Genomic DNA, 72089 nt, shown 5'->3' with positions numbered 1-72089 from the left:
ATTCTATTTCAGTTCATGCTTTTGATCTTTTACACATTGACATTTGGGGGCCCTATGGGGTCAAATCTATTACAAATGCTTTCTATATGCTCACAATTGTTGATGATATGTCAAGATATACCTGGACTTTTATGTTACATTCAAAAGCACAAGTTCACTAAGCCTTAACCACATTTTTTAACTTTGTTCAAACCCAATTCAATAAAAGAGTCACAGCAATCCGAACTGATTATGGGAGTGAATTTATTAATTCCAATTGCATTTCTTTGTTTGAAAATTTAGGCATTATTCACCAAAAATCCTGTGTGTATTCCCCTCAACAAAATGGAAGAGTTGAGAGGAAACACAAAACCTTAGTTCAAGTAGCCAGGTCCTTAATGTTTCAGTCTCATCTTCCTACACATTTCTGGTCTGAGTTGCTCCTTACTGCCACATATATCACAAATAGATTACCTTCAGAACCCCTTCATTGGACCTCTCCATATCAAAACTTATACAATAAAATCCCTGACCTTTCCTATTTCAGAACCATAGGTTGTCTTTGCTATGCCACAGATGTTACCCCACACAAAACCAAATTTCAAAAGAGAGCTTCTCCTTCAGTATTGATTGGCTACTCAAACCAACATAAAGGGTATAGATTATATAATCTCGAGTCCAAAACCCTTTTTCACTCAAGGGATACTGTCTTTCATGAACATATATTTCCCTTCTCCAACAATCATCCATAATCAGTTGCCCACTCTTCCTTGCCAAAATACATTACTGACCATAATCTTTCTTCTTATTCCCAACCTTTACAAACTGATACACCTTCTCCACCAGCACCTTAAGCCCCTACCCAGCACCTTACACCAGAATATACCTTACCAGAACTAGACCCACCATCACCAATTGAACCACTTGAACCAAACCAAATTCCTCAACCTGATTTGCAAATAAGAAGGAGCACAAGACAACATACAAAGCCAAGATGGTTGGATGATTTTGTTGCCACAACTAATACCAGCAGTATAGCCTCAGCTGCTACATCCTCAGGTACACAAACATCTTTACTCTCCTTTTCTCCCACAATACCTCACCATAATTTTGTTGCTCAAGTGTCAAATATTCAGGAACCTAAGTCTTATAGTCAAGCCAGAGGTGATAGTAAGTGGGTAGCTGCCATGGAACTTGAACTTTATGCCCTGGAACAAAACCAGACATGGGTCATCACTAATTTGCCAAAAGGAAAAAAACCAATTGGGAACAAATGGATCTACAGAATCAAACATAATTCTGATGGGAGCATAGACAGGTATAAAGCAAGGCTTGTAGCTAAGGGGTATAGTCAAATCCCTGGAATTGACTACGCTGACACATTTTCTCCTGTTGCTAAATTGGTAACAGTCAGAACCTTCTTATCTATTGCTACTGCAAAGTCATGGCACATTCACCAACTAGATATTAACAATGCATATCTTCATGGTGAAATTACTGAAGATATCTATATGTCACCCCCACCAGGCTATCACAAAGTCCCTCAAGGTAAGGTTTGCAAATTATTGAAGTCCCTCTATGGTCTCAAACAAGGTGGGAGGCAATGGAATAAGGAATTTACTTCCTTTCTTTTATCTTTGGGCTTTATTCAATCACCAAATGACCATTGCTTATTCACACAAGGGTCTGAAAATAATTTCCTAGCTTTATTAGTATATGTTGATGACTGTTTAATTGCAGGAAATAATTTCAGTCTCATTTGTGATCTCAAACAATCCTTGCATTCCAGATTCACTATCAAAGATCTTGGGAAAGCCAAATATTTTTTAGGCATTGAAATTGCTAGATCACAGCATGGAATGATTCTTTCTCAACAGAAATTCATCACTGATATCATCTCAGACACTGGTTTATCTGCAGCCAAACCAGCACAAACTCCATACATTCAGGGCACCAAGTTAACAGCTAATATGGATAATTTACTTCTTGATCCTGAACCTTTCAGAAAATTGCTTGGTAGATTACTTTACTCGTCACTCACAAGGCCTGACATTTCCTTTGTTGTACAACAGTTGAGTCAATATATGCAAAGTCCTTGTTCTTTCCACTACAAAGATGCTCTGCATATTGTAAAGTATCTTCTTGGCACCTTATCTGTTGGATTATTTTTCCCAAGCAATAACAACTTTCAAGTTACTGCATATTCAGATGCAGACTGGGCTGCTTGTGCAGAAACCAGAAAATCTATCACTGGTTTTTGCATCTTTCTTGGAGATTCTTTCATTTCATGGAAATCCAAGAAACAACAAATTGTTAGTAGATCATCTGCAGAATCAGAATACAAAAGTATGACCTCTACAGTTTGTGAAATTCAATGGCTCTTCAACCTTCTTCAGGATTTTCATATACCTATCACCCTCCCCATACCTCTTTATTGTGACAATAAAGCTGCCATCCATATTGCTTCTAATCCTGTCTTTCATGAAAGGACAAAACATATTGATATAGATTGTCACATTGTTAGATCCAAATTATCCTCCGAGTTTATAACTACTCCCCACATCTCTTCAAAATGACAACCAGCTGACCTTTTCACCAAACCACTTCCATTTCCTACCTTTCATCATTTCATTCTCAAACTTGGATTGACATCACTCTCCCCATCTCCACCTTAAAGGGGGGCTGTACAGAATAATCCATACCTAAATAACTAACTCAACCACTTTACAGCCTGTTAACAATCACCACAGCACAGCCCAACAGCAATAACTAATTAATCATTAGCCAATCATTGTCCATCATTGCTGATTCAATCATTTCCATTCATTTATTTCAGCAATATAATCCAATGTATAGAATTTATCTACCAATTAGATTTAGACATTTAGCTAAAATCTAGATCATTCTCATTTTGTATATAAATTCACCCTGTAGCGGAATGTTAATACTTGAGAAATAAAAATATAGAGCAATATTTTTTCTCCAATATTTGAATTCAAAAGCTGTTCACCTTCTGCCTGCAAAGTAGGAGATATAAAATTACTCTTTAAACAATGCCTATTATATACTCTTTCAATTAACTCTAAAATTATATAGTTAAACTTCTGCAGGTTACTGATACTTTACCTGTAAGGCTTGTACATTCCTTTCCAGCTCAGCTATGTACTGAAGTTTCCGGACACGAGAACGTTGAGCAAATTGCCTACATTAGATAATATTCGAGTTTTACTATCCTATATATATTATGTAACTTATCAACTCATTCCAGAGGAAGCAAAACTTTTCAACTTTACATATTTGTGTACTATGCTTTCTTACACAATAAATTTTCTAAAGTAAAAAACCAAACATGCATAAAGTTATAAAACCACAAAATCAAATATAGCCTTGATTCTCAAAAGAGATTGAACAGAACATAAACAAGGCCATAGCACAAGCCAAAAAACCTGAGTTCGACATATATAACGACATTAGAGGAAGAACAATGGAAATTTGAATTTATTTTGATAAGATAATTATTTGCTAGATTTTGAATATAGAACCAAAATGAAAATTTTAACATGAGTCATGAAAATTTTAAAATTTAAGTGATTTTATTAATACATACTGAACTTTTTTAAATACCTTGAAGTTAACCCAATAACAGTAAGTGGGTAAAGCAAATAATTACACAATTTACTGATATTAATTTTCAAATTTTATTTCTTTATTTACTAAATTTTGTAGATTAGAGATAAGAAGAGACTTAAATTTTGTACCTTTAACTCAAGAAGATAAAACAAATGGAAATATACATTTAAAATTTTGGAAAAAAAAACAAATTAGACACTCAAATTCCAAGGAGATTAACAAGTTTGCTTTAAATGCTATTGTTATCAATCACATCTTAAAAATCAAAATCTCCTAATATAGACCCATTCTAAGGACCTTGATTTGGTAAAATTCCATATTTTTGGCTGCCATTGTTTCATGCTTTCTTTCTTTAATTTATGAAGAAGAAATAAGAGAAACTCTATACACATTTCTTATCGTCTCATTTTATGCCTCTTTTTGGAGTCTGGTTTCACTCACCACATAAGGAGTGAAGTGTTTTCTTGAATACATTTTCTTTCTTTGTTGCTTGGAGTTTAGAATTTTTGAAACATACCCTTTATTTCTTATTCATCATAGATTAATGGGTATGTTTTGGATTTTGATCTTCTTCTCCCTAATCATCTCCATCTCGCCTTCTCGTAAGTGCCTTTTCCTTTTCTCTACTTTGTTATCTAAGAAAATTATAGGAGTTTTTATCTTTTTGTTGAATCGTATTTGATTAATTGAATTGCAGACAGTTTTGATCCATTGGATCCACATGGTAACATTACAATCAAATGAGATCTTTTGCAATCATCGGATACATATGATGTAAGTGGTTGGATTCTTTCCTTTGAATCTTTTTTTTTTCTAAGATTGTAAAATTATAAATTTGAATTATTGGATTGTTAAAATTCAATCTTGAGTTTGTGATTGAAAAGATCAAACTGTTGCATTAAGCTGCCACCTAATTAGGTTTAACATTCTACATGGGAGAGAAAGTGGGAACCTGAGTTAAAGGAGTGGTCTTTTTTTCTAAAAGCCTGCTGGTTTTTCTTTATTTTTGTACCAATATTACCCTTGTAGTCTCTTTGAGGGTGGATTTTATGTAACAGTAAAGTGGAAGTTCTTCCACTTACATGGTCATAAGTCTTAGATTCTAGCAACGGAAATTTTTCTGAAAAAAATAGTGAAAATGCCGCCATATTAATGCTCCCTTAACCCGCAAATGCGTGATAATCCTTAGTTCTTTGTTCTTCAATTTTATAATAGAAACCTTAAAATTGAATTCAGAATCTTGAAATAAATCAATATAATTGTTTTTCTTATCAGAATATAAGATTCTGTTGACTCACCTGTGCATGATGCTACTTTTCTGTAAATAGAATGTCTATTTGTCTGCATCTAGTTTGTCTTCAACATTAAGGTCCCAGTATTTTCTCTCTGTCTAGGGGCAAATTAGTAAGTTGGAATGAACAAATTAAGTGTGCTTAATTAAATCTTTAAATTCTTAATCCATGAATAATGTTTCCAACAGCTAAAAATATCAATATTCAATTACCAACTATACCGCCACGTGGAGTCACCTGTTTGGAAATTGGGTTGGGATTGGAAAGGCCACGAAGTGATATGGGGAACGTGGGGAGCTGAGGCAACTGAGCAAGGAAACTGTACTAGGTTTAAAGGAACAACACTCCCACATTGTTGCGAAAAAAAGTCCGGTGATTGTTGATCTTTTGCCTGGAGTTTCTTACAATATGCAATCTCAAAATTGCTGCAAATCGGGTTTTTTAACTTCCATGAAACAAGATCCCTCAAAGTATGGTGCCACTTTCCAGATGAATGTAGGTCGTTCTTCTCCTTTTTATTATTATTCTAGTCAATCAGATTTCCAAATGCCGGAAAATTTCACTCTTGGACTTCCTGGTTATACCTGTGGAGCTGCACATGAAGTGAAGCCTAGTAGATATTCTTCAGACAGCGGCCGGAGATGGACCCAAGTTCTTAGTATGCATCTTTTCGGGTTTAACTGTTCACTATTACTATTACTGTTCTACTTGCAAATGGTTAATTTATGACAAGGTTTATGTTTTGATTTTCATATCAGGGACATGGAATGTGACTTGCATCTATTCTCAGTTTATATCAGCAGCAACCCCAAAATGCTGTGTTTCCTTGTCGGTTTTTTACAATGATACTATTGTTCCTTGCCCTAAATGTAGCTGCAGATGCCAAGAGCAACCTGGAGCAAAATGTGTAAAGTAAAGCCTCTTAATTTTTTCATCGATTCTCTAACACATCTACTTTCTTTGTTCATTTTCAGTTTTCTTTAAAAGGGTATTTCTAGTAACCTGAAATTTATAAAATCTGAGAAAACTGTAGGTGTGGAGAGACACCATCTTTGCTGCGAGAAAAGCAAGATTCAAATGATGCAACCCCAGAAGTAGTAAGGTGTACACAGCACATGTGCATTATAAGGGTACACTGGCATGTGAAAGAGAGTTATAAAGAGTATTGGAGAGTTAAGATGACAATAAATAATCTAAATATAATGAAAAATTATTCTCAGTGGAATTTGGTTGTCTTACATCCCAACTTTAAAAGCTTGTATCAAGTATTCAGCTTCAACTATGAACCGCTCGATCAGTATGGAAACATCAGTAAGTAGTTTGAATCAATTTATATTTCGAAAACTGAAGATTAGTACAGTTTCGAATGGAGTTATAAAATGTTGTTTAAATGCTGTGTTTTTGACAGATGATACAGGAATGTTTTGGGGGATTGAGTACTATAATGCCATGTTACTACAAGAAGGTGATAGTGGAAATGTGCAAACAGAAATTTTATTGCACAAAGATGAAGATTTCACTTTTAGAGAAGGATGGGCTTTACCCAGAAGAGTTTTGTTTAATGGTGATGAATGTGTGATGCCACATCCGAATGATTATCCAAGGCTAGCCAATTATGCTCACACTAAGTTCATAATTAGTTCTAATATAATCATTTTTCCATTACTGTTGCTTAGTATTATTATCTTCTAAAATTCTTGGTAAGGCTCATTATTATCAGTGTTTGTTTATTGAGAGAGAGTTTTGGTTTTGTAGAGTATAATAGACTTATTAGTATTAATATTTGGTGATTCTTGAAAATTGTTTGTGGCTTTGTAAAATCAGAATTGAAATTCTTAAAATACTAAATAGATTAGTTTAATGATTGATCTGATCTTAAAAACATTTTGATAATGCTTTTAGACTTTTGGTTTAATAGTTAGAATTGAATTACAAATATGTTTTATCCCAAATAAATGGAAAGAAAAACATAATTTTCTTTTCTTTCACCTTGTGAAACACAATTTAAATCAATTCAAATCGATTTAAACTATTTTTTCATTTTTTCATACTTATTGTTTTAAAAAAAGAAAAAGAATAATTAACTGAAAATAATGTGGCTATTATGGTTTAGTTTGAAAATCCAACCCAAATCTATAACAGTGGTTTGTGAAAAATTTAAATATATAGTCGGCAATTGCTCTAACGTTCTTTGTTTGTCAATTGGTTTTTCTCTAGGATCTTTAAATGCTAAGGAGTTATTTAATTGTGTTCTTTACTCAAACTTTACTTTTAAAGCACTTAAAATTTCATGTTTCTTAATTTTGTTTTCCACAGCAGCAGCTATTATTTTGTTTTGCTTTTGGGACGAATTACTACTTTTGCATCTATTTTCTACAGTTTAGGTAACATAACAGTTTTTATATTTTAATTTCTATGGTTCAATCTTTTGTTTTTCAAAGTGCTGCTGTGCTTGGCATATAAAAGGCTGAAACATAAATTAAGACAAACAAACTCTTCTTATTTCTATATTTTCTTGTAGACAATAGAGCTCCAATTTCAATTTTATTCTTTTGCAAGTCCACTTTCAACAAACTCTTATTGGAACTGCATTTTTAATATCATGTATAAAATCATGATTTGGGAAGCAAATCTACTGATATTAATTATAATGCAACTATATTGATTCTTGAATTGTCTACATCAATGGCCAACCGCTATTTAACGTAGAAACACAAAGGCAAAAATCATTTCTCATCTGGCCTTTATTTTTATATGTGTATATATACACTAGATGTAATTAAGTATATGCAAAAAGAGAAAAAAAACACTTTAACAAGGTAAACGGCAAAATATGCGGATCTGTGTCTCGTTTAATTAAAATCCAAATGTTGATATTGTTAATTCATGTACTTTCTAGTTTTATTATGAAAAATTATCAAAAGATTATAGCTTAATCCATTTATAATCTGTATATACGTGTACTAAAATATTTTACATAAATAACTTTTAACATTTAGAATTTTTAGATAATTATATAATTCATTGAAGAATAATCTCCATAAAAAAGATGTGTCCTTTTCTTATATATATATATATATATATATATATATATATATAAAAATTAAAAAGCAATCTAGAAATTTGATAGTCAACATGTAACAAATAAGATAAGTTAGTATTTGGCATTAAGTGATGAATCTATTAGACTTCCAAGTCTCAATCAATCATTCTCCCAAACTGTATAATCCTACTCAGACTTATGATTAAGATTGATTTGCATATGGAGGTATGGACATTTCATTAATTCTTAATTAATTATTAACTTGTGTTAACAAGACAATATAATTTTTCAGAATATGGATATAAAAATACTACTTTATATTATTATTCCACTCATGAATTTGAAATTTTAATACAAACTTATACACCAAAGCATAGGGTAATAATAAGTGTATATATAACCTGAAATTAGATCCAGGTTTCCATACTGAAAAAAAAAAAAAAAACTTTAATAATCACACATATATATTGTCCGTATATAGAAACATCATACTCTACAAGGTTCACACAGGGGTGATTTTTCAAGCGTGATAATTTTCATACCGTAGATCTTAGATTAAGTGCGAAGGAGTCTCAATCACTTCGTTCCGATCAACAGCGGTAATACCACTTTATTTAAAAACATAACAATAAAAACAAACAAACACAGACGTTAAGGCCCTCATACCCTGTAATGGGAAGTTGATGCCTGGTTTCATACTTTCCCTAGCTCCGCCAAAACCAATGTACCAAGAATGGTAATTTTTCTCCACGCTTGAATCCGTATGTTTCGAGCGCCCTCATTTCTTATTATATAGAATTTCACAACATCACCCTCTTGAAGACCGAAATGTTTCACAAATGGATGCCAAGAAGCTGGAGTGAGAGTTGGTTTAGGATGTCCATTCTTGCGTATGGCTAATCGAAATCTCCATTCTTGGCCATCTCGATCAAATGAAGTGATATTTTCTTTCAACTCACCATTTTCATCCCGAACAGCAGGTTGATTCAGAAAATCAATTGGAACGATGAATTGGTGCTCCAAATCAGTTTTTGTCAACGACTTTTCACAAAGAATGTCCATTGAATCAGACTTTATCTCGGGATCGAGTTTAGTTATTTTCTTCAAGAAATGTAGTGTACATGGATGCAGCTTAGTGAGGCGGAAGCTCTTCTTATATAGAGAGAAAGACTAGACACAAATTCTTTAACTAAGAAGCTGGGCCATGCAAATCATATCGCAGCCACTTGCATCCCTGCAGGAGAGTCCAGCACGTGCCAAAAAGCCATCTTCGACAAGAAATCAGCACATGGTTAGCCTCGCGGTAAATATGACAAACCGACCCCAATGCTATCCTCGCTGACCAATGACGAATCTCATACTAGTGTGATTGGATTTATAGGATAGGAACTTCTACATATTATTTCAACCTCAAAAGAAGAAGAAAAAGAAAAAAAATTATACTGATGAAGATAAAATTTAACGTGGGATTTTTTTTTTTTTTCAAATGAAAAGATTCATTAAAGAACCATAAAAAGACAAACATGAAGTGTACCCTCAAACATAGCATACATGTGCTAAGTGTCTTGCGAAGAAGTTTATATGGAACCCACCAAATCCTGACGTTTTAGTGGGATTTGTAACGTCACTTTCGCATGAAGAAGTTTATTCTATTTTTGAAATTTGTTGCACTTTTATTCTAATCTGAACTTTCCACAACCATATTTCAAAATGAAAAGTTAAGAGTGTTTATACCTTAAAATTAAATTAAAAGTTAATTTGCAATAAAATATATATATTCATGGACCTAATGGAAATTCATTTTATATTTGTGAACAATAAAAAATATTATCGTTAACATCATTACCTTTTGATGTTGCTCGTTGGTTCAAATTATAAAGCAAAACTAATTAAATAGATTTTTCAGTTTAAATAATATTAATATATGTATATTCCGAAGATAATGGAGTAAATGGACTGATGTTAGTTATAACATTAATTGTAAACATGCATAAATTATTCTAAATTCATCAAATCCTAGATTATCAAATCGTTAAGTTTTTTGTTTTTTCAAAATTTATTTTCAACTATCCTTCTCTCATAAATAAATATATAAATTAATAAACAATATCACATGTGTCTATCACCATACATAAATATAAATGAATAAAAATGAAAGAAATCAGTATACCAATTTTGAAGCCACTGTCCGAATTCAAAATGTTTTTTATGAATTAAATGCTTTCTGTGAAAGCAAAATTTTGCAATAATCAATGATGTACTTAAGTGATACATGAGAGCTATTTTAAATTAAATTTTGAGTTTGGGTTTAAGTTCTAGTTAAATTAACTTAAGCTCAGTTATAGGTCCTATGAAAATATATATTTTTTTATTGCAAAACCTTTAATTTAATTGTGGGGTGTAAATACTCTCAATCTTTCATTTTAGGGTGTAGTTGTCAAAAAGTTCAAATTAGAATGTAAGTGCAACAAACTCTAAAGCTCAGGGTATAAGTGTATATTAAGCCGAAGTTTCCTGATCCTGAAACTTGTATACGACCATTTTTTTCAGCCGCCTAATTTCAGTTTTTACATAACAGTTATATGAAATTAAGAGAGGACAATTTGGGCTACTCTATAAAATTAGTTGTTTTAGTAGCGTTTAACTGTTTTAATAGCTTTGCATAAAACACTAAAAGTTAAATGTTATATGAGTTAACTTTTTATAAAACGTTACATAAACATCTAAAAGTTAGTTCAAACGTTATATTGTCGAATATTATAAAAAGTTATCGCATGAGCAAAATTCTATGTGTGGTCTATATGAGTATTTATAATTCTTCTTAATATTATTAATGAGTTACATTTTCAGAAAAAAAAAATCTTCTTATAACACTATTGTGACTTAATTACCCTTATTAATCAAACAGATCATAAGGTTGAAGCTGTTATTGTCTTTCTTTTCTTTCTCTTTTACGAGTGCATCATACTTGCACATTTGGGTGAAATTGGAAACGTCCAACAGCTGAAGTTGAGGTTGAATTTTAACATTAACCCGACAGCAATCAAAGTCAAAATAATGGTATAAAAAATTATGTTCTCTGAATTTAACAAAGCTCACTCTGAAAACGACACTGCCTTTTTATTATTTATTTTATTTTTCTAGTTCACGAACAAGTATTAATCCAATTGAATATAATTTATCCGTAATATTCGTTATTATTTTATTTATTTATATCACAGAATATGCTTATTAGATTCAATTTATTATATAAGAAATTTAATCATATAGAGGTAGCCGAATTAGGATATCACTACTGCCACCGACTGGGAAGCATAGAGCTACAAAAAAAAACTGGACACAAATTCTTTAACTAAGAAGCTGGCCCATGCAAATCAAATCATATCGCACCCAAAAAAGAAGGTACCAATGAACGCGTATTTGTCTTATTATGAGACAAGTTGAATAGCGGTACGATGTAACCGCAATTTAGTCTGTACGGAAACTTTGTACAGAAGGACAAAAAAAAAAAAAATGAAACTGTTATAGCGATCAGTTATTTAAGAAAACTGATATGCACGTGTCTAAGGCAGGGCGGTGGGAGGGGGGAGCTCGGGCCCTCCAAACTCAATGAAAGAATATTTATAATATAACAGCTCAATGTGTTTAGTTTCATAAATAAAGATCAAAGTTTTTAGGGAGGCCAATCACGTTGCTGATTGCTTAGCTAAAGAAGCTGTGGATGGCTTGGTTGATTTTCGGGTATTGGATGCTCCTTCTTCACATCCTGGTCAGCTTCTTGATGCTGACATGGTTGGAGCGGCATGGGACGAGTACATGAATCAAATCAACTATCTACTATGGGTAGGTATAATCTATCCATCAAAATCGATTATATAATTTAAAAAATTTAACATAATAAAATTCAAGTGAAAATTTAAGTGCATATTAGACTCAATATTTTATTAAAACTAAAATAAATTAGACCCAAGGTAATTAATAAGGTACTGATTAAGGTGGTTAGTAACATCAATTCCCGTAAAGATGAGAATATTAATTCTCAGGAAACACGATACTGTACTTGTACAATTTTCATCCCTAATTGTAACTCTATTATATTGACTGCTTCTATATTATTTTTACATTCATTAGATATAAAGGAGAAAACTACAAAAAAAGAATATCTTGTTGGGACCTGGTGATAAATTACGAGAATAATTACACAGCGAAAAAATAGAAATATGACACACAGATATTTAGGGCTACGTCCACGGGACAAATTTCGAATGATTCTTCTACTATAAAAATAGTAGACTTACAAAAAGAGTAATACAAAAATAGTGGCACTCAAAAGTGTTTGCATACCTTTTTCTAGTTTAGTTTTTATTGTTAATGTTGTCTTTTATATGTTGTCATCTAACTGTCATTTGGCGGATGGATCAATATAGCATGAAAAAGTTTGTGGAGAGAAATATGCATACCAAATATAAATTAGATATAGATTACGATGCAGCGGGGTTTTATGGACTAAATGTCAAAATTTGCATACATTTGGATCTATTTATATAAAGAGATTGTGTTTAATAGGTATAGAAACAAAATTCAAAAATTCAATGGATCAAATAAAAATTAGATGAATCAATAGATTTTTTAATAATATATTCTGTATGGATTACCACCTCGGCTGAAATAAATATTTAGAGAAGGATGAAATTTCACTTTTTGGTATAGAAAATTTCAATTGTTATCGTATTTGAAAAATGATCAGTATATTCTAAAGAGAATAGCATTTTTTTCAAGATTCTCTTTACGTGAGACTTCGAACTTTGCGTGTGTTTCTTCATATACTCACATTGTATTGTTTAATATTTATTAGTGAACTGCCACCTAAAAACAGAAGTCCGTGACAAGGAGTGTCTGGGACCCCAGCGTCTCAAGTGCGTACCGCAAAATCTTTTAAGACTTGTTATTTTCTTATGGTTGAAAATTAGTCCCTTTGTCTCCAAAGGGTTGGGAAGCATATTGGGGTCTAAAAGTGGCGGCGAGTACGACCTTTTCACTGTAGAGAGTTTCTAATTAATATTCATGATGTGGCGTGATTAATGTATAGTGTGTTATGATTATTAAATAAATGATATTGTATTCTGTAATTTGTTTTCTTCAAATTGTGTCCTAATTTTCGATTTACACTTCATTATTGTCTCTATATTTTGATACTTCATGAATGATATATTATATAAAATAATATTTTATTGTTTTTTTTTTTAAAAATTGTGTTATTATATCATAATTAATTAATCAAAAATTAATTATCGTCATTGTTAGGAAGACTTTATTTGAATACCAATCCATTATTGAGAATATTGTTTCTCAATATGACTCCAACTTAAGCAGAGATTCACGTGTATAAATCTTTTTTTTTATATATAAATATGAAAGGAGAGGATAAAAAAAAAAAAAAAAAAAAAAAAAAAAAAAAAAAAAAAAACATTGAGAGGGACTCGTGTTTAAAATCTATACAGTGGGTCTAATACACTTCTAATCAGTTTGACTTAATTTTGTCTTTGCTTTAACATCATCTGAATCCAATTGATTGTAACTCTACAACAACTCCTTAATGGACCCACATAATATCGGACATTTCTTAAAAATTAATCATAGTTGTTCTGCAATTCTATATATAATTAATTTGTGTCACGTGCTAATATGAGCAGCTTAAATTCTAGAACTGTATATATATATATATAGTGCTTCTTGTTAGACGTAAGTGACAAGGCCAAATTAAATATGCTAAACTGAGTTTATGCCCTATGATCAAAAGCATGTCGGCACTCTTATTCTTTGATTATGTTTACCATATTGTACCTATTCAAACTATAAATCCTGTATAGTATGCAAGAAATACTAACTAATTATAATCCGTTAATTAATGATTAAAAAAATATATACACAAATTCACAAAACATGGTTATTCCGAGTGCAAATGACTCAAGTCATACGAGTGTTTGATTTTTTTAAAAAAAGAAAATTCCCGCTGTAGTAAGCATTTTTTCTTACGAGTCTAGCATGGAGTGAGCAAAAATAGTTTAAGCCTTCCGTAGAATTAGCGTTTTTTCCTTATCAATTTCGGACATTATTTCCCACGAAACCTTCCGTAGTTGCCTCACAATCAATCCATATTCTTGAGTTATGTTTTCTTTCAGGACATGATATTTAAAATCTAATTCTAAACATTAATTCTTAAAATCAATTATACAATTATTATAAATCTCTCATAATTATTTTTACTAATTTTTTCTTTTTTAATTTTTTTTCTTTCATTGCAACATCATATATGACATAACTTAAGGCCCATCTTTTTAATGCCATCAGTTTCAAGTTTCAACATATTATTAGAACAATCTATTAGACATAACCGTGATCTGATTTACTATAGAATTATCACATCTTAGAATCCACTCATAAACTAAATCAATGGAAATATGAATTTTTTAAAAATTTCTTTTTTTTTTTTTTTCCTATTGCATGATCAGGAATACCCACAGATTCAATAAAAAATCATTTTTCATTAGTTGGTCCACAATTGAATCCATAAACATGGTCTAAACAACTCAATACCGAAGTCCCCAATTTTAAGGTATATAGGCCATGAAAAATACACCTAAATTACAGGAGGAGGGAACAACAGTTATAAATTACCAGCCAGAAGCAGCATCAGCATTTCATTTCCTAGCAGCCAAACAAGGACTCAGGCCTTCTCATAACAGTGAAAATAAGCAAGAAGACGTGAATTTCAATTAACAGATTTTACAAGAAAGCATTTCTTTGGAGTAACACCATTACAAATGACGCAGATCCAACATGCTCTAAACATCCTTCGCTACAACTCGACTCCACGAATTAGATACTCTAAATGGATTACAAGTGGAGCACATAAATTTCCTGAATTATAACATACAGAAGAGACCAAATATGGAACCTCTTTTAAGTTACCACCTCCGGTAAGTCATCTAGCCTGGAAACATAATTTTCCCGCAATGACAACCAGGTGCACGTGAAGATATTAATTTTATCAAACGAAAACGGGGCAAGAAACAAAGTAAAAATAAATTGTGCAAATCAGACAGAGAGGCGGAATGGAGACTGGAGGAACTCGGCTTTACCCCACTCGAGGAGAAAATAATGATGGTTAATGTGGTAGCCCAACTAAGCAAAATGGTGGCACAACAAATCTCTGGTTAATTTATTTATCTAAGTGCGGAGTGGACCTGTCACAGGATCACGACCAGGATTGGCATCCTTTTGTTTCAAGGAGAGGTTTGCAAACTGGGATTCAAGGTCCCTGCTGTTAGTTCGGCGATGGCTGGAAGATGGTTGCTGCTGCTGCTGTTGTGGCTGTCGCTGTTGTTGTTGCTGCTGATACAAGGCTCGTAGTCTCCCAATCTCCCTCTCCAAGACTTCATGCTCCACTGAAAGCACCCTCAAAAGGTTGAGCATCCGTTATATCATTCAAAGATCAAAAAGATAAACACATACATACACAATGTGGAAACATGTTCTTGTTTTTGGGTCGGGCACAAGCCTGACCTGACCCAGCACTACAAACAACATACGTAACGTATTAATTTTTTATTCTTCCAGTAGGCCAGGTAGGGTCAGGCCCTAACATATTCAAATCACAAGCCCATCTGAGCTAATAGTTGCAGGCCTTGGTTGGGTCAGGCCAGGATTCAAATACCCTTGCCTCAGCCTGACCTTTTCCCAGGCCAGACCAGAGATACACTTTCTCACTTTTGCGAACAGATCCAACAAGAAGGTAGCTAAGTGATTTTCTCCTGACTGTATGAGCAATTTTCATTTTTATGTCTTCCTACGTCATCTCTGTACCTAAAATTTTCAGGTAAAAAGCAGTTCATCCGAAGAGAAAGCTTTCAGAAAGCAGAAAATAAATCTAGCACTCAACAAGGAGACCAGCACAAGTGGACACAAGATTAGTTTTCTGGATAATTCAATGATTTATTCAGTACTTCAGTAGTTTACTAGATTAGTTCCAGGCTGCAATAAAGAAAAATCATAATATTAGTTTCTTTCAGTAATGTCAGCCAACATAAGGATAACAAGTGTTGCAATATGTCTCTCTGTCCGCATCCCATCCCATCACAACATTTCTTCTCCTCAGTCGCCTAATAGACTGCAGAACTTAATGCGAACTTATGCATGTACATGCATAAATTCATGTACAGCATACATGTGAAAATTTAAAAAGCATTCAGAGACAAAACGAAAAAGACTTTTGCTTTTCAATCTGAAGAGGCAATGAAACTTCCTCTTAATAAGCCAAACAAGGAAAATTAAACCGCACTCTACCAGACCTGGTTCACTCTTCCATAAAAAGTCTTTCAAGCTAAATATTGCAAGGCTCAACTCAGCTGCATAGAAGCTGGAAACTGTTTTTTCAGAAGCAATTTCCTTTGACAATTAGTATATGAAATTTAAGCCAAGACCTATCTTCAACAACCATTCTATCCCTTACTACTTAAGATAAAGCCAAAAACTGGCAATATCATCTGGCTAATACTAAGGCAGAATCATTAGCAAAAAGAAGAAAAAGGCAAAAGCCTTCCACAATTTGCAACATTCTCAAAAAAGAAATTCTACAAAGAACATCAAAAAAAAAAAAAAAAAAAAATGGAAGTTTCAATATTTCTCTCGCACAGGGCAAATCTTCTATTACACGCCAGTGATCAGTTGGTAAAATTTTAAGCGAGATCACACTGCCTTGAAGTCTACCAAATCAGTTACCTAGGAATTCCTAAACTGCTTCTATGCATAAAGTTCTTATATGCTCGAAAATGCATTCCTCAGCGATCTCTCTTCAAAGGAATACTCCGCATAAAAGCACATTAAGCTCTCCAAATTTTATTTTGATCTATTCAACCCTTGAATGTTCATTTTTGTATTCATTGAACTCAATTTGCCAAAGAGCTTGGATACTTTGATTATATGTGGATAAAAATGATGAGAGAGAAAAAGAAGGGTTGAATTGTATGTTGAGAGATGAAAGTGGCGAAAATGGAGAGAAATATGTATACCGAATATAATTTATTATTTTATTTTGAAAAAGTTAGACATAGATTATGATGCAGTGGGATTTTATGGAGTGATATGTCAAAATTTGCATACATTTGCATCTATTTATATAGACAGATTGTATTTAATAGGGATAGAAACAAAATTCAAGAATTCAATGGGTCAAATAAAAATTGAAGGAGTCAATAGGTTTTTTGATAGCGTATTCTGTATGGATTACCCCCTTTTGCAAATAAATAACTTCGCATGTAGCTGTGCGCACAGAGGGGCAAATCTGAAGATTTCACTTTCAGAGAAGGATGGGCTTTACCCAGAAGAGTTTTGTTTAATGGTGAAGAATGTGTGATGCCACAACCAGATGATTATCCAAGGCTACCCAATTATGCTCACACTAAGTTCATAATTAGTTCTAATATAATCATTTTTCCATTACTGTTGCTTAGTATTATTATCTTCTAAAATTCTTTGAAAGGCTTATTATTATCGGTATTTGTATATTGAGAGAGAGTTTTGGTTTTGTAGAGTTATTAGTATTAATATTTGGTGATTCTTGAAAATTGTTTGTGGCTTTGTAAAATCAAAATTGAAATTCTTAAAACACTAAATAGATTAGTTTAATGATTGATCTGATCTTAAAAACATTTTGATAATGCTTTAAGACTTTTGGTTTAATATATATCCTTTTAGAATTGAATTACAAATGTATTTTATCTCAAATAAATGGAAAAAAACATAATTTTATTTTCTTTCGCCTTTTCAAAAACTGTTTAAATCAATTCAAATCGATTTAAAACTATTTTTTCATTTTTTAATACTTATTATTTTAAAAAAGAAAAAGAATAATTAACTGAAAATAATAGTGGCTATTATGGTTTAGTTTGAAAGTCCAACCCACATCTGTAGCAGTGGTTTGTGAAAATTTTAAATCTAACTAAATTATAAAAGATATTTAAGTCAACTAAATATATGAAACAATTTGCATCGCTTTTTACCTTAATATTAAAATTAAAAAAATATATTTATTAAATTCTTCAACTTTACATTAGTTTCACAATTTGAATTATTAAATTAACCAACTTTTGTCTATATATATATATATATATATATATATATATATATATATATATATATATATATATATATATATATATATATATATATATATATATATATATATAATCCTGAAACCAACAAAAAAAAAAAAAAAAAATTCTAGAAAGTTAACTTGGCACACCCCTATCTCAGCATTACTTTTTATTTTCTTTTTTTTACAAATTTTATAATTTTTTATTACATTTTCTTCACATTTCTTTTTCCTTTTTTATAGATTTGATTGGATTAATTATAAAATTTTATCCATTATCAACAACAAAACAATATATTAAAATTTAAAAGATTTAATTAAAACTTGAAATTTTGAAATCCATCTATCCCCTTTCTTTTCTCTATTTGTAGAGCAACTCTTTCCTTTCTTGCAGGATTCTCTATTTATTTGACTTTCATCCTTTTGTTTTTTTAGATTAACAATTCGCGTAGAGGAATAAACAGTGTGATTTTTTACTTGGCAAGGTGATTCCTGTGACTTATATATAATTGACTGACTATTATGGTTTAGTTTGAAAATCCAACCCAAATCTATAATAGTGGTTTGTGAAAATTTTAAATCGAACTAAATTATAAAAGATATTTAAATCAACTAAATGTATGAAAAGATTTGCGCCCTTTTTAACATTGGTAATAAAATTAAAAAATAAATTTATTAAATTCTTCAACTTTACATTGGTTTCACAATTTAAATTATTACATTAACCAACTTATATATATATAATCCTGAAACAAAAAAAATTATAACAAGCTAACTTGGCACACTCCTATTTCAGCATTCCTTTTTTTTTCGTTTTTTTATAAATTTTCTAATTTTTTAATACATTTTCTTCACATTTCTTTTTCCTTTTTTATAGATTTGATTGGATTAATTGTAAAATTTTATCTATTACCTACAACAAAACAATATTTAAAATTTTAATTTAAAAGATTTTATCTATTGCTCTAACGCTCTTTGTTTATCAATTGGTTTTTCTCCAGGATCTTTAAATGCTAAGGAGTTATTTATGTTAGGCATCAGCTCTGATACCACTTGTTAGGCATTAACTCTGATACCATTCGTTGGGTCCTTTCAACCAATTAAGAGAAAATTAACGCAGCAGAATAATCACCATTGTGACACACAGAAATTTACGTGGTTCACCCTCAACTGTTTAGGACTACGTCCACGGGACAAACTCTGAATAATTCTTCCACTATTAAAAATAGTAGGTACACAAAGAGAGTAATACAAAAATAGTGGCACTCAAAGTGTTTCCCAAAAGCACCCCATAATAATTTCCTCACTATTTTTCTCTCCCCCTAATTTTAGGAAACTCTTCCTAAAACTAGATAACCTCTCTCTCTACATTTTTTTTCTCGTTTCTAGTGTTGTGCTGTGTTTAACTGAGCTTCGTCTGCCTCCTTTTATAGGCATTTTAGTGAATGAGTCGTGTATAACTCATTCACGTCTTTATACTTTGTCAAAGAAAAATTGTCGAACTTTTCTTCTTTTTCAAATAACACGTTTTCCTTTTTTTTTTTCCTTTTCAAAGCGGGTAGGTCCCACATGTCGGAGGGACCCACAACAATTCTCCCCCTCCCGACGACATGGTGGGACTCTCCATTCTTGGCACTTTGACACACAGCTCAGACTTCTCCTTTTGCCTCAGTTATTGACAGAGCAACACACTTTTGTAATCTTTGTAATCTTGACTGTCACGACACGGCTCCCCCTGCAAAAGTGATTAGATATCATGAAAATCCATTTCACTGCAGTCCAATGTTCCTTTCTAGGATTTGAAAGAAACCGACTCACTACTCCGACTGAGTGATCAATATCTGGCCGTGTACAAACCATGGCATACATTAAGCTTCCAACTGCTGAAGCATATGGAATCTTTTCCATATCTTCCTTCTCTTCATCGGTAGAAGGGCACTCTTTAGAACTCAATTTAAAGTGATTAGTAAGAGGATAACTAATCGCTTTACCATTTTCCATTCTAAACCTTTGAAGTACTTTCTCAATGTACTTCTCCTGTGACAACCATAATTTCTTGGCTCTTCGATTCCTTATAATCTTCATGCCAAGAATTTGCTTTGCTGGTCCCAAGTCTTTCATGGCAAAAGACTTATTTAGTTGTTTCTTCAAGATAGTAATTTTGACCAACAGTCAACATATCAACCACATAGAGCAAAAACAATGTAGTTATCATCAGAGAATTTCCTCATAAGAAACACAGTGATCTGAAGTAGTCTTTCTGTAGCCATTCTCCCCTATAACATACTCAAACTTCTTGTACCACTGTCTCAGTGCCTGCTTCAAGCCGTAGAGGCTCTTCTTCAGTTTCCAAACACAATCCTCTTTTTCTACGAAACCCTCTCGCTGCTCCATGTATATTTCTTCTTCCAAATCTCCATGTAGGAAGGTAGTCTTTCCATCCATTTGCTCGATTTCCAGTTCAAAACTGGCGGCCATTCCGAGCATTGTCCGAATGGATGTCATTTTCACAACTGGTGAAAAGATCAAAATCAATACCCTTTCTTTGATTGAATCCTTTCACAACCAGTCTAGCTTTCAATCATGGTTGGGAGCTGTGTTCTTCCTGCTTGATCCCGAACACCCACTTGTTCTTCAAAGCTTTCTTGCCTTTGGGCAACTTCACCAGCTCAAATGTTTCGTCCTCATGCAAGGACTTCATTTCATCTTGTATGGCTTCAATCCAGTTCCTCTTGTGTTCATTTCCATAGCTTCTTCAAAGCTTTCAGGTTCTCCCCCGTCAGTCGTTAGTACATACTCATTGACTGGATATCTAGTAGATGGTTGTCAGACTCTACTAGATCTTCTTAATGTTTGAGAACCTTCCGGTGCTGGTGGTTGAACCTGAACACCATAATCTTCATCTGGTTCATTCTAATTAGGAACGTCTGGATTTTCTAACTCTGGCACATGTTCTTGTAGAACATTTTCCTCATCTCCAATTTGTTTGCGGCCTATTGGAGGGACTCTCTGTATGTCTGTTGAGTCTTCATCAGATCTATTAGCACTCTGCTTCAATATCTTCAATAGTCTGATCTTCAACAAATACAACATCACGATTTCTTATAATCGTCTTCTGGATTGGGTCATAAAACCTATAGCCACATTGGTCTTGGCCATAGCCAATGAATAGACACTGTCTAGTCTTGACATCAAACTTAGACCGTTCATCCTTCGGGATATGCACGAAGGCTTTGCAACCAAACACCCGCAAATGATCATAGGAAACATCCTTTCCTAACCATACTCTCTCTGGAGTATCATACTGTAGAGGGAAATAGAGTGAACGACGAACTGTTGTGAGTAACGCTTCACCCCAAATCTTTTAGACAACTTTGCATGTGAGAGTAAACATCTAACTCTCTCCATCAAAGTTCTGTTCATCCTCTCAGCGAAACTGTTCAGTTGCGGAGTCTTGGGAGGTGTCGTTTGATGTCAAATGCCATGCTCTTTGCAAAAAGCATCAAATGGCCTAGTGTATTCTCCACCATTATCTGTCCTGATACACTTCAGCTTCTTGCCTGTCTGTCTCTGAACCAGGTTTAGAAGAGTTCAATGTGTATATCCAGGTATTCCTAGAATGATCATCGATAAATATCACAAAATATCGATTTCCACCATATGATATCGTTAATGGTCTATACAAATCTGAATGAATCAGATTTAATACATTTTTCATTCTAGAAGGAGGGGTAATCTTGAAAGCTACTCTGTTTAGCTTTCCCGCCATACAATCAGGACACTTGTCTAGGTGAACTTCATCCAATCCAGGTAGTACGTTCTTTTTTGCCAGAGTTTTCTAACTCATGTGGCGTAGTCGTTTATGCCACAATTCAACTGTACTATCATTCTCCGCTACACTCAAAGTGTCTTGGGAGAGTTTTGCATGCATCACGTATAGCTTTCGGTCTTTAGCTACCACAAATGAACCTTTTGTGAGCTTCCACTGACCATTTCTAATGGTGCTACAGAAACCTTCATCATCAAATCTGCCAACCGAGATTTGGACACATGCTTGAAAGCCCATTCCTCATCAGTCTTGTCTTCTGGTTTAGTTGAACTAAACACAGGTAAATGCATTTTGATTACCATAAGGAGATCTCACATTTTATTTCTCCATATATGGTAATACGCACCATTTAGATTGATTATTTTGCTTGTCCATTTTGACTTGTGCAGAATATCATCACCAACATAAACCGTATACGTGAACAGTAGTATACGTGAATAGTGACCATGAATAGTAATAGTATACTCGAATAGTGACTGTATGCATGAACATTAACTGTACACATGAATAGTACATGTGACGGCTCAGCCAATAGTAACTATTCACCATCAACTGCGAGTTACTATTTTACTATTCATCACTAAGTCGATTCTGCAACGTCTTTCCGAGGGGACAATACCAATGGACTCGTCGTAATTTTCTCTTCATCATGGTATATTTATTTTTAAAATATATCCATGGATCTGGTACCACTATCTGACAGGCTGGACCTACCAAAACCTTCGGCTCTGATATCACTTATTAGGTATCAGCTCTGATACCACTCGTTGGGCCCTTTCAACCAATTAAGAGAAAATTAACGCAGCGGAATAATCACCATTGTGACACAGAAATTTACGTGGTTCACCCTCAACTGTTTAGGACTACGTCCACGGAACAAACTCTGAATAATTCTTCCACTATTAAAAATAGTAGGTACACAAAGAAAGTAATACAAAAATAGTGGCACTCAAAGTGTTTCCCAAAAGCACCCCATAATAATTTCCTCACTATTTTTCTCTCCCCCTAATTTTAGGAAACTCTTCCTAAAACTAGATAACCTCTCTCTATATATTTTTTTTTCTCGTTTCTGGTGTGTTGTGCTGTGTTTAACTGAGCTTCGTCTGCCTCCTTTTATAGGCATTTCAGTGAATGAGTCGTGTATAACTCATTCACGTCTTTATACTTTGTCAAAGAAAAATTGCCTAACTATTTAATTGTGTTCTTTACTCAAACTTTACTTTTAAAGCACTTAAAATTTCATGTTTCTTAATTTTGTTTCCTACAGCAGCAGCCATTATTTTGTTTTGCTTTTGGGGCGAATTACTGCTTTGCATTTATTTTCTACAATTCAGGTAACATAACAGGTTTCATATTTTAATTTCTATGGTTCAATCTTTTGTTTTTCAAAGTGCTGCTGTGCTGGTCGTATAAAAGGCTAAAACATAGATTAAGACAAACAAACTCTTCTTATTACTATATTTGCTTGTAAACAATAGAGCTCCAATTTCATTTTATTCTTTTGCAGGTCCACTTTCAACAAACTCTTATTGGAGCTGCATTTTTCACAAATTTGGTAATTATTCATTTCTGGGAAAGCCGTTGTAATTTATGACTATTATTACAAGTATCATATATTAATTAACGGTGGTACAGGATATATGATGATGGTGATGTATAATAGATGATTCTTAGACCTATCAAAATTAAAAAATATACATTATATGTATTCTGAAACTGTCATTTTTCCCACTGAAATAATCAATTAACTAACAAAACTCTAAAGATTCTATTCTTCAAACTTATCATGATTTTAGTTACTTTTACGGAAAAACTGATTAGCTTAATTAATTAATTTATATCATGTATATATATAAGAAAATTAAAAAGCAATCTAGAAATTTGATAGTCAACATATAACAAATAAGTTAGTGTTTGGCATTAAGTGGTGAATCTACAAGTCTCAACCAATCATTCACCCAAAGTTTATAATCCTACTCAGACCTATGATTAAGATTGATTTGCATATGGAGATATGTACATTCAATTAGTTCTTAATTAATCATTAACTATTGTGTTAATAAGACAATATAATTTTTCAGGATATGGATATAAAAATACTACTGTATATTATTATTCCAACATGAATTTCAAACTTTAATACAAACTTACACACCAAAAGCATAAGGTAATAATAAGTACATATATAACCTGAAATTAGATCCAGGTTTCCATACTAAAAAAAAAAACTTTAATACAAACTTACATATATTGTCCGTATATAGAAACATCATACTCTACAAGATTCATATAGGGGTGATCCTTCAGGCGTGATAATTTTCATACTGTAGATTTTAGATTAAGTGAGAAGGAGTCTAAATCACTTCGTTTCGATCAACAGCCGTAATACTACTTTATTTAAAAATATAACAATAAAAACAAACATACACAGATGTGTTAAGGCCCTCATACCCTGTAATGCGAAGTTGATGCATGGTTTTCTACTTTCTTCACCTCGTCCCAAGTCGTTTTACCAAGAAAGATAATTTTTCTCAGCCCTCTAATCTGTATCTTACGAGCGCCATCATTTCTTATTATATAGAATATCACAGCATCACCACCTCGAAGACCGAAATGATTCACAAATGGATGCCAAGAACCTGGAGTGAGAGTTGGTTTAGGATATATCCCAGTCTTGCGTATGGATAATTCAAATGTCCATTCCTTGCCATCTCGATCAAATGAAGTGATTTTTTCTTTCAACTCACCACTTTCATCCAAATCAGCAAGTTTCTTCAGGAAATCACTTGGAGCGATGAATTGGTGCTCCAAATCAGTTTTTTTCAAAGACTTTTCACAAAGAATGTCCATTGAATCAGACTTTATCTCGGGATCGAGTTTAGTCTTCGCCATTTTCTTCAAGAAAATTAGTGTACATGCAGCTTAGTGAAGTAGTAGCTCTTCTATATTTATAGAAAAAGAGAGCAAACAAAAAGCGTGCGACGAAGAATTTATGATTGCATGAGCTTTTGAAATTTATGATAAAAGACAAACAAAGAACTGTTGCTTTAATTAGATATTGACAAAGAAAAAAAAAAGGTGTACATGAACTTATGAGCAAGTAGATGCATGTTATGAGCAAGTAGACTAGCTATTGGATATAACCTTATCAAGATATTGGATGTCATGTCATGTTATATTCACTGTCTGATCTTTTTTATTTATTTTAATTTGAAAAATATTTATTCTATTGGATATAACCTCATCAAGTTCTACGAGAAATTTAGTATTTAACTTAAACGAAACGTACAGTCGTTTAAAAGATTAGAGCTTATAATATAACAGCTCAATGTGTTTAGTTTCATAAATAAAGATCAAAGTTTTTAGGGAGGACAATCACGTTGCTGATTGCTTAGCTAAAGAAGCTGTAGATGGCTTGGTTGATTTTCGAGTATTGCATGCTCCTTCTTCACATCCTGGTCAGCTTCTTGATGCTGACATGGTTGGAGCGGCCTCGCCGTCCTATTTATTAAGGGCTTACAACCCTCCTTTTCACTAAAAAAAAAAAAAATGTATTATTAACACAAAGTCAATGTATATATAGCGAGAGATTTCTTTTGGAATCCACCAAATACGGACATTAACGTGGGATTTTTTTCTTTTTTAAAATGAAAAGATTCATTAAGAAACATAAAAAGACAGACGTGGAAGTATACCCTCCACACATAGAAACTAGCATGATTGTAAGTGCCTTTTGCTTTTCTCTATTTTGTTATCTATAAAAATTATTGGAGTTTTGATCTTTTTGTTGAATCATATTTGATTAATTGAATTGCAGACGGTTTCGATCCATTGGATCCACATGGTAACATTACAATCAAATGGGATCTTTTGCAATCATCGGATACATATGATGTAAGTGGTTGGATTCTTTCCTTTGAATTTTTTTTCTTAGATTGTAAAATTATAAATTTGAATTATTCGATTGTTAACATTTCAATCTTGAGTTTTTGATTGAAAAGATCAAACTGTTGCATTGAGCTGCCACCTAATTAGGTTTAACATTCTACATGGGAGAGAAAGTGGGAACCTGAGTTAAAGGAGTGGTCTTTTTTTTCTAAAAGCATGCTGGTTTTTCTTTATTTTTGTACCAATATTACCCTTGTATTCTTTTTGAGGGTGGATTTTATATAACAGTAAAATTCTTCCACTTACAAGGTCATAGATTCGAGCAACGGAAATTTTTCTGAAAAAATAGTGAAAATACTGCCATATTAATCCTCCCTTAACCCACAAATGCCAGATAATTGTTCATTTTTATAATAGAAACCTTAAAATTGAAATTCGGAATCTTAAAATAAATCAATATAATTGTTTTTTTTATCAGAATATAAAATTCTGTTCACTCACCTGTGCACGATGCTACTTTTCTGTACATAGAACATCTATTTGTCTGCCATCTAGTTTGTCTTCAAACATAAGGGCCCAGTGTTGTCTCTCTGTCTAGGGGCAAATTAGTAAGTTGGAATGAACAAATTAAGTGTGCTTAATTAAATCTTTAAATTCTTAATCCATGTATAATGTTTCCAACAGCTAAAAGTATCAATAATATCCAATTACCAACTATACCGCCACGTGACTCTATTATTAATATTATTCTTAATATTAATAATATGAGTATTTATAATTCTTCTTAATATTATTATGAGTTACATTTTCAGAAAAAAAAAAAAAAATCCTCTTATAACACTGTTGTGACTCAATTACCCTTATCAATCAAACAGATTATAAGGTTGAAGCTGTCATTATCTTTCTTTTCTTTCTCTTTTACGAGTGCATGATTCTTGCACATTTGGGTGAAATTGGAAACGTCCAACTGCTGAAGTTGAGGTTGAATTTTAACATTAACCCGACAGCAAAAATTATGTTCTCTGAATTTAACAAAGCTCACTCTAAAAATAACACTGCCTTTCTATTATTTATTTTATTTTTCTAGTTCACAAAAAAGTATTAATCGAATTGAATATAATTTATCCGTAATATTCGTTAATTTATTTTATTTACTTATAAGAAATTTAATCTCTTATATATATATATATATATATATTAGCATAAAGCTAAAAACAAAAGACTAGACACAACTTAACTAAGAAGCTGGCCATGCAAATCATATCGCAGCCACATGCATCCCTTCAGGAGAGTCCTGCACGTGTAGCCCCAAACCGAAAGTGGCAGCCATTTTTGACAAGAAGTCAGCACAGGAGGAGAGTCCAGCGCGTGTAGCCCCAAACCAAAAGGGGTAGCCATTTTCGAAAAGAAGTCAGCTCACTGGTTAGCCTCACGGTAAATAACGAACCGACACCAATGGTATTCTGGCTAACCAACGACGAATCTTATATTAGTGGGATTGGATTTATAAGATAGGAACTTCTACATATCATTTCAGCCTCAAAAGAAGGAGAAAAAGAAAAAAATTCTAGTGACGAAGATAAAATTTAACTTCACTAGCATACTAGTGAGTTTTGGCATACCAACGACTTGTGAGATTACAAATCAATTAGATTTTAATTTATCAAGGAAAAAAAAAATAATCACTAAAATTCCAACTTGCTATGAATCAAGGCATTTTCTTTTTTACTAGATAGACTTGGCTAGAATCATTATATATATTAATTTTGCAATTTGAAATTGAATATCATTTAATGTTATGAAGTATAATTTGCAGTAGAGATTTAATTAGCATGAAAGAAAAAGTTAGTGGAGAGAAATATGTATACTGAATATAATTTATTATGTTATTTTGAAAAAATTAGATAGAGATTATGACGCAGCGGGATTTTATGGACTAGTATGTCCAAATTTACATACATTTGCATCTATTTATATAGACAGATTGTGTTTAATAGGTATAGAAATAAAAATTCAAGAATTCAATAGGTCAAATAAAAATTAATCGACTCTATAAGTTTTTTGATAATATATTCTTCATGGATTATCCCCTCGGCTAAAATAAATAACTAGAGAAGGACGAAGATTTCACTTTTTGGTATAGAAAATTTCAATTGTTATCCTATTTGAAAAATGGTCAGTTGATATTCCAAAGAGATTAACATTTTTTTCAAGATTCTAAGATTTCAACTTTCCGTGTGTTTCTTTATAAACTCGCATTATATTATTTAATATTTATTAGTGAACTGTCACTTTTTCTTTAAAAAAGAAGTCCCTGTCTGGGACCCCAGCGTCTCAACTGCGTGAACTAAGGGGCAAACGCAAAAGGACTGTCTGATGCAATGCGCCAACTAGGAGTGCAACGCAGTGAGGCTGACGTAATGTTTAAGTGCGTAACATAATTGATCCTTCAAAATCTTTTGAGACTAGTTATTTTCTTATGGTTAAAAATTACACTCTTTCTCTCCATAGGGTTAGGAAGCATATTCGGGTCTAAAAGTGGCGGCTGAGTACGACCTTTTCACTGTATAGAGTTTCTAATTAATATTCATGACGTGGCTTGATTAATGTATAGTGTGTTATGATTATTAAATAAATGATATTATATTCTCTAATTTGTTCTCTTCAAATTGTGTCCTAATTTTCGATTTACACTTCATTATTGTCTCTATATTTTGATATTATAGTTGTAATACTTCATGAATTATATATTATATAAAATAATATTTTATTGTTTTTTTAAATCTTGTTATTATATCATAGTTAATTAATCGAAAATTAATTAAATGTATGATTATTGGCTTTTACCAAATAACCTAGCTATCAATCTGTCACTTGTTGATTATTACTGTGGTTCACAATTCACTCAATCTCCAATTTTTAATAATTAACTGTAACTATTAAAAGAAAAAATTATTAAAACAAAAATAGAATATATTTTCAAGCAAATTTAATGGTCAAATGTTTGAAAAATACACCTAAATTACAGTAGGAGGGAAGAACAGTTATAAATTACCAGCCAGAAGCAGCATCAGCCCTTCATTTCCTAGCAGCCAAACAAGGACTCAGCCCTTCTCATAACAGTGAAAATAAGCAAGAAGACGTGAATTTCATTTAACAGATTTTACAAGAAAGCATTTCTTTGGAATAACACCATTACAAATGCCGCAGATCCAACATGCTCTAAACATCCTTCGCTACATCTCGACTCCACGAATTAGATACTCTAAATGGATTACAAGTGGAGCACATAAATTTCCTGAATTATAATCATCTGAACATACAGAAGAGACCAAATATGGAACCTCTTTTAAGTTACCACCTCCGGTAAGTCATCTCGCCTGAAAACATAATTTTCCCGCAATGACAACCAGGTGCACGTGAAGATATTAATTTTATCAAACGAAAAGAGGGGCAAGAAACAAAGTAATAATAAATTGTGCAAATCAGGTACAGAGATGGGATGGAGACTGGAGGAACTCGGCTTTACCCCACTCGAGGAGAAAATAATGATGGTTAATGTGGTAGCCCAACTAAGCAAAATGGTGGCACAACAAATCTCTGGTTAATTTATTTATCTAAGTGCGGAGTGGACCTGTCACAGGATCACGACCAGAATTGGCATCCTTTTGTTTCAAGGAGAGGTTTGCAAACTGGGATTCAAGGTCCCTGCTGTTAGTTCGGCGATGGCTGGAAGATGGTTGCTGCTGCTGCTGCGGCTGTTGCTGTTGTTGTTGCTGCTGACACAAGGCTCGTAGTCTCCCAATCTCCCTCTTCAAGACTTCATGCTCCACTGAAAGCACCCTCAAAAGGTTGAGCATCCGTTATATAATTCAAAAATCAAAAAGATAAACACATACATACACAACGTGGAAACATGTTCTTTGTGCAGGCCAAAATTTTTGGGTCGGGCACAAGCCTGACCTGACCCAGCACTACAAACATACGTAACATATTAATTTTTCATTCTTCCAGTAGGCCAGGTAGGGTCAGGCCCTAACATATTCAAATCACAAGCCCAGTTGAGCCAATAGTTGCAGGCCTTGGTTGGGTCAGGCCAGGAGACAAAAACCCTTGCTTCATCCTGACCTTTTCTCAGGCCAGACCAGAGATACACTTTCTCACTTTTGCGAACAGATCCAACAAGAAGGTAGCTAAGTGATTTTCTCCTGACTGTATGAGCCATTTTCATTTTGATGTCTTCCTACATCATCTCTGTACCTAAAATTTTCAGGAAAAAAGCAGTTCATCCGAAGAGAAAGCTTTCAGAAAGCAGAAAATAAGTCTAGCACTCAGCACGGTGACCAGCACAAGTGGACACAAGATTAGTTTTCTGGATAAATCAATGATTTATTCTGTACTTCAGTAGTTTACTAGATTAGTTCCAGGCTGCAACAAAGAAAAATCATAATATCAGTTTCTTTCAGTAATGTCAGCCAACATAAGGATAACAAGTGTTGCAATATGTCTCTCTGTCCGCATCCCATCCCATCACAACATTTCTTCTCCTCAGTCTCCTAATAGAGTGCAAAACTTAATGTGAACTTATGCATGTACATGCATAAACTCATGTACAGCATACATGTGAAAATTTAAAAAGCATTCAGAGACAAAACGAAACAGAATTTTGCTTTTCAATCTGAAGAGGCAATGAAACTTCCTCTTAATAAGCCAAACAAGGAAAATTAAACCGCACTCTACCAGACCTGGTTCACTCTTCCATAAAAAGTCTTTCAAGCTAAATATTGCAAGGCTCAACTCAGCTGCATAGAAGCTGGAAACTGTTTTTTCAGAAGCAATTTCCTTTGACAATTAGTAAATGAAATTTAAGCCAAGACCTATCTTCAACAACCATTCTATTCCTTACTACTTAAGATAAAGCCAAAAACGGGCAATATCATCTGGCTAATACTAAGGCAGAATCATTAGCAAAAAGAAGAAAAAGGCAAAAGCCTTCCACAATTTGCAACATTCTCAAAAAGAAATTCTACAAAGAACATAAAAAAAAAAAATGGAAGTTTCAATATTTCTCTCGCACAGGGCAAATCTTCTATTACACGGCAGTGATCAGTTGGTAAAATTTTAAGCGAGATCACACTGCCTTGAAGTCTACCAAATCAGTTACCTAGTAATTCCCAAACTGCTTCTATGCATAAAGTTCTTATATGCTTGAAAATGCATTCCTCAGCGTTCTCTCTTCAAAGGAATACTCCGCATAAAAGCACATTAAGCTCTCCAAATTTTATTTTGATCTATTGAACGCTTGAATGTTCATTTTCGTATTCATTGAACTCAATTTGCCAAAGAACTTGGATACTTTGATTATATGTGGATAAAAATGATGAGAGAGAAAAAGACGGTTTGAATTGTATGTTGAGAGATGAAAGTGGCGAAAATGGAGAGAAATATGTATACTCAATATAATTTATTATTTTATTTTAAAAAAAAAATTAGACATAGATTATCATGCAGCGGGATTTTAGGGAGTGATATGTCAAAATTTGCATACATTTGCATCTATTTATATAGACAGATTGTGTTTAACACGGATAGAAACAAAATTCAAGAATTCAATGGATCAAATAAATATTGAAGGACTCAATAGGTTTTTTGGTAGCATATTCTGCATGGATTACCCCCCTTCAGCCGAAATAAATAACTAGGCATGTAGCTGTGCGCACAGAGGGACAAATCTGAAGATTTCACTTTTAGAGAAGGATGGGCTATACCCAGAAGAGTTTTGTTTAATGGTGATGAATGTGTGATGCCACAACCGAATGATTATCCAAGGCTACCCAATTATGCTCACACTAAGTTCATAATTAGTTCTAATATAATCATTTTTCCATTACTGTTGCTTAGTATTATTATCGGTGTTTGTTTATTGAGAGAGAGTTTTATATAAAAGAATAAAAGAATAGACTAATCCTTTCGAATTGAAAACGATTCTTAGGATATTTCAAATTGAAATTTTCAGGATATCGATTCTTACGAGCCTAAGCGTAAAGTTTAATATACTTAATCGCCTGAGCAAAGCTATCTTAGCTCATCCTTCATAGGTTCCTTAACAAAATTTTATATAAAATTGTGTTATTTTATATAAAATTGTTTTTCTAATCATTGTGGAGATGGTGTAAAACAGTAGAGCCTCAGTCATATCAGCGGTACTCATACCTTGAATGTTGAAAACTGTCGATAGGAGCAAAAAGCTTTCTCTTTATAGGTCAAATCAACAGAATCAGATTATAGAAAAAAAAAAAAATACATTGAGAGGGACTGGTGTTTAAAATCTATATAGTGGGTCTCATACACTTCTAATCAGTTTAACTTAATTTTGTCTTTGCTTTAACATCATCGAATCCAATTGATTCTTGCTCTTCAACAACTCCTTAATGAGACCCACATAATATCGGCGCAATTCTATATATAATTAATTTGTGTCACATCAAGTTCGCGCTAGAATTTTAACATTAAACCTAGAGCAATCAAAATTAAAATAACGGTATAAAAAATTATCTGTTCTGAATTTAACAAAGCTCACTCTGAAAATAAAATTACCTTTCTATTATTTATTTTATTTTTCTAATTATTAATCCAATTGAATATAATTTATCCGTAATATTCGTTAATTTATTTTATTTATATCACAGAATATGCTTATTAAATTCAATTTATTATATAAGAAATTTAATCTCATATATTTTTTGTTTCATCAAAAGGGAAGCATAAAGCTAAAAACAAAAGACTAGACACAACTTCTTAACGAAGCTGTGCCATGCAAAAATAATCAGTTGTTAACTGAAAGTGATTAAAATTTTCTATCTTTATATTAGTTTTTTTCGCATTGGATAAAAGAGAAAGGACAAGCAATTATAGGATTTTTATCTTCCATTTCGGTCGGCACTCAATTTGTCTTTATGGGACGCAACATGCATGGGTGTCTAAGACAGGGCGGTTGGAGGGGGGGGGGGGGGGGACCAAACTCAATGAAAGAATGTTCTTATGGTTAAAAATTAGTCCCTTTCTCTCCAAAGGGTTGGGAAGCATCTTCGGGTCTAAAAGTGGCGGCGAGTACGACCTTTTCATGATGCGCCTTGATTAATGTATAGTGTGTTATGATTAATAAATAAATGATATTATATTCTCTAATTTGTTCTCTTCAAATTGTGTCCTAATTTTCGATTTACACTTCATTATTGTCTCTATATTTTGATACTATAGTCGCAATATTTCATGAATATATATTATATAAAATAATATTTTAAAAAAATGTGTTATTATACTATAATTTAATGATTGATCTGATCTTAAAAACATTTTGATAATGCTTTTAGACTTTTGGTTTAATAGATATCCTTTTAGAATTGAATAACAAATGTATTTTATCTCAAATAAATCGAAAAAAAAAAATATTTTCTTTCTCCTTTTTAAAACCATTTAAATCAATTCACATTGATTTAAAACTATTTTTTTTCATTTTTTAATACTTATTATTTTAAAAAAGAAAAAGAATAATTAACTGAAAATAAAAGTGGCTATTATGGTTTAGTTTGAAAATCCAACCCAAATCTATAGTAGTGGTGGAACTAAATTATAAAAGATATTTAAGTCAACTAAATATACGAAAAAATTTGCATCCCTTTTTTACCTTGGTATTAAAATTAAAAAATATATTTATTAAATTGCAATTGAAATAAATTGAAATTGAGAATCTTGAAATAAATCAATATAATTGTTTTTTTTATCAGAATATAAGATTCTGTTGACTCACCTGTGCATGATGCTACTTTTCTGTAAATAGAATGTCTATTTGTCTGCATCTAGTTTGTCTTCAACATTAAGGTCCCAGTATTTTCTCTCTGTCTAGCGGCAAATTAGTAAGTTGGAATGAACAAATTAAGTGTGCTTAATTAAATCTTTAAATTCTTAATCCATGAATAATGTTTCCAACAGCTAAAAATATCAATATTCAATTACCAACTATACCGCCACGTGGAGTCACCTGGTTGGAAATTGGGTTGGGATTGGAAAGGCCACGAAGTGATATGGGGAATGTGGGGAGCTGAGGCAACTGAGCAAGGAAACTGTACTAGGTTTAAAGGAACAACACTCCCACATTGTTGCGAAAAAAGTTCGGTGATTGTTAATCTTTTGCCTGGAGTTTCTTACAATATGCAATCTCAAAATTGCTGCAAATCGGGTGTTTTAACTTCCATGAAACAAGATCCTTCAAAGTATGGTGCCACTTTCCAGATGAACGTAGGTCGTTCTTCTCCTTATTATTCTACTCAGTCAGATTTCGAAATGCCGGAAAATTTCACTCTTGGACTTCCTGGTTATACCTGTGGAGCTGCACATGAAGTGAAGCCTAGTAGATATTCTTCAGACAGCGGCCGGAGATGGACCCAAGTTCTTAGTATGCATCTTTTCGGGTTTAACTGTTCACTATTACTCTTACAGTTCTACTTGGAAATGGTTAATTTATGACAAGGTTTATGTTTTGATTTTCATGTCAGGGACATGGAATGTGACTTGCATCTATTCTCAGTTTATATCAGCAGCAACCCCAAAATGCTGTGTTTCCTTGTCGGCTTTTTACAATGATACTATTGTTCCTTGCCCTAAATGTAGCTGCAGATGCCAAGAGCAACCTGGAGCAAAATGTGTAAAGTAAAACCTCTTAATTTTTTCATCAAATCTCTAATACATCTACTTTCTTTGTTCATTTTCAGTTTTCTTGAAAAGGGTATTTCTAGTAACCTGAAATTTATAAAATCTGAGAAAACTGTAGGTATGGAGAGACACCATCTTTGCTGCGAGAAAAGCAAGATTCAAATGATGCAACCCCAGAAGTAGTAAGGTGTACACAGCACATGTGCCCTATAAGGGTACACTGGCATGTGAAAGAGAGTTATAAAGAGTATTGCAGAGTTAAGATGACAATAAATAATCTAAATATAATGAAAAATTATTCTCAGTGGAATTTGGTTGTCTTACATCCCAAACTTTAAAAGCTTGTATCAAGTATTCAGCTTCAACTATGAACCGCTCGATCAGTATGGAAACATCAGTAAGCAGTTTGAATCAAATTATATTTCGAAAACTGAAGATTAGTACAGTTTTGAATGGAGTTATAAATGTTGTTCAAATGCTGTGTTTTTGACAGATGATACAGGAATGTTTTGGGGGATTGAGTACTATAATGCCATGTTACTACAAGAAGGTGATAGTGGAAATGTGCAAACAGAAATTTTATTGAACAAAGATGAAGATTTCAGTTTTAGAGAAGGATGGGCTTTACCCAGAAGAGTTTTGTTTAATGGTGATGAATGTATGATGCCACAACCAGATGATTATCCAAGGCTACCCTATTATGCTCACACTAATTTCATAATTAGTTCTAATGTAATCATTTTTCCATTACTGTTGCTTAGTATTATTATCAGTGTTTGTTTATTGAGAGAGAGTTTTGGTTTTGTAGAGTATAATAGACTTATTAGGGTTAATATTTGGTGATTCTTGAAAATTGTTTATGGCTTTGTAAAATCAGAATTGAAATTCTTAAAATACTAAATAGATTAGTTTAATGATTGATCTGATCTTAAAAACATTTTGATAATGCTTTTAGACTTTTGGCTTAATAGATATCTTTTTTAATTGAATTACAAATATGTTTTATCCCAAATAAATGGAAAAAAAAAAACCATAATTTTCTTTTCTTTCGCCTTCTCAAACACCGCTTAAATCAATTCAAACACCGCTTAAAACTCTTTTTTCATTTTTTCACACTTATTATTTTAAAAAAAGAAAAAGAATAATTAACTGAAAATAATAGTGGCTATTATGGTTTAGTTTGAAAATCCAACCCAAATCTATAATAGTGGTTTGTGAAAAATTTAAATCAAACTAAATTATAAAAGATATTTAAATCAACTAAATTGGTGAAAAAATTTGCACCGCTTTTTAACCTTGGTAATAAAATTAAAAAATAAATTTATTAAATTCTTCAACTTTACATTAGTTTCACAATTTAAATTATTAAATTAACCAACTTATATATATATATATATATATATATAATCCTGAAACCAAAAAAAATTATAACAAGCTAACTTAGCACACTCCTATTTCAGCATTCCTTTTTTTTTTCTTTTTTTTTTACAAATTTTCTAATTTTTTAATACATTTTCTTCACATTTCCTTTTCCTTTTTTATAGATTTGATTGGATTAATTATAAAATTTTATCTATTACCAACAACAAAACAATATATTAAAATTTAAATTTAAAAGATTTAATTAAAACTTGAAATTTTGAAATCCATTTATCCCTTTCTTTTCTCTATTTGAAGACCAACTCTTTTCTTTCTTGAATGATTCTCTATTTATTTGACTCTCATGCTTTTATTTTCTTAGATCAACAATTTGTGTACACTACCAAAAAAACGCCATTTTGCGACCGACAAAATAGGTCGCAAAACGCAAGAAATCGGTCGCTAATCACAATTAGCGATCGATTTGCGACCGATTACTATCGGTCGCAAAAGTGCTCGTCGCAAAAATATTTTGCGACCGATGAATTTGCGACCGATTTATCTGTAGCAAATCGGTCGAAAATTAGCGACCGATTCGATCGCAAATTTTAAATTTAAAGTTTTTATTTTTGGTTGCAGTTCGGTCGTAAATCCGTCGCAAAATATAAAAAAAAATAATATTTTTATAAAACCATAATTTTTTTGCACATGTGAAAATTGGCATATATATATCACAAATGCAATTCAAAAGCAATATAAAAATGTAATTGTTAATGTAGTTAATGTACTGAACAAAATTTCAAAAAATAACTGGAAAGCTAAAAAGATCTAAAATCAAATATACATGGTTGGTCATCTGCACGATCCAATGTCGAATTGCTGGAAGGAGTACCTGCTGGATGTGCTGTAGTATCGGCAAGGGTGACCAAGGTATCCTCTGCAGCATCGGGATCAGGAGACGGTAGTGGTTGCTGTTGAGATGTCGAAACATTTCTATCTATAGTAGCCGCAGGATCAGAGGAAGAAGTACTAGCACCGGGCTGACGGACAACCGCATGACATGTGCTCTAAGTTCTGCAATCTGTCTCTCCTGCTCATCAACACGAGCCTGCGTTTTTTTACCTAATTAACACTGTGTTTATAAATGGCAAATTATATATAATTGCATTAGTCTAAACCATCCTTAAAACATGCCAAATGTAATGTTCAATTTACACTTTTAACTTACTAAGGTTATTTCTATAATAAGGGTAACTATATATAATTGTAAACTGACTAAATTCATTTATTTAATACTAAGGTTATATATATATATATATATATATATATATATATATAAACTTACTATAATATCAGTAAGTGTACGATTCCACATATTCAATTTTTTTAAAAAAATTCGACAGTATTTCGGCACAATACAATCAAATTTCAAATAAAAACACACTTCAATAAACACTTCTATATCATACCAACATTCTCCAAAGGCAAAATGGCCACTACTAGGCCTCCAACATCTCACGCATCATTCATTGCATAACAAAAAAAAAAAAAAAAAGAATAATAACAACAATAACATCAAATAAAATGCATTATTTCATAATTACAAAAAAATGAATATGTTTATTTGTTATTTATTTTAGTTTCTTCAATAATGTTTATTTGTCATTTATTTTAGTTACACAAGTATGTTTATTTGTCCAAATTTTAGTTACACAATAATGTTTATTTGTCATTTATTTTAGTTACACAATTATATTTATTTACTTACACATATATTAATTCATTTAGTTCTTTTTTTAGCATTAATTAATAACATGTAATTTTTTATTTTTCAATCAATTCAACACCAACTAATATTTTAAAATTGCATTACATAAAATTACATTGATTAAATTACATATATAATTTTGCCTAAATTATTAAAAATTCCAAATTATCATTACAATATTAAATTTTTTTTCCAATTTTATCATTCTTTTCAATAACACACACAATGCACAATACCAACTAAATCACTACTACAACAACTAAAACAACTAAATAACAATTTATTTTTTGTCATTCAACTACAACAACAATAAAAGAAATATAACAATATAAAAAAAAACGAAAATGAAAAAAAAAAAAAATACAAACGTAGCTGAACTGACGACCGCGAACGACGAGGAGAAGGGATCCTCCGGTGACCGGCGTTGCAATGGAGCGGAGATGGAGGCATCAAGCGGCTGGAAGCGGCGCGACAACAGGCTGGGATGGGCGCTGCAAATGGAGGAGGAGAAGAAAGAAGAAGAAGAAAGAAGAAGGAGGGCGCTCGCTGGGTTTAAAGCCCTAAAATTTGCGACCGACGTATCGGTCGCAAGTTTTATTAAAATCGGTCGTAATTTTTAGCCCTGCGACGTCATTTTACTTTCTACCAAAATTGCGACCGATTTGCCACCAAATAAGTCGGTCGCAAATTATCATTAGCAAATCGGTCGCAAACCCTCGTGGAATTTTGGTGCTGATTTTGAAGCGCGTAATTTTGCGACGGAATGACACATAGTCGCAAAATCGATCACAAAATGGAAAACAAACTGGCGGGAATTATTAGCGCTACAATTAGCGACTGCTTCAGTATTAGTCGCAAATCCGTCGCAAATTTTGTTGCAACTTGGTCGCAATATATTCACGATCACAATCATCGCAATTGGTTGCAAATCGGTCGCAAAATTGAGACCGATTTGTGTCGGTCGCAAAACCGCGATTTTTTTGTAGTGGTAAAGGAATAAACAGTGTGATACTTGGCACATTGATTCTGGTGATTTATATATAATCTATGCATTGAAATTGGAATATTTCGATATATTTTCAACTCGCCATCATTTTTTTTTTTGTTTATTTTTTCTCTCTGTTTTATTGAAAAATATTTATTATTATTAATATATAGCCGGCAATTGCTCTAATGCTCTTTGTTTATCAATTGGTTTTTCTCCAGGATCTTTAAATGCTAAGGAGTTATTTAATTGCGTTCTTCACTTAAACTTTACTTTTAAAGCACTAAAAATTTCATGTTTCTTAATTTTGTTTTCCACAGCGGCAGTTATTATTTTGTTTTGCTTTTGGGACGAATTACTACTTTTGCATCTATTTTGCACAGTTCAGGTAACATAACAGTTTTTATATTTTAATTTCTATGGTTCAATCTTTTGTTTTTCAAAGTGCTGTTGTGCTGGTCGTATAGAAGGCTGAAACATAGATTAAGACAAACAAACTCTTCTTATACTATATTTCTTGTAAACAATAGAGCTCCAATTTCATTTTATTCTTTTGCAAGTATCATATATTCTTATTGGAACTGCATTTTTCACAAATTTGATACGACTATTGCTAAATCTGATATATAATGCTTATAATTATTCATTTCCGGAAAAGCCTTTGTAATTTATGACTACCGTTACAAGTATCATATATTAATTAATGGTGGTAGAGGATATATGATGATGGTGATGTAGAACAGATGATTTAGACCTATAAAATTTAAAAACAAACATTATATATATTCTGAAACTGTCACTTTTTTCACTGAAATAATCAATTAACTAACAAAACTCTAAAGATTCTATTCTTTAAAACTCATTATGATTTTAGTTACTTTTACGGAGGAACTGATTAATTTAATTAATTTATTTATATCATGTATAAAATCATGATTTGAAAAGCAAATCTATTGATGTTATTTATAATGTCAACTATATTGATATCTTGATTTGTCTACATCAATGGCCAACCGCTATTTAATTTAGAAACACAAAGGCAAAAACCATTTCTCATCTGCCCTTTATTTTTATATGTATATATATACTATATGTATGTATATGTAAAAAGAGAGAAAAACACTTTAACAGGGTAACCCGCACAATATCCGGATCTTTATCTAGTTTAATTAAAATTCAAATGTTGATATTGTTAATCCATGTACTTTCTACTTTTATTATGAAAAATTATCAAAGATTATAGCTTAATCCATTTATAATCTGTATATAATGTGTACTAAAATATTTTTCATAAATAACTTTTAACATTTAGGATTTTTAGATACTTATATAATTCATTGAAGAATAATCTCCATAAAAAAGATGTGTCCTTTTCTTTTATATATATATAATTAAAAAGCAATCTAGAAATTTGATAGTCAACATGTAACAAATAAGATAAGTTAGTATTTGGCATTAAGTGATGAATCTATTAGACTTCCAAGTCTCGATCAATCATTCTCCCAAACTGTATAATCCTACTCAGACTTATGATTAAGATTGATTTGCATATGGAGGTATGGACATTTCATTAATTCTTAATTAATTATTAACTTGTGCTAATAAGACAATATGATTTTTCAGAATATGGATATAAAAATACTACTTTATATTATTATTCCACTCATGAATTTGAAACTTTGATACAAACTTACACACCAAGCCATAGTGTAATGATAAGTGTATATATAACCTGGAATTAGATCTCAGTTCCCCCGATACTAAAAAAAAAAAAAAAAAAATATTTAATACAGACTTATATATATTGTCCGTATATAGAAACATCTTACTCTAAAAGGTTCATATATAAGGATGATTCTTCAAACGTGATAATTTTTATACCGTAGATCTTAGATTAAGTGCGAAGGAGTCTCCATCACTTCGTTCCTATCAACAGCAGTAATACTACTTTATTTAAAAACATAACAATAAAAACAAACAAACACAGACGTTAAGGCCCTCATACCCTGTAATGGGAAGTTGATGCCTGGTTTCATACTTTCTCTACCTCCGCCCAAGCAGATGTACCAAGAATGACAATTTCTCGCCACGCTTGAATCTGTATCTTTCGAGCGCCCTCATTTCTTATTATATAGAATCTCACAACATCACCCTCTTGAAGACCAAAATGTTTCACAAATGGATGCCAAGAAGCTGGAGTGAGAGTTGGTTTAGGATGTCCATCCTTGCGTATGGCTAATTGAAATTTCCATTCTTGTCCATCTCGATCAAATGAAGGGATTTTTTTTTTCAAGTCACCATTTTCATCCCGAACAGCATGTTTCTTCAGGAAATCAATTGGAACGACGAATTGGTGCTCCAAATCAGTTTTTGTCAACGACTTTTCACAAAGAATGTCCATTGAATCAGACTTTATCTCGGGATCGAGTGTAGTTATTTTCTTCAAGAAATGTAGTGTACATGGATGCAGCTTAGTGAGGCGGAAGCTCTTCTTATATAGAGAGAAAGACTAGACACAAATTCTTTAACTAAGAAGCTGGGCCATGCAAATCATATCGCAGCCACTTGCATCCCTGCAGGAGAGTCCAGCACGAGCCAAAAAGCCATCTTCGACAAGAAATCAGCACATGGTTAGCCTCGCGGTAAATATGACAAACCGACCCCAATGCTATCCTCGCTGACCAATGACGAATCTCACACTAGTGTGATTGGATTTATAGGATAGGAACTTCTACATATTATTTCAACCTCAAAAGAAGAAGAAAAAGAAAAAAAATTATACTGATGAAGATAAAATTTAACGTGGGATTTTTTTTTTTTTTTCAAATGAAAAGATTCACTAAAGAACCATAAAAAGACAAACATGAAGTGTACCCTCAAACATAGCATACATGTGCTAAGTGTCTTGTGAAGAAGTTTATATGGAACCCACCAAATCTTGACGTTTTAGTGGGATTTGTAACGTCACTTTCGCATGAAGAAGTTTATTCTATTTTTGAAGTTTGTTGCAATTGTATTCTAATCTGAACTTTCCGATAACCATATTTCAAAATGAAAAGTTAAGAGCCAAAATGAAAAGTTAATAGCGTTTACACTCTAAAAATAAATTAAAAGTTAATTTGTAATAAAAAATATATATTTATGGACCTAATGGAAAATTCATTTTATGTTTGTGAACAATAAAAAATATTATCGTTAACATCATTACCTTTTGTCGTTGCTCGTTGGTTCAAATTATAAAGCAAAACTAATTAAATAGATTTTTCAGTTTAAATAATATTAATATATGTATATTCTGAAGATAATGGAGTACATGGACTAATGTTAGTTATAACATTAATTGTAAACATGCATAAATTATTCTAAATTCATCAAATCCTAGATTATCAAATTGTTAAGATTTTTGTTTTTTCAAAATTTATTTTCAACTATCCTTCTCTCATAAATAAATATATAAATTAATAAACAATATCACATGTGTCTATCACCATACATAAATATAAATGAATAAAAATGAAAGAAATCAATATACCAATTTTGAAGCTACTGTCCAAACTCGAAATGTTTTTTACAAATTAACTGCTTTCTATGAAAGCAAAATTTACTTAAGTGATAAATGAGATCTATTTTAAATTAAATTTTGAGTTTGGGTTTAAGTTCTAGTTAAATTAACTTAAGCTTAGTTATGGGTCCTATGAAAATATTTTTTTTTATTGCAAAACCTTTAATTTAATTGTGGGGTGTAAATACTCTCAATCTTTCATTTTAGGGTGTAGTTGTCAAAAAGTTCAAATTAGAATGTAAGTGCAACAAACTCTAAAGCTCAGGGTATAAGAGTATATTAAGACGAAGTTTTCTGATCCTGAAACTTGTATACAACCATTTTTTTTCAGCCACCTAATTTCAGTTTTTACATAACAGTTATATGAAATTAAGAGAGGACAATTTGGGCGACTCTATAAAATTAGTTGTTTTAGTAACGTTTAACTATTTTAATAGCTTTGCATAAAACACTAAAAGTTAAATGTTATATGAGTTAACTTTTTATAAAACGTTACATAAACATCTAAATGTTAGTTCAAATACTATATTGTCGAATACTATAAAAAGTTATCGCATGAGCAAAATTCTATGTGTGGTCTATATGAGTATTTATAATTCTTCTTAATATTATTAATGAGTTACATTTTGAGGGGAAAAAAAAAATCTTCTTATAACACTATTGTGACTAAATTACCCTTATTAATCAAACAGATTATAAGGTTGAAGCTGTCATTATCTTTCTTTTCTTTCTCTTTTACGAGTGCATGATACTTGCACATTTGGGTGAAATTGGAAACGTCCAACAGCTGAAGTTGAGGTTGAATTTTAACATTAACCCGACAGCAATCAATCAAAGTCAAAATAATGGTATAAAAAATTATGTTCTCTGAATTTAACAAATCTCACTCTGAAAATTACACTGCCTTTTTATTATTTATTTTATTTTTCTGGTTCACGAACAAGTATTAACCCAATTGAATATAATTTATCCGTAATATTTGTTATTATTTTATTTATTTATATCACAGAATATGCTTATTAGATTCAATTTATTATATAAGAAATTTAATCATATATATATATATATATATATATATATATATAGAGGTAGCCGAATTAGGATATCAGTACTGCCACCGACTGGGAAGCATAAAGCTACAAAAAAAAAAAAACTGGACACAAATTCTTTAACTAAGAAGCTGGCCCATGCAAATCAAATCATATCCCACCCAAAAAAGAAGGTACCAATGAACGCGTATTTGTTTTATTATGAGACAAGTTGAATAGCGGTACGATATAACCGCAATTTAGTCTGTACGGAAACTTTTTACAGAAGGAAAAAAAAAAAAATGAAACTGTTATAGCGATCAGTTATTTAAAAAAACTGATATGCACGTTTCTAAGGCAGGGCGGTGGGAGGGGGGAGCCCGGGCCCTCCAAACTCAATGAAAGAATAGTTATAATATAACAGCTCAATGTGTTTAGTTTCATAAATAAAGATCAAAGTTTTTAGGGAGGCCAATCACATTGCTGATTGCTTAGCTAAAGAAGCTGTGGATGGCTTGGTTGATTTTCGGGTATTGGATGCTCCTTCTTCACTTCCTGGTCAGCTTCTTGATGCTGACATGGTTGGAGCGGCATGGGACGAGTACATGAATCAAATCAACTATCTACTATGGATTTTTAATTGAACGTGGGTTTAAAAATGTAGGTACAATCTATCCATCAAAATCTATTATATAATTTAAAAAATTTAACATAATAAAATTCAAGTGAAAATTTAAGTGCATATTAGACTCAATATTTTATTAAAACTAAAATAAATTAGACCCAAGGTAATCAATAAGGTACTGATTAAGGTGGTTAGCAACATCAATTCCCGTAAAGATGAGAATATTAATTCTCAGGAAACACGATGCTGTACTTGTACAATTTTCATCCCTAATTGTAACTCTATTATATTGACATGCTTCTATATTATTTCTGCAACTTAATGTTGTCTTTTATACGTTGCCCCTCTAACTGCCATTTGGCGGATGGATCAATATAGCATGAAAAAGTTAGTGGAGAGAAATATGCATACTGAATATAAATTAGATATAGATTACGATGCAGCAGGGTTTTATGGAGTGATATGTCAAAATTTGCATACATTTGCATCTATTTATATAGAGAGATTGTGTTTAATAGGTATAAAAACAAAATTCAAGAATTCAATGGATCAAATAAAAATTAGACGACTCAATAGGTTTTTTGGTAACATATTCTGCATGGATTACCACCTGGGCTGAAATAAATAACTAGAGAAGGATGAAATTTCACTTTTTGGTATAGAAAATTTCAATTGTTATCCTATTTGAAAAATGATCAGTTGGTAATAAAAAGAGATTAACATTTTTTTCAAGATTCTCTTTATCTAAGATTTCAACTTTCCGTGTGTTTGTTTATATACTCGCATTATATTATTTGAAAAATGAACAGCCACTTTTTCTTTAAAAAAAGAAGTCAGTCACAAGGAGTGTCTGGGACCCCAGCGTATCAAGTGCGTGATGTTGTGCGTAGCAAATTGATACCGCAAAATCTTTTAAGACTAGTTTTTTTAGGAATAAATAAATGATATTATATTCTGTAATTTGTTCTCTTCAAATTGTGTCCTAATTTTCGATTTACACTTCATTATTGTCTCTATATTTTGATACTATAGTTGTAATACTTCATGAATTATATATTATATAAAATAATATTTTATTGTTTTTTTTAAATCTTGTTATTATATCATAGTTAATTAATCGAAAATTAAGTATCGCCAATGTTAGGAAGACTTTATTTGAATACCAATCCATTATTGAGAAGATTTTTTCTCAATACAACTCCAATTCAAGCACGAAGGCACGTGTAAACTTTTTTTTTTGATAAACATGAACGTAGAAAAAAAAAACATTGAGAGGGACTCTGTGTTTAAAATCTATACAGTGGGTCTAATACACTTCTAATTAGTTTGACTTAATTTTGTATTTGCTTTAACATCATCGAATCCAATTGATTGTTGCTCTTCAACAACTCCTTAATGAGACCCACATAATATCTGACATTTTCTGCAATTCTATATATAATTAATTAGTGTCACGTGCTAATGTGAGCAGCTTAAATTCTAGAACTATATATATATATACACATATTCTTGTTAGAGGCAAGTGAGAAGGCCAAATTAAATATGCTAAACTGAGTTTATGCCCCATGATCAAAAGCATGTCTGCACTCTTGAATTCACCTTTTTTAACTGCTAAACATCGTCAAAATAGTAGTTTATGAAATGTGAGAGTGGATTTTATTCTTTGATTATGTTTACGATGTTGTACTTATTCAAACTATAAATCTAATATAGTATGCAAGAAATACTAACTAATTATAACCCGTTAATTAATGATTAAAATTATATACACAAATTAACAAACAAAGTTGTTCTGAGTGAAAATAACTCAAGTCATACGAGTGTTTGATTCTTTTAAAAAGAGAAAATTCCCGCTGTAGTAAACGTTTTTTTTTTATGAGTCTAACGTGGCGCGAGCAGAATTAGTTTTAGCCTTCCGTAGAAATAACGTTTTTTTCTTATCAATTTTGGACATTATTTCCCACGAAACCTTCCGTCGTTGCCTCACAATCAATCCATATTCTTGAGTTCTGTTTTCTTTCAAGACATGATATTTAAAATCTAATCCTAAACATTAATTCTTAAAATCAATTATACAATTATAAATCTCTCATAATTATTTTACTAATTTTTTCTTTTTTAATTTTTTTTCTTTCATTGCAACATCATATATGACATAACTTAAGGCTCATCTTTTTAAGGCCATCAGTTTCAAGTTTCAACATATTACCAGATTAATCTATTAGACCTAACCGTGATCTGATTTACCATAGAATTATCATATCTTAGAATCCACCCATGAACTAAATTAATGAAAATATAAATTTTAAAATTTTTTTTTCTACTGCATGATCAAAAATACCCTCATATTCAATAAAATAATCATTTTTCCATTAATTGGTCCATAAGTGAATCCATAAACTGGTCTAAACAACTCAATCCGGAAGTCCCCAATTTTAACTTATAAAGGAGAACATGTGATAGGCCATGAAAAATACACCTAAATTACAGCAGGAGGGAAGAACAGTTATAAATTACCAGCCAGAAGCAGCATCAGCATTTCATTTCCTAGCAGCCAAAAAGGACTCAGCCCTTCTCATAACAGTGAAAATAAGCAAGAAGACGTGAATTTCATTTAACAGATTTTACAAGAAAGCATTTCTTTGGAATAACACCATTACAAATGGCGCAGATCCAACATGCTCTAAACATCCTTCGCTACATCTCGACTCCACGAATTAGATACTCTAAATGGATTACAAGTGGTGCACATAACTTTCCTGAATTATAATCATCTGAACATACAGAAGAGACCAAATATGGAACCTCTTTTAAGTTACCACCTCCGGTAGGTCATCTCGCCTGAAAACATAATTTTCCCGCAATGACAACCAGGTGCACGTGAAGATATTAATTTTATTAAACGAAAAGGGGAGCAAGAAACAAAGTAAAAATAAATTGTGCAAATCAGGTAGAGAGATGGGATGGAGACTGGAGGAACTCGGCTTTACCCCGCTCGAGGAGAAAATAATGATGGTTAATGTGGTAGCCCGACTAAGCAAAATGGTGGCACAACAAATCTCTGGTTAATTTATTTATCTAAGTGCGGAGTGGACCTGTCACAGGATCACGACCAGAATTGCAATCCTTTTGTTTCAAGGAGAGGTTTGCAAACTGGGATTCAAGGTCCCTGCTGTTAGTTCAGCGATGGCTGGAAGATGGTTGCTGCTGCTGTTGTTGTGGCTGCTGCTGTTGTTGTTGCTGCTGATACAAGGCTCGTAGTCTCCCAATCTCCCTCTCCAAGACTTCATGCTTCACTGAAAGCACCCTCAAAAGGTTGAGCATCCGTTGTATAATTCAAAAATCAAAAAGATAAACACATCCAGACACAATGTGGAAACATGTTCTTTGTGCAGGCCTAAACTTTTGGGTCGGGCACAAGCCTGACCTGACCCAGCACTACAAACATACGTAACATACTAATTTTTCATTCTTCCAGTAGACCAGGTAGGGTCAGGCCCTAACATATTCAAATCACAAGCCCAGCTGACTTAATAGTTGCAGGCCTTGGTTGGGTCAGGCCAGGAGACAAAAGTCCTTGCCTCAGCCCAGACCAGAGATACACTTTCTCAGTTTTCCGAACAGATCCAACAACAAGGTAGCTAAATGATTTTCTCCTGACTGTGTTAGCCATTTTCATTTTGAAGTCTTCCTACATCATCTCTGTACCTAAAATTTTTAGGAAAAAAGCAATTCATCCGAAGAGAAAGCTTTCAGAAAGCAGAAAATAAGTCTAGCACTCAACAAGGTACCAGCACAAGTGGACACAAGATTAGTTTTCTGGATAATTCACTGATTTATCCAGTACTTCAGTATTTTACTAGATTAGTTCCAGGCTGCAACAAAGAAAAATCATAATATTAGTTTCTTTCAGTAATGACAGCCAACATAAGGATAACAAGTGTTGCAATATGTCTCTCTGTCCGCTTCCCATCCCATCACACCATTTCTTCTCCTCAGTCTCCTAATAGACTGCAGAACTTAATGTGAACTTATGCATGTACATGCATAAACTCATGTACAGCATACATGTGAAAATTTAAAAAGCATTCAGAGACAAAAAGAAAAAGACTTTTGCTTTTCAATCTGAAGAGGCAATGAAACTTCCTCTTAATAAGCCAAACAAGGAAAATTAAACCGCAGTCTACCAGACCTGGTTCACTCTTCCATAAAAAGTCTTTCAAGCTAAATATTGCATGGCTCACTCAGCTGCATAGAAGCTGGGAACTGTTTTTTCAGAAGAAATTTCCTTTGACAATTAGTATATGAAATTTAAGCCAAGACCCATCTTCAACAACCATTCTATCCCTTACTACTTAAGATAAAGCCAAAAACTGGCAATATAATCTGGCTAATACTAAGGCAGAATCATTAGCAAAAAGAAGAAAAAGGCAAAAGCCTTCCACAATTTGCAACATTCTCTAAAAAGAAATTCTACAAAGAACATCAAAAAAATGGAAGTTTCAATATTTCTCTCGCACAGGCAAATCTTCTATTAAACGCCAGTGATCAGTGGTAAAATTTTAAGCGAGATCGCACTGCCTTGAAGGTCTACCAAATCAGTTACCTAGTAATTCCAAAACTGCTTCTATGCATAAAGTTCTTATATGCTCGAAAATATATTCCTCAGCATTCTCTCCTCAAAGGAATACTCCCCATAAAAGCACATTAAGCTCTCCAAATTTTATTTTGATCTATTGAAGTCTTGAACGTTCATTTTTGTATCACAGTTATGTTGCATGTCTTGTCTGGTTGGTGGGTGGATAATGATTTTTTTTTTTTTTTTTTTTTTTTTTTTTTGATATCGGGGTGGATAATGATACTGATAAAGACATAACAAAATATCAAGGGTCTTTTGGGCTATCAGCATCAGGCAATGAAGGTCTTTTGGCAAAATTTATAAATGACATTACCAAACCGTGACGCCATAATTCTAACCAAAGATCTTGTCATAATGACATTACTATTTGAGGGAAACACAATTGAGAAACCAAGTAAACCATGAAGGTAAAAATAAACCAATATTTTTAACACCTCAACCTGAAGAAATTGAGAGCCAAAACTCAGTATTTGATAATCTGCTCCTGAGCTATGCTTTCTAAACGTTGCTTAAGGGCTTTATTCTCCATGCTCAGAATAAGATTCTGCTGGTTGAGAAATTCAACCTCAGCTGAAACTTCAGATTCTTCTGCCTGCAAAGTAGAAGATATAAAATTACTCTTTAAACAATGCCTATTATATACTCTTTCAATTAACTCTAAAATTAGATAGTTAAACTTCTGCAGGTTACTGATACTTTACCTGTAAGGCTTGTACATTCCTTTCCAGCTCAGCTATGTACTGAAGTTTCCGGACACGAGAACGTTGAGCAAATTGCCTACATTAGATAATATTCAAGTTTTACTATCCTATATATATTATGTAACTTATCAACTCATTCCAGAGGAAGCAAAACTTTTCAACTTTACATATTTGTGTACTATGCTTTCTTACACAATAAATTTTCTAAAGTAAAAAACCAAACATGCATAAAGTTATAAACCACAAAATCAAATATAGCCCTGATTCTCGAAAGAGATTGAACAGAACATAAACAAGGCCATAGCACAAGCCAAAAAACCTGAGTTCGACATATATACCGACATTAGAGGAAGAACAATGGAAATTTGAATTTATTTTGATAAGATAATTATTTGCTAGATTTTAAATATGGAACCAAAATGAAAATTTTATCATGATAGTCATGAAAATTTTAAATTTTAAGTGATTTTATTAATACATATTGAACTTTTTTAAATACCTTGAAGTTAACCCAATAACAGTAAGTGGGTAAAGCAAATAATTACACAATTTACTGATATTAATTTTCAAATTTTATTTCTTTATTTAATAAATTTTGTAGATTAGAGATAAGAAGAGACTTAAATTTTGAACCTTTAACTCAAGAAGATAAAAAAAATGGAAATATACATTTAAAATTTTGGAAAAAATAAAAACAAATTAGACACTCAAATTCCAAGGAGATTAACGCGTTTGCTTTAAATGCTATTGTTATCAATCACATCTTAAAAATCAAAATGTCCTAAGGACCTTGATTTGGTAAAATTCCATATTTTTGGCTGCCTTTGTTTTATTCTTTCTTTCTTTAATTTATCGAAGAAGAAATAAGAGAAACGCGACACACATTTCTTATCGTCTCAATTTATGCCTCTTTTTGGAGTCTGGTTTCACTCACCACATAATAAGTGAAGTGTTTTCTTGAATACATTTTCTTTCTTTGTTGCTTGGAGTTCAGAATTTTTGAAACATACCCTTCATCATAGATTAATGGGTATGTTTTGGATTTTGATCTTCTTCTCCCTAATCATCTCCATCTCACCTTCTTGTAAGTGCCTTTTCCTTTTCTCTACTTTGTTATCTATAAAAATTATTGGAGTTTTTATCTTTTTGTTGAATCATATTTGATTAATTGAATTGCAGACGGTTTTGATCCATTGGATCCACATGGTAACATTACAATCAAATGAGATCTTTTGCAATCATCGGATGCATATGATGTAAGTAGTTTGATTCTATCCTTTGATTTTTTTTTTTTTTTTCTAAGATTGTAAAATTATGAATTTGAATTATTGGATTGTTAAAATTCAATCTTGAGTCTGTGATTGAAAAGATCAAACTGTTGCATTAAGCCGCCACCTATTTAGGTTTAACATTCTACATGGGAGAGAAGTGGGAACCAGAGTTAAAGGAGTGGTCTTTTTTTCTAAAAGCCTGCTGGTTTTTCTTTATTTTTGTACCAATATTACCCTTGCATTCTTTTTGAGAGTGGATTTTATGTAACAGTAAAGTGGAAGTTCTTCCACTTACAAGGTCATAAGTCTTAGATTCTAGCAACCGAAATTTTTCTGAAAAAAATAGTGAAAATGCCGCCATATTAATCCATCCTCCCTTAACCCGCAAATGCGGGATAATCCTTAGTTCTTCGTTCTTCAATTTTATAATAGAAACCTTAAAATTGAAATTCAGAATCTTGAAATAAATCAATATAATTGTTTTTTTTTTATCAGAATATAAGATTCTGTTGACTCACCTGTGCATGATGCTACTTTTCTGTAGATAGAATGTCTATTTGTCTCCATCTAGTTTGTCTTCAAACATAAGGGCCCAGTAGTGTCTCTCTGTCTAGGGGCAAATTAGTACGTTGGAATGAACAAATTAAGTGTGCTTAATTAAATCTTTAAATTCTTAATCCATGAATAATGTTTCCAACAGCTGAAAATATCAATATTCAATTACCAACTATACCGCCACGTGGAGTCACCTGGTTGGAAATTGGGTTGGGATTGGAAAGGTAACGAAGTGATATGGGGAATGTGGGGAGCTGAGGCAACTGAGCAAGGAAACTGTACTACGTTTAAAGGAACAACACTCCCACATTGTTGCGAAAAAAGTCCGGTGATTGTTGATCTTTTGCCTAGAGTTTCTTACAATATGCAATCTCAAAATTGCTGCAAATCGGGTTTTTTAACTTCTATGAAACAAGATCCTTCAAAGTATGGTGCCACTTTCCAGATGAATGTAGGTCGTTCTTCTGCTTATTATTATTCTACTCAGTCAGATTTCCAAATGCCGGAAAATTTCACTCTTGGACTTCCTGGTTATACCTGTGGACCTGCACATGAAGTGAAGCCTAGTAGATATTCTTCAGACAGCGGCCGGAGATGGACCCACGTTCTTAGTATGCATCTTTTCTGGTTTAACTGTTCACTATCACTATTACTGTTCTACTTGGAAATGGTTAATTTATGACAAGGTTTATGTTTTGATTTTCATGTCAGGGACATGGAATGTGACTTGCATCTATTCTCAGTTTATATCAGCAGCAACCCCAAAATGCTGTGTTCCTTGTCGGCTTTTTACAATGATACTATTGTTCCTTGCCCTAAATGTAGCTGCAGATGCCAAGAGCAACCTGGAGCAAAATGTGTAAAGTAAAAGCTCTTAATTTTTTCATCAATTCTCTAACACATCTACTTTCTTTGTTCATTTTCAGTTTTCTTTGAAAGAGTATTTCTAGTAACCTAAAATTTATAAAATCTGAGAAAACTGTAGGTATGGAGAGACACCATATTTGCTGCGAGAAAAGCAAGATTCAAATGATGCAACCCCAGAAGTAGTAAGGTGTACACAGCACATGTGCCCTATAAGGGTACACTGGCATGTGAAAGAGAGTTATAAAGAGTATTGGAGAGTTAAGATGACAATAAATAATCTAAATATAATGAAAAATTATTCTCAGTGGAATTTGGTTGTCTTACATCCCAACTTTAAAAGCTTGTATCAAGTATTCAGCTTCAACTATGAACCGCTCGATCAGTATGGAAACATCAGTAAGCAGTTTGAATCAAATTATATTTCGAAAACTGAAGATTAGTACAGTTTTGAATGGAGTTATAAATGTTGTTCAAATGCTGTGTTTTTGACAGATGATACAGGAATGTTTTGGGGGATTGAGTACTATAATGCCATGTTACTACAAGAAGGTGATAGTGGAAATGTGCAAACAGAAATTTTATTGCACAAAGATGAAGATTTCACTTTTAGAGAAGGATGGGCTTTACCCAGAAGAGTTTTGTTTAATGGTGATGAATGTGATGCCACAACCAGATGATTATCCAAGGCTACCCAATTATGCTCACACTAAGTTCATAATTAGTTCTAATGTAATCATTTTTCCATTACTGTTGCTTAGTATTATTATCTTCTAAAATTCTTGGAAAGGCTCATTATTATCGGTATTTGTTTATTGAGAGAGAGTTTTGGTTTTGTAGAGTATAATAGACTTATTAGTGTTAATATTTGGGGATTCTTGAAAATTGTTTGTGGCTTTGTAAAATCAGAATTGAAATTCTTAAAATACTAAGTAGATTAGTTTAATGATTTATCGGATCTTAAAAACATTTTGATAATGCTTTTAGACTTTTGGTTTAATAGATATCCTTTTAGAATTGAATTACAAATGTATTTTATCTCAAATAAATGGAAAAAAAAACATAATTTTATTTTCTTTCGCCTTTTCAAAACGGTTTAAATCAATTCAAACAGATTTAAAACTTTTTTTTTTCATTTTTTATTACTAATTATTTTAAAAAGGAAAAAGAATAATTAACTGAAAATAATAATGGCTATTATGGTTTAGTTTCACAATTTATTAAATGGACTAAATTTATTAAATTCTTCAACTTTACATTAGTTTCACAATTTAAATTATTAAATTAACCAACTTATATATATATATATATATATATATATATATATATATATATATATATATATATATATATATATATATATATATATATATATAATCCTGAAACCAAAAAAAAATTATAACAAGCTAACTTAGCACACTCCTATTTCAGCATTCCTTTTTTCTCTTTTTTAACAAATTTTGTTTTGCTTTTGGGATGAATTACTGCTTTTGCATCTATTTTCTACAGTTCAGGTAACATAACAGGTTTCATATTTTAATTTCTATGGTTCAATCTTTTGTTTTTCAAAGTGCAGTTGTGCTGGTCGTATAAAAGGCTGAAACATAGATTAAGACAAACAAACTCTTCTTATTACTATATTTCTTGTAAACAATAGAGCTCCAATTTCATTTTATTCTTTCAACAAACTCTTATTGGAACTGCATTTTTCACAAATTTGGTAATTATTCATTTCTGGGAAAGCCTTGTGATTTATGACTATTATTACAAGTATCATATATTAATTAACGGTGGTAGAGGATATATGATGATGGTGATGTATAATAGATGATTCTTTAGACCTATAAAATTAAAAAATATACATTATATGTATTCTGAAACTGTCATTTTTCCCATTGAAATAATCAATTAACTAACAAAACTCTAAAGATTCTATTCTTAAAACTCATGATTTTAGTTACTTTTACGGAATAACTGATTAGCTTAATTAATTTATTTATATCATGTATAAAATCATGATTTGGAAAGCAAATCTACTGCTATTATTTATAATGCAACTATATTGAGTCTTGAATTGTCTACATCAATGGCCAACCGCTATTTAACGTAGAAACACAAAGGCAAAAATCATTTCTCATCTTGCCTTTATTTTTATATGTATATATATACACTATATGTGAGTATATGCAAAAAGAGAAAAAAATACTTTAACAGGGTAATCAGCAAAATACGCGGATCTTCGTCTCGTTTAATTAAAATCCAAATGTTGATATTGTTAATCCATGTACTTTCTACTTTTATTATGAAAAATTATCAAAAGATTATAGCTTAATCCATTTATAATTTGTACATAATGTGTACTAAAATATTTTTCATAAATAACTTTTAAAGAATTTTTAGATAATTATAAAATTCATTGAAGAATAAACTCCATAAACATGATGTGTCCTTTTCTTTTATATATATATATATATATATATATATATATATATATATATAAAAGAAAATCAAAAAGCAATCTAGAAATTTGATAGTCAACATATAACAAATAAAATAAGTTAGTGTTTGGCATTAAGGGGTGAATCTACAATTCTCAATCAATCATTCACCCAAACTTTATAATCCTACTCAGACCTATGATTAAGATTGATTTGCATATGGAGATATGTACATTCAATTAGTTCTTAATTAATCATTAACTATTGTGTTAATAAGACAATATAATTTTTCAGAATATGGATATAAAAATACTACTTTATATTATTATTTCACTCATGAATTTGAAACTTTAATACAAACTTACACACCAAAGCATAAGGTAATAATAAGTACATATATAACCTGAAATTAAATCCAGGTTTCCGTACAAAAAAAAAAACTTTAATACGGACTTATATATATTATCCGTATATAGAAATTTCATACTCTACAAGGTTCATATAGGGGTGATTCTTCAAGCATGATAATTTTCATACCGTAGATCTTAGATTAAGTGAGAAAGAGTCTCGATCACTTCGTTTCGATCAACAGCAGTAATACTACTTTATTTAAAAACATAACAATAAAAACAAACAAACACAGACGTTAAGGCCCTCACGCCTTGTAATGGGAAGTTGATGCCTGGTTTTCCACTTTCTTCACCTCCGCCCAGGGCCGATTACCAAGCAACATACAATTAATTTTTCTCAGCCCTCTAATCTGTATCTTTCGAGCGCCATCATCTTTTTCTATATAGAATATCACACCATCACCATCTCGAAGACCGAAATATTTCACAAATGGACGCCAAGAAGCTGGAGTGAAAGTTGGTTTAGAATATATCTCATTCTTGCGTATGGATAATCGAAATGTCCATTCCTTGCCATCTTGATCAAAAGAAGTGATTTTTTGTTTAAACTCACCACTTTCATTCAAAACAGCAGGTTCGTTCAGGAACTCACTTGGAACGATGAATTGGTGCTCCAAATCAGTTTTTGTCAACGGCTTTTCACAAAGCTTGTAGATTGAATCAGACTTTATCTCGGGATCGAGTTTAGTCATTTTCTTCGAGAAATGTAGTGTACATGCAGCTTAGTGAAGTGGTAGCTCTTCTATATATAGAAAAAGAGAGCAAATAAAAAGCGTTCGACGAAGAATTTATCATTGCAGAAGCTTTTGAATTTCTGATTGCATAAGCGTTTGAAATTTATGATAAAGAAAACAAACAAAGAACTGTTGCTTTAATTAGATATTGACAAAGAAAAAAAAGGTTTACATGAACTTATGAGCAAGTTGATGGCAGGTTATTATCAAGTAGACTAGCTATTGTATAATTGGATATAACCTCATCAAGATATTGGATGTCATGTCATGTTATATTCACTGTCTGATCTTTTTTATTTATTTTAATTTAAAAGTATTTATTCTATTGGATATAACTTCATCAAGTTCTACGAGAAATTTAGTATTTAACTTCAACTAGACGTACGGTCGTTTAAAAGATTAGAGCTTATAATATAACAGCTCTCAATGTGTTTAGTTTCATAAATAAAGATCAAAGTTTTTAGGGAGGTCAATCACGCTGCTGATTGCTTAGCTCAAGAAGCTGTGGATGGCTTATTGATGCTGACATGGTTGGAGCGGCCTGGCCGTGCTATGTATTAACGGCTTACAACCCTCCTTTTCACTCAAAAAAAAAAAAAAGTATTATTAACAAAAAGTCAATATATATATAGCGAGAGACTTCTTTTGGAACCCACCAAATACGGACATTAACGTGGGATTTTTTTTTTTTTAAATGAAAAGATTCATTAAGAACCATAAAAAGACAACAAACATGGTATACCCTCCACACAGAGAAACTAGCATGATTGTAAGTGCCTTTTCCTTTTCTCTATTTTGTTATCTATAAAAATTATTGGAGTTTTGATCTTTTTGTTGAATCATATTTGATTAATTGAATTGCAGACGGTTTTGATCCATTGGATCCACATGGTAACATTACAATCAAATGGGATCTTTTGCAATCATCGGATACATATGATGTAAGTGGTTGGATTCTTTCCTTTGAATTTTTTTTTTCTTAGATTGTAAAATTATAAATTTGAATTATTGGATTGTTAAAATTCAATCTTGAGTTTGTGACTGTGCATTGAGCTGCCACCTAATTAGGTTTAACATTCTACATGCGAGAGAAAGTGGGAACCTGAGTTAAAGGAGTGGTCTTTTTTTTTCTAAAAGCATGCTGGTTTTTCTTTATTTTTGTACCAAGATTACCCTTGTATTCTTTTTGAGGGTGGATTTTATGTAACAGTAAATTCTTCCATTTACAAGGTCATAGGTCATAGATTCGAGCTGACGGAATTTTTTCTGAAAAAATAGTGAAAATATTGCCATATTAATCCTCCCTTAACCCACGGGATAATCCTTAATCGTTCGTTGTTTATTTTTATAATAGAAACCGTAAAATTTAAATTCAGAATCTTGAAATAAATGAATATAATTGTTTTTTTATCAGAATATAAAATTCTGTTGACTCACCTGTGCACGGTGCTACTTTTCTGTACATAGAACGTCTATTTGTCTGCCATCTAGTTTGTCTTCAAACATAAGGGCCCAGTATTGTCTCTCTGTCTAGGGGCAAATTAGTAAGTTGGAATGAACTAATTAAGTGTGCTTAATTAAATCTTTAAATTCTTAATCCATGAATAATGTTTCCAACAGCTAAAAATATCAATATTCAATTACCAACTATACCGCCACGTGATTCAATATTATTAATATTATTCTTAATATTAATAATATGAGTATTTATAATTCTTCTTAATATTATTAATGAGTTACATTTTCAGGAGAAAAATATTCTTATAACACTATTGTGACTCAATTACCCTTATTAATCAAACAGATTATAAGGTTGAAGCTGTCATTATCCTTCTTTTCTTTATCTTTTACGAGTGCAAATCATATCGCAGCCACATGAGGAGTCCAGCACGTGCAGCCCCAAACCAAAAGAGGCTGCCATCTTTGGCAAGAAGTCATATCAAAGACTTGTGAGATTACAAATCGATCAGATTTTAATTTGTTGGTTATAACTAGGAGTAGAAGCCGGACGAATTTTCATGGGTACTAACACATAAAAACCCATTTAAAAGGTATTGATTAAATGGGTATGGGACTGAGTACATGAATCAAATCAACCATCCACTATGGATTTTTAATTGGATGTGGGTTTAAAAATGTCGCTACCATCTATCTACCAAAATCCATTATATAATTTAAAAAATTTAACATAATAAAATTCAAGTGAAAATTTAAGTACATATTAGACTCAATATTTTATTAAAACTAAAATAAAGACCCAAAATAGCTAATAAGGTGCTAGTTGAGGTGATTAGCAACCTCAATTTCCGTAGGAATGAGAATACAAGTTCAACTCTCATAAATCACATTAATATATATGTACCATTTTCATCCCTAATCGTAACTCTATTATATTGACTGCTTCTATATTATTTTTACATTCATTAGATATAAAGGAGAAAACTACAAGAAAAGAGTATCTTACCGACAACAAATAAGTCTTTGCATACCTTTTTCTAGTTCAGGTTTTATCGTTAATGTTGTCTTTTATACGTTGTCCCTCTAACTGCCATTGGGCGGATTGGTCCATATAGCATGAAAGAAAAAGTTAGTGGAGAGAAATATGCCTACTGAATATAATTTATTATGTTATTTTGAAAAAAATTAGATATAGATTATGACGCAACCGGATTTTATGGACAGATATGTCAAAATTTGCATACGTTTGCATCTATTTATATAGACAGATTGTGTTTAATAGGTATAGAAACAAAATTCTAGAATTCAATGGGTCTAATAAAAATTAGACAACTCAATAGGTTTTTTGATAACATATTCTGTATAGATTACCCCTTCAGTTGAAATAAATAACTAGAGAAGGATGAAGATTTCACTTCTTGGTATAGAAAATTTCAATTGTTATCCTATTTGAAAAATGATCAGTTGTTAATAGAAAGAGATTAACATTTTTTTCAAGATTTTCTTTACATAAGATATTATTTAATATTTATAAGTGAACTGCCACTTTTTCTTTAAAAAAAGAAGTCAGTGACAAGGAGTGTCTGGGACCCCAGCGTCTCAAGTGCATGAACTAAGGGGCAAACGCAAAAAACGTGTCTTATGTAATGCCTCAACTAGGTGCGTAACATAATTGATACCACAAAATGTTTTAAGACTAGTTATTTTCTTATGGTTGAAAATTAGTCCCTTTGTCTCCAAAGGATTGGGACGCATATTCGGGTCTAAAAGTGGCGGCGGGTACGACCTTTTCACTTGTATAGAGTTTCTAATTAATATTCATGACGTGGCTTGATTAATATATAGTGTGTTTTGATTAAGAAATAAATGATATTATATTCTGTAATTTGTTCTCTTCAAACTGTGTCGTAATTTTCGATTTACACTTCATTATTGTCTCTACATTTTGATACTATAGTTGTAATACTTCATCAATTATATATTATATAAAATAATATTTTTAAAAAAAATTGTGTTATTATACCATAGTCAATTAAAACGCATTTGGAATCTGTGAATTGTTTTTCTAATCATTGTGGAGATGGTCTCAACAGTAGAGCCTCAGTCATATCAGCGGTACTCATACCTTGAATGGTGAAAACTGTCGATAGGAGCAAAAAGCTTTCTCTTTATAGGTCAAATGCGGTGTCAACAGAATCAGATTATAGAAAAAAACATTTCTGTATATATATATATATATATATATATATTCATTTTATAAATGCTTCAATTGAACATGAATTTTAATTTAAAATAAAAATATGCTAACTTCAAGGTCTGGTATGATGTTTTAGATCATGTCAATCTGATTATTATTACATATATATTTTTTCATCCCTAATTGTAACTCTATTATATTGACTGCTTCTATATTATTTTTACATTCATTAGATATAAAGGAGAAAACTACAAGAAAATAATATCTTACCGACAAAAAAAAAAAAAGTCTTTGCATACCTTTTTCTAGTTCAGTTTTTATCGTTAATTTTGTCTTTTATACGTTGTCCTCTAACTGCCATTTGGCGGATGGATCAATATAGCATGAAAGAAAAAGTTAGTGGAGAGAAATATGTACACTGAATATAATTTATAATGTTATTTTTAGATATAGATTATGACGCAGCGGGATTTTATGGACTGATATGTCAAAATTTGCATACATTTAAATCTATTTATATAGACGGATTGTGTTTAATAGATAAAAACAAAATTCAAAAATTCAATAGATCAAATAAAAATTAAACGAATCAATGCGTTTTTTGATAATATATTCTACATGGATTAACTCCTCAGCTGAAATAAATAATTAGATAAGGATGAAGATTTCACTTTTCGCTGTGGAAAATTTCAATTGTTATCCTATTTCAAATGGTCATTTGATATTCCAAAGAGATTAACATTGTTTTCAACTTTCCGTGTGTTTCTTTATAAACTCGCATTATATAATATTTAATATTTTATTAGTGAACTGCCACTTTTTCTTTAAAAAAGAAGTCCGTGACAAGGAGTGTCTGGGACCCCACTGTCTCAACTGCGTGAACTAAGGCAACCAATGGGCAAACGCAAAAGGAGTGTCTGATGTAATGCGGCAACTAGGAGTGCCACGCAATGAGGCTGACGTAATGTTTAAGTGCGTAATATAATTGATACCGCAAAATCTTTTAAGACTAGTTTTTTTCTTATGGTTAAAAATTAGCCCCTTTGTCTCCATAGGGTTGGGAAGCATATTCGGGTCTCAAAGTGGCGGCGAGCAAGACCTTTTCACCGTACAGAGTTTCTGCTTGAGCAAGCTTTTAAAGAAAATAAAAGTTAGCATTTATAAATTTTCTTGAAGAAAATGTCGAATGGGAATAGAATTTCCCAGAATACAAACATTCCGGAGCATGCAAACATTCTCTGTAGCAACTTTGTTATGCCAACTGATTTTAACCATTGATTTTACTTTTCCGACTGAATCCTTGAGGACATTCGTAATTCTTGATCAAAATGGTTGTTTGATGAGAGAAACAATCACTGCGTTTCATCAAGATGAATTTGGACGGACATTTTGTTACAGTAGTCAGAAGCTTAATTAATTGGGTTTGACTATTACATCTCCTTCACCCTAATTAATTAGCTTAATACCATTATAATACTCTTTTCTTTCCGTCCTATTTTATTTGCATGGTTCGATAAAACACGCATATTAATAATTTAGTCAATAAAATTATTTTGCCTATTTTTTTCCTTAACTCATTAAGATATTAATAAAAGCAATTTATTTAATGAACAATCATAAAAGTTATTATGAGAAAAGTAATTGTTTAAATATACAAATTTAGAAATCTTGCAAATATTTTGAGACATTTAAAAAAGAAATAACAAGCAAATTAAATGGGACGGAGGGAGTAATTACTGATTAATATTCATGATGTGGCTTGATTAATGTATAGTGTGTTATGATTAATAAATAAATGATATTATATTCTGTAATTTGTTCTCTTCAAATTGTGTCCTAATTTTCGATTTACACTTCATTATTGTCTCTATATTTTGATAGTATAGTTGTCATACTTCACGAATGATATATTATATAAAAAATATTTTATTGCTTTTTTAAAAAAAAATCGTGTTATTATACCATAGTTAATTAATCGAAAATTAATTAATGGTATGATTGATTGGCTTATACCAAATAACCTAGCTATCAATCCATCACTTCTACTTAATTATTACGTGGTTCACAATTCACTCAATCTTCGATTTCTGATAATTAACAGGTAACTATTAAAAGAAAAAAATTATTAAAACAAAAATAGATTGCATTTTCAAGTAAATTTAAAGGTCAAACGTTTGAAATATGGAATTACCACTATTAGGAAGAGTTTATTTGAATACCAATCCAATCTAAGTATGAAGACACGTCTGTAAATATATATATATATATATATATATATATATATATATATATATATATATATTTTTTAAATATGAAAGGAGAGGCGAAAAAAAAGAAAGACAATGAGAGGGACTCGTGTTTAAAATCTATCCAGCGGGTCTAATACATTTTAATCAGTTTGACTTAATTTTGTCTTTGCTTTAACATCATCGAATCCAATTGATTGTTGCTGTTCAACAACTCCTTAATGAGACCCACATAATATCGGACATTTCTTAAAAATTAATCATAGTTTTTCTGCAATTCTATATATAATTAATGTGTGTCACTTGCTAATATGAGCAGCTTAAATTCTAGAACTATATATATATACATATTCTTGTTAGACGTAAGTGAGAAGGCCAAATTAAATATGTTAAACTGAGTTTATGCCCCTTAAATTCACCCTTAAATTCAAATCAAATCAAATCAAATTAAATTTGAGTTTAGGCCAAATCAAATCAAAAGCATGTCGGCACTCTTAAATTCACCCTTTTTTTTTTTAACTGCTAAACATCTTCAAAATAGTTGTTTATGAAATGTGAAAGTGATATTCTTTTCTTATGCTTATGATGTTGTACCTATTCAAACTATAAATTTACTATAGTATGCAAGAAATACTAACTAATCATAACTTGTTAGTTAATGATTAAAAATATATACACAAACTCACAAACAGGCTTATTCCGAGTGAAAATGACTCTATTTACACAAGTGTTTGATTCTTTTAAAAAGAGAAAATTCCCGTTGTAATAAGCGTTTTTTTCTTATGAGTCTAACGGGGCGCGAGCAGAATTAGCTTTAGCCTTCTGTAGAATAGCGTTTTTTTCTTATCAATTTTGGACATCATTTCCCACGAAACCTTCCGTAATTGCCTCACAATCAATCCATATTCTTGAGTTATGTTTTCTTTCAGGACATGATATTTAAAATCTAATCCTAAACATTAATTCTTAACATCAATTATACAATTATTATATATCTCTCATAATTATTTTTACTAATTTTTTCTTTTTTAATTTTTTTTCTTTCATTGCAACATCATAGTGTCATGTCATATACGACATAACGTAAGGCCCATCTTTTTAATGCCATCAGTTTCAAGTTTCAACATATTATCAAAACAATCTATTATACCTAACCGTGATTTGATTTACTTTAGAATTATCACATCTTAGAATCCACCCATGAACTAAATCAATGGAAATATGAATTTTTTAAAAATTTCTTTTTTTTTTTCCTATTGCATGATCAGAAATACCCTCATATTCAATAAAAAAAATCATTTTTCATTAATTGGTCCATAAGTGAATTCATAAACTCGGTCTAAACAACTCAATCCCAAAGTCCCGAATTTTAAGGTATAAATGAAAACATGAGATAGGCCATGAAAAATACACCTAAATTACAGTAGGAGGGAAGAACAGTTATAAATTACCAGCCAGAAGCAGCATCAGCATTTCATTTCCTAGCAGCCAAACAAGGACTCAGCCCTTCTCATAACAGTGAAAATAAGCAAGAAGACGTGAATTCATTTAACAGATTTTACAAGAAAGCATTTCTTTGGAATAACACCATTACAAATGACACAGATCCAACATGCTTTAAACATCCTTGGCTACATCTCGACTCCACGAATTAGATACTCTAAATGGATTACAAGTGGAGCTCATAAATTTCCTGAATTATAATCATCTGAACATACAGAAGACACCAAATATGGAACCTCTTTTAAGTTACCACCTCCGGAGAGTCATCTCGCCTGAAAAATTTTCCTGCAATGACAACCAGGTGCACGTGAAGATATTAATTTTATCAAACGAAAGGGGGCAAGAAACAAAGTAAAAATAAATTGTGCAAATCAGGCAGAGAGACGGGATGGAGACTGGAGGAACTCGGCTTTACCCCGCTCGAGGAGAAAATAATGATGGTTAATGTGGTAGCCCAACTAAGCAAAATGGTGGCACAACAAATCTCTGGCTAATTTATTTATCTAAGTGCGGAGTGGACCTGTCACAGGATCACGACCAGAATTGGCATCCTTTTGTTTCAAGGAGAGGTTTGCAAACTGGGATTCAAGGTCCCTGCTGTTAGTTCGGCGATGGCTGGAAGATGGTTGCTGCTCCTGCTGCTGTGGCTGTTGCTGTTGCTGTTGCTGCTGATACAAGGCTCGTAGTCTCCCAATCTCCCTCTCCAAGACTTCGTGCTCCACTGAAAGCAACCTCAAAAGGTTGAGCATCCGTTATATAATTCAAAAATCAAAAAGATAAACACATACATACACAATGTGGAAACATGTTCTTTTTTTTGGGTCGGGCACAAGCCTGACCTGACCCAGCACTACAAGCATACGTAACATATTAATTTTTCATTCTTCCAGTAGGCCAGGTAGGGTCAGGCCCTAACATATTCAAATCACAAGCCCAGCTGAGCTAATAGTTGCAGGCCTTGGTTGGGTCAGGCCAGGAGACAAAAACCCTTGCCTCAGCCTGACCTTTTCTCAGGCCAGACCAGAGATACACTTTCTCACTTTTGCGAACAGATCCAACAAGAAGGTAGCTAAGTGATTTTCTCCTGACTGTATGAGCCATTTTCATTTTGATGTCTTCCTACATCATCTCTGTACCTAAAATTTTCAGGAAAAAAGCATTTCATCCGAAGAGAAAGCTTTCAGAAAGCAGAAAATAAGTCTAACACTCAACAAGGTGACCAGCACAAGTGGACACAAGATTAGTTTTCTGGATAATTCAATGATTTATTCAGTACTTCAGTAGTTTACTAGATTAGTTCCAGGCTGCAACAAAGAAAAATCATAATATTAGTTTCTTTCAGTAATGTCAGCCAACATAAGGATAACAAGTGTTGCAATATGTCTCTCTGTCCGCATCCCATCCCATCACAACATTTCTTCTCCTCAGTCTCCTAATAGACTGCAGAACTTAATGCGAACTTATGCATGTACATGCATAAATTCATGTACAGCATACATGTGAAAATTTAAAAAGCATTCAGAGACAAAACGAAAAAGACTTTTGCTTTTCAATCTGAAGAGGCAATGAAACTTCCTCTTAATAAGCCAAACAAGGAAAATTAAACCGCACTCTACCAGACCTGGTTCACTCTTCCATTAAAAGTCTTTCAAGCTAAAAATTGCAAGGCTCAACTCAGCTGCATAGAAGCTGGAAACTGTTTTTTCAGAAGCAATTTCCTTTGACAATTAGTATATGAAGTTTAAGCCAAGACCCATCTTCAACAACCATTCTATCCCTTACTACTTAAGATAAAGCCAAAAACTGGCAATATCATCTGGCTAATACTAAGGCAGAATCATTAGGAAAAAGAAGAAAAAGGCAAAAGCCTTCCACAATTTGCAACATTCTCAAAAAAGAAATTCTACAAAGAACATCAAAAAAAAAAAAAAATGGAAGTTTCAATATTTCTCTCGCACAGGGCAAATCTTTTATTACACGCCAGTGATCAGTTGGTAAAATTTTAAGCGAGATCACACTGCCTTGAAGTCTACCAAATCAGTTACCTAGTAATTCCCAAACTGCTTCTATGCATAAAGTTCTTATATGCTCGAAAATGCATTCCTCAGCGATCTCTCTTCAAAGGAATACTCCGCATAAAAGCACATTAAGCTCTCCAAATTTGCATACATTTGCATCTATTTATATAGACCGATTGTGTTTAATAGATATAGAAACAAAATTCAAGAATTCAATGGGTCAAATAAAAATTGAAGGACTCAATAGGTTTTTTGGTAGCATATTCTGCATGGATTACAACCCTTCAGCTGAAATAAATAACTAGGCATGTAGCTCTGCGCACAGAGGGACAAATCTGAAGATTTCACTTTTAGAGAAGGATGGGCTTTACCCAGAAGAGTTTTGTTTAATGGTGAAGAATGCGTGATGCCACAACCAGATGATTATCCAAGGCCACCCAATTATGCTCACACTAAGTTCATAATTAGTTCTAATAAAATCATTTTTCCATTAGCGTTGCTTAGTATTATTATCATCTAAAATTCTTGGAAAGGCTCATTATTATCGGTATTTGTTTATTGAGAGAGAGTTTTGGCTTTGTAGAGTATAATAGACTTATTAGTGTTAATATTTGGCGATTCTTGAAAATTGTTTATGGCTTTGTAAAATCAGAATTGAAATTCTTAAAATACTAAATAGATTAGTTTAATGATTGATCTGATCTTAAAAACATTTTGATAATGCTTTTAGACTTTTGGTTTAATAGATATCCTTTTAGAATTGAATTACAAATGTATTTTATCTCAAATAAATGGAAAAAAAAAACTAAATTTTATTTTCTTTCGCCTTTTCAAAACCGTTTAAATCAATTCAAACCGATTTAAAATTATTTTTTTTCATTTTTTATTACTTATTATTTTAAAAAAGGAAAAAGAATAATGAACTGAAAATAATAGTGGCTATTATGGTTTAGTTTCACAATATTTTTTTTTTTTTTTAGAAGAAAATGATCCTTTTATTTATATCTCAAATATGTAGTCCCATAGCCTCCAATAATACAATATCTTTAATCAAATGGCCAAAAGATTTTACAAGAAGTAAGTTGTCCCTGCAATAATCGGAAAACAAGCAACAGCAACAAAATTACCATGGTTGTTTCGGAGGATAGCACCCTCCGCTGCTGAAAATTTGTTGAAAGACACATCAATATTCAGTTTATAGCAATCTTGCCTAGGGCGAATCCAAGTAATAATCATTGGCTTTAATTTTTGTTTGCCAAAAGAAGCCGAAATGAAGTGGCAATCAGCTTTTGCCGACCAAGTTGTTGCAAATCTCTTACTAGAATTGGCAATGCTCCAGTTTAATAACAACCTACTGATATCTTGTAAAAGGAGGCCTGGAAAGCAAGCTTCATTACCCAATTACACTTACAATACATTTTCCACACAGACCACACAATTACCTGTGGTACCAAGCACCTAAGCTTACCCATAGCCGAATCTGGTCTGTCACAAAGCCACCAAAAAATCAACGCTTGCCTCAGAGAATTTTGTGACTCAAGAGTATCTAGGAAAAAAGAGCCGAAATAAGTCCAAAGCTTAGCAATGATGGGGCAGAAATAGAAAAGGTGGTTAGCAGTTGTCTCCAACTTGAAGCAAAATGGGCAACGGGATAGACCATAAATCCCGAATATTTGAAGACGTCTCGGCAAAGGTAAAGCTCCCCTGAGGAGTTTCCATGTAAAAATGGAAAGTTTAAGCTGAAAAGATGAATCCCAAATAGCGTTGCTTGAAAGGCAAGAAGCTTTGCTCTCTCTAACACAATTGTAGGCTGAAGCAAGAGTAAATTTGCCATTCCTTTCTCCTCGCCACACCACATTATTATCTGCAAAAGCAACAAGTGGACAGGCAAGAGAGTGAACTTGACAAATCCGTTTCCAAGTGCAAGAATTGATAATTTGATAGCTCATTTCTCCCTGCCGATAATATTTTTGGAGCATATAGTTAGCCCACAAAGAATTTCTCTGCATATAAGTCCACCAGATTTTGAGCGAATAGGCTTTCTGTAAAGAGTGAAGAGATCTTAGCCCCAGCCCTCCTTCCTTAGTCGGAAAACACATATCACGATAACTGATCCAGTGATATTTCGAATGATCCACATCGCTACCCCAGAAAAAAGTAGCCATTTTACGCTCCAATAAGCTCAATATTTTTTTGGGCAACACCATAGCCCCATTATGTGCAGAGGAATGGAATTTTGAACATGCTTGATCAATAATAAACGGCCACCTGGAGAAAGGATCTTTTTTATCCAACCCGTGAGTTTTCACTCGACTTTCTGCAAAATGCCACTGCAATAATGAGCTCTATTAATTCCAACTTGTATATAATCTTGAAACCAAAAAAAATTATAACAAGCTAACTTAGCACGCTCCTATTTCAGCATTCCTTTTTTTTCTTTTTTTACAAATTTTCTAATTTTTAATGCATTTTCTTCACATTTCTTTTTCCATATTTATAGATTTGATTGGATTAATTATAAAATTTTATCTATTACCAACAACAAAACAATATATTAAAATATTAATTAAAAGATTTAATTAAAACTTGAAATTTTGAAATCCATCTATCCCTTTCTTTTCTCTATTTGAAGACCAACTCTTTTCTTCCTTGAAGGATTCTCTATTTATTTGACTCTCATCCTTTTATTTTCTTAGATCAACAATTCGCGTAGAGAAATAAACAGTGTGATTTTTTACTTGGCACGGTGATTCCAGTGACTTATATATAATCTCTGCATTGAAATTGGAATATTTCGGTATATTTTCAACTCGCCATCATTTTTTTTTTTGTTTATTATTTCTCTCTGATTTATTGAAAACTATTTATTATTATTAATATATAACCGGCAATTGCTCTAACGCTCTTTGTTTATCAATTGGTTTTTCTCTAGGATCTTTAAATGCCAAGGAGTTATTTAATTGTGTTCTTTACTAAAACTTTACTTTTAAAGCACTTAAAATTTCATGTTTCTTAATTTTGTTTTCCACAGCAGCAGTTATTATTTTGTTTTGCTTTTGGGACGAATTACTGCTTTTGCATCTATTTTCTACAGTTCAGGTAACATAACAGGTTTCATATTTTAATTTCTATGGTTCAATCTTTTGTTTTTCAAAGTGCTGCTGTGCTGGTCGTATAAATGGCTGAAACATAGATTAAGACAAACAAACTCTTCTTATTACTATATTTCTTGTAAACGATAAAGCTCCAATTTCATTTTATTCTTTTGCAAGTCCACTTTCAACAAACTCTTATTGGAACTGCATTTTTCACAAATAAATCTAATATATAATGCTTATAATTATTCATTTCTGGAAAAGCCTTTGTAATTTATGACTACCGTTACAAGTATCATATATTAATTAATGGTGGTAGAGGATATATGATGATGGTGATGTAGAACACATGATTTAGACCCATAAAATTTAAAAACATACATTATATATATTCTGAAACTGTCACTTTTTTCACTGAAATAATCAATTAACTAACAAAACTCTAAAGATTCTATTCTTTAAAACTCATTATGGTTTTAGTTACTTTTACGGAGGAACTGATTAACTTAATTAATTTATTTATATCATGTATAAAATCATGATTTGAAAAGCAAATCTATTGATGTTATTTATAATATCAACTATATTGATATCTTGATTTGTCTACATCAATGGCCAACCGCTATTTAATTTAGAAACACAAAGGCAAAAACCATTTCTCATCTGCCCTTTATTTTTATATGTATATATATACTATACGTAAGTATATGTAAAAAGAGAGAAAAACACTTTAACAGGGTAACCCGCACAATACGGGATCTTTATCTAGTTTAATTAAAATCCAAATGTTGATATTGTTAATCCATGTACTTTCTACTTTTATTATGAAAAATTATCAAAGATTATAGCTTAATCCATTTATAATCTGTATATAATGTGTACTAAAATATTTTTCATAAATAACTTTTAACATTTAGAATTTTTAGATACTTATATAATTCATTGAAGAATAATCTCCATAAAAAAGATGTGTCCTTTTCTTTTATATATATATAATTAAAAAGCAATCTAGAAATTTGATAGTCAACATGTACCAAATAAGATAAGTTAGTATTTGGCATTAAGTGATGAATCTATTAGACTTCCAAGTAATCATTGTCCCAAACTGTATAATCCTACTCAGACTTATGATTAAGATTGATCTGCATATGGAGATATGGACATTTCATTAATTCTTAATTAATTATTAACTTGTGTTAATAAGACAATATAATTTTTCAGAATATGGATATAAAAATACTACTTTATATTATTATGTCATTCATGAATTTGAAACTTAATACAAACTTACACACCAAGTTAAGTGAGTAGACCATACAGAAGACCTTAGGTTGAGTGAGTAGGAGTCTCAACCACTTTGTCCCGATCAACATTGGTAGTAATGCTTTATTTAAAAACATAAAAATAAAAATAAAAAGCAAACAAACAAACACAGACAATAATTAATTAAGGCCCTCATACCCTGTAATGGGAAGTTGATGCCTGGTTTTCTACTTTCTTCACCTCCTCCCAAGTCGGTTTACCAAGAAAGATAATTTTTCTTAGCCCTCTTATCTGTATCTTACGAGCGCCATCATTTCTTATTACATAGAATATCACAGCATCACCACCTCGAAGACCGAAATGTTTAACAAATGGATGCCAAGAAGCTGGAGTGAGAGTTGGTTTAGGATATTTCTCAGTCTTGCGTATGGATAATCGAAATGTCCATTCCTTGCCATCTTGATCAAATGAAGTGATTTTTTCTTTCAACTTACCAGTTTCATAAAAAACTTCAGGTTTCTTCAGCAAATCACTTGGAGCGATGAATTGGTGCCCCAAATCAGTTTTTTTCAACAACTTTTCACAAAGAATGTCTATTGAATTAGACTTTATCTCGGGATCGAGTTTAGGGTTCGCCATTTTCTTCAAGAAAATTAGTGTACATGCAGCTTAGTGAAGTAGTAGCTCTTCTATATATAGAAAAAGAGAGCAAACAAAAAGCGTTCGACGAAGATTTATCATTGCAGAAGCTTTTGAAATTTATGATTAAAGAGAACAAACAAAGAACTGTTGCTATGATTAGACATTGACAAAGAAAAAAAAAAGGTGTGAACTTATGACCAAGTAGATGCCATGTTATGAGTCCATAATTATATTCACTGTCTGATTTTTTTTTTATTATTTCAATTTGAAAAATATTTATTCTATCGGATATAGCCCCATAAAGTTCTACGAGAAATTTGGTATTTAACTTCAATGAAACGTGCGGTCGTTTAAAAGATTAGAGCTTATAATATAACAGCTCAATGTGTTTAGTTTCATAATTAAAGATCAAAGTTTTTAGGAAGGCTAATCATGTTGCTGATTGCTTAGCCAAAGGAGCTGTCGATGGCTTGGTTGAATTTCGGGTATTGGATGATCCTTCTTCACATGCTGGTCAGCTTCTTGAAGCTGACATGGTTGGAGCGGCCTGGCCGTGCTACGTATTAAGGGCTTACAACCCTCCTTTTCACTCAAAAAAAAAAAAAAAATGTATTATTAATACAAATTCAATATACATACATATATATATATATATATATATATAGCGAGAGATTTCTTTTGGAACCCACCAAATACCGACATTAACGTGGGATTTTTTTTTTTTTTTTAAATGAAAAGATTCATTAAGAACCATAAAAAAGACAACAAACATGGAAGTATACCCTCCCAAACATAGAAACTAGCATGATTGCAAGATTCTTGTGAAGAATTTTATTTGGAACCCACCAAATCCCGACATTTACGTGGGATTTGTAATGTCACTTCCTCATGAAGAAGTTTATTCTATCCAATTGAATATGTTTTCTATGAAATAGACAAAAGAAGTTTCCGGCTTAATACGCACTTATACCCTAAACTTTGGAGTTTGTTGCATTTACATTCTAATTTGAACTTTGCGACAACCACACCCTAAAATGAAAAGTTAAGAGTATTTATACCCTAAAATTAAATCAAGGATAGATTTGCAATAAAAAATACATATTTATGAACCTAATGAAAAATCCATTTTCTGTTTGTGAACAATAAGAAATATTATTATTAACATCATTACTTTTGATATTCCTCATTGGTTCAAATTATAAAGCAAATTAATTAAATGGATTTTTCAATTTAAATAATATTAATATATGTATATTCTGAAGATAATGGAGTACATGGGCTGATGTTAGTTATAACATAAATTGTAAACATGCATAAATTATTCTAAATTCATCAAATCCTAGATTATCAAATTGTTAAAAATTTTATTTTTTCAAAATTTATTTTCAACTATCCTTCTCACATAAATAAATATATAAATTAATACACAATATCACATGTGTCTATCACCATACATAAACATAAATGAACAAAAATGAAAGAAATCAACATACCAATTTTGAAGCCACTGTCCGAACTCGAAGTGCTTTTTACGAATTAACTGCTTTCTATGAAAGTAAAATTTTGTAATAATCAATGATGTACTCAAGTGATAAATGGGCAATAATCAATGATGTACTCAAGTGATAAATGAGAGCTATTTTAAATTAGATTTTTTTTCCTCTTCAACAATACTGTTTTGAGTTTGGGTTTAAGTTCTAGTTAAATTAACCTAAGCTCAATTATGAGTCCCATGAAAATATATTTTTTATTGTAAATCAACCATTAATTTAATTGTGGGGTGTAAATACTCTTAACCTTTCATTTTATGGTGTAATTGTTATAAAGTTCAAATTAGAGTTTAAGTGCAATAAACTCTAAAGTTCAGGATATAAGTGTATATTAAGCCAAAGTTTCCCAATCTTGAAACTTGTATAAGGCCATTTTTTCAGCCGCCTAATTTCAGTTTTTACATAACAGTTACATGCAATTAAATAGGACAATTTGGGCTATTCTGCAAAACTAGTTGTTTTAACAGCATTTAACTGTTCGAATATCTTTACATAAAACGCTAAAAGTTAAATGTTATATGGATTAACTTTTTATAAAATATTACATGAACATCTAAAAGTTAGTTCAAACGCTATGTTACCTAATATTATAAAAATAGCGTTTACGTTTTGACTAGTTAAAATGCTAAAAGCTAGTTAAAAAGTTATTACA

General features: G+C 31.9%; 1 protein-coding gene and 3 pseudogenes across 3 annotated transcripts; 3 read left to right on the top strand and 1 right to left on the bottom strand.

The window, feature by feature from the left end:
- Nucleotides 1-3849: 3849 nt before the first annotated feature.
- Nucleotides 3850-6701, top strand: LOC149495251 (COBRA-like protein 6; annotated as a pseudogene). The gene is made up of 6 exons (XR_016321172.1): nt 3850-4211; nt 4307-4383; nt 5090-5559; nt 5660-5813; nt 5935-6212; nt 6310-6701. The product of XR_016321172.1 is annotated as a COBRA-like protein 6 (transcript).
- A 19035-nt stretch (nt 6702-25736) lies between these two features.
- LOC149495250 (COBRA-like protein 6) lies at nt 25737-35369 on the top strand (annotated as a pseudogene).
- An 11068-nt stretch (nt 35370-46437) lies between these two features.
- Nucleotides 46438-50132, bottom strand: LOC149495249 (basic leucine zipper 6-like; annotated as a pseudogene). Its single transcript, XR_016321266.1, has 5 exons — nt 50128-50132; nt 49194-49269; nt 48956-49084; nt 47997-47999; nt 46438-47144 (listed from the first exon to the last, which is right to left on the bottom strand). The product of XR_016321266.1 is annotated as a basic leucine zipper 6-like (transcript).
- On the top strand, nt 49964-52750 carry LOC105633389 (COBRA-like protein 6). The gene is given in 7 exon segments (XM_089723115.1): nt 49964-50277; nt 50373-50449; nt 51165-51630; nt 51731-51790; nt 51793-51883; nt 52005-52282; nt 52379-52750. Coding segments are annotated over 7 exon segments (1215 nt in total). The 5' UTR covers nt 49964-50219; the 3' UTR covers nt 52564-52750.
- The last annotated feature ends 19339 nt before the right edge of the window (nt 52751-72089 follow it).

This window comes from Jatropha curcas, chromosome 6, assembly GCF_041381405.1.
Source record: "Jatropha curcas cultivar XTBG-Jc1 chromosome 6, XTBG_Jcur_1.0, whole genome shotgun sequence".
NCBI classification, from domain to species: domain Eukaryota; kingdom Viridiplantae; phylum Streptophyta; class Magnoliopsida; order Malpighiales; family Euphorbiaceae; genus Jatropha; species Jatropha curcas.
This window is presented reverse-complemented; position numbering and strand designations above follow the sequence as displayed.